This window comes from Arachis hypogaea, chromosome 1 (genome assembly GCF_003086295.3).
Source record: "Arachis hypogaea cultivar Tifrunner chromosome 1, arahy.Tifrunner.gnm2.J5K5, whole genome shotgun sequence".
Lineage (NCBI taxonomy): Eukaryota > Viridiplantae > Streptophyta > Magnoliopsida > Fabales > Fabaceae > Arachis > Arachis hypogaea.
Window position 1 is genome coordinate 106957459 of NC_092036.1, and position 72089 is coordinate 107029547.

At 32.3% G+C, this 72089-nt stretch overlaps 6 protein-coding genes across 7 annotated transcripts; 1 reads left to right on the plus strand and 5 right to left on the minus strand.

The window, feature by feature from the left end:
• Positions 1-3708: 3708 nt before the first annotated feature.
• LOC112707839 (zinc finger CCCH domain-containing protein 32) lies at positions 3709-6719 on the minus strand. Its single transcript, XM_025759837.2, has 3 exons — positions 6460-6719; positions 6010-6120; positions 3709-5395 (listed from the first exon to the last, which is right to left on the minus strand). The coding sequence occupies exons 1-3, from the start codon at positions 6529-6531 to the stop codon at positions 3977-3979; spliced, it is 1602 nt and encodes a 533-aa protein (XP_025615622.1). The 5' UTR covers positions 6532-6719; the 3' UTR covers positions 3709-3976.
• A 2837-nt stretch (positions 6720-9556) lies between these two features.
• Positions 9557-14174, minus strand: LOC112707857 (NADH-cytochrome b5 reductase-like protein). The gene is made up of 13 exons (XM_025759865.3): positions 13783-14174; positions 13510-13552; positions 13218-13293; positions 13056-13115; positions 12906-12956; positions 12196-12250; positions 12029-12099; positions 11892-11943; positions 11558-11635; positions 11207-11296; positions 11001-11114; positions 10146-10214; positions 9557-10055 (listed from the first exon to the last, which is right to left on the minus strand). Exons 1-13 carry the CDS (start codon positions 13972-13974, stop codon positions 9999-10001), a joined length of 1008 nt encoding a protein of 335 aa, XP_025615650.1. The 5' UTR covers positions 13975-14174; the 3' UTR covers positions 9557-9998.
• Positions 14175-22370: 8196 nt separating this feature from the next.
• Positions 22371-24516, plus strand: LOC112707872 (uncharacterized). Its single transcript, XM_025759885.3, has 2 exons — positions 22371-23860; positions 24006-24516. Exons 1-2 carry the CDS (start codon positions 23171-23173, stop codon positions 24294-24296), a joined length of 981 nt encoding a protein of 326 aa, XP_025615670.1. The 5' UTR covers positions 22371-23170; the 3' UTR covers positions 24297-24516.
• A 307-nt stretch (positions 24517-24823) lies between these two features.
• LOC112707866 (nudix hydrolase 19, chloroplastic) lies at positions 24824-28154 on the minus strand. Of its 2 annotated transcripts, XM_025759875.3 has the most exons (6): positions 27320-28154; positions 26909-27049; positions 26714-26818; positions 26192-26291; positions 25544-25636; positions 24824-25296 (listed from the first exon to the last, which is right to left on the minus strand). In XM_025759875.3, the coding sequence occupies exons 1-6, from the start codon at positions 27950-27952 to the stop codon at positions 25013-25015; spliced, it is 1356 nt and encodes a 451-aa protein (XP_025615660.1). In that variant the 5' UTR covers positions 27953-28154; the 3' UTR covers positions 24824-25012. The 2 variants fall into 2 exon arrangements, with proteins under 2 accessions (XP_025615660.1, XP_072058275.1); XM_072202174.1 differs by lacking the exon at positions 25544-25636 and having other exon boundaries at positions 27320-28106.
• Positions 28155-49059: 20905 nt separating this feature from the next.
• Positions 49060-51549, minus strand: LOC112707881 (zinc finger CCCH domain-containing protein 39). Its single transcript, XM_025759895.3, has 2 exons — positions 50225-51549; positions 49060-49698 (listed from the first exon to the last, which is right to left on the minus strand). Exons 1-2 carry the CDS (start codon positions 51042-51044, stop codon positions 49418-49420), a joined length of 1101 nt encoding a protein of 366 aa, XP_025615680.1. The 5' UTR covers positions 51045-51549; the 3' UTR covers positions 49060-49417.
• Positions 51550-69264: 17715 nt separating this feature from the next.
• LOC112707890 (RNA-binding protein involved in heterochromatin assembly dri1-like) lies at positions 69265-71854 on the minus strand. The gene is made up of 4 exons (XM_025759916.3): positions 71536-71854; positions 70690-71049; positions 70223-70293; positions 69265-70120 (listed from the first exon to the last, which is right to left on the minus strand). Exons 2-4 carry the CDS (start codon positions 71025-71027, stop codon positions 70107-70109), a joined length of 423 nt encoding a protein of 140 aa, XP_025615701.1. The 5' UTR covers positions 71028-71049; positions 71536-71854; the 3' UTR covers positions 69265-70106.
• Between the last annotated feature and the right edge of the window lie 235 nt (positions 71855-72089).

Consider the following 72089-nt stretch of genomic DNA (forward strand, 5'->3'; position numbering starts at 1 on the left):
TAAACTAATAGGTCTATCCTGTGACATATTGTTGGTATCTGGGACTTTTGGGATCAAGCAAATATTTGTGTGGTTAAAGCTTTTTAATATCCTCCCTCTTCCAAAGAAACTTTTGACTGCTCTTGTTACATCCTCCCCTACAATGTCCCAATAGAATTGGAAGAATTTCGCTATCATATCGTCATCACCTGGGGCACTTTGGGGGTGAACACTAAATGTAGCTTTTTTAATTTCCTCTCCTGACATTGGTCTTTGTAGTCTACGGTTCATAGAAGCTGTAACCTTAGACTCAAAGTCAGTAAGAAAAGGCTCTGGGTCGGCCTGGTTGGTAAAAGAGAAAATGTATGTAAAGTGTTCCTCAGCCACTCTTGCAGTTTCAGCGTGAGAAGACACCACTTCACCGTTTCTTCCAATTAGACGCCATATTTTATTCTTCATTCTCTGAACTTTGAACCTTCTATGGAAAAAAGCAGTGTTACGATCTCCCTCTCTTAGCCATTTAGTCCGAGATTTCTCCTTCCAGTACAATTATTCATTCAAGTAAGCCTTTTCAAGCTTCCACTCAATCTCATGTACCTCCGTACCCCCACAAATTCCTGCTGCCCTCATTTCCTCCAACCGAGCATTGAGCATCTCTATTTCCTTCTTTGAATTTGATCAACTATTTTGTTGCCATTGCACAAGCTTATGTCAGCAAAATTTTAACTTCTGGGCTAGAATATACATTGGTGAACCTTCAACTGGAGAGGTCCAGCTTCCCTAATAATACTCCTTATTTCCTCTACACTACACCATCTCTCTTGGAACTTGAATTGTCTCTTTGTTTTTTCCACTTGAGGGTTGGTGTTCAACAGCAGAGGGACATGATTTGAACCATTTTCAGAGAGCCTGAGGACAGTTGGGTGGCAAAAGGATTGCAACAGTCCCCCATTCACTAGCACTCTGTCTAAACGTTCTTGAATCAGTTCACTCTCAGCCCTCTTATTGCTCCAAGTGTACTGTCGACCAGTCATACCTATATCCACCAAATCATTGTCACTAATAAATAGGTTGAAGGCTGCCATTGTCGATAAGGGTGCATCTCCACCCCCTATTTTCTCTTCTGTTTTAGTGATTGTATTAAAGTCGCCTAGGATAATAACATTTTCCTGAGCCTGTCCCACTATCCTCAAAATCTCTTGAAATTGGGCTACCCTTGCTTGTTCATTACAGCTAAGGTGGAGTCCAATTATGTGCCTTTTTACATTGTTCACCACATCCCTCGCTACACCTTATATATGAAAACTAGACCTGCTGGTTACTTTAACATCACATTCTTCTTTCCACGCCATGGCTAGTCCTCCTGAAATACCATTTGGATTGATTACATGCCATCTGCTAAATCCACACGACTTTAGCTTCGCTTCCACCAGACGAGTTTGGTTTTTTGTTCGCATATAAAAACCAACTCGGGGGAGTGGGATTGAGTAATCCCTTTGAGGTTATGGATTGTCAGGGGTCTCCCTAAATCCTGATAATTTCATGTAAGGATCCTCATGGTGCTGGGGGTGCCATTGTATGGCTGGCAACCTCCACCTTCTCCTTTTTCGCTCCTCTTTCTTCCATACAGGCTTTTTTCTGAATAGGTTCATTTTCCCTACCTGCTGGTCTCCTTTTCACTCCACACCCTTGCTGGTGGTTTTCATCTCTTTGTCTAGCAATTTGTTTAATCTTCAGCTTTCTTTTCTCTTCTTTAATCACACCGCTCTTTTTCTGCTCTACCTCCATATGTGTCTCCGTTATGTTAACATCATCCAATAGGATCAGGGCTCCATCATTTTCCATAGCCTGCCAGGCCTCTTTTGGAGTCTGATTCAGCAGCCCTTCATACCTTTTTTCCAAGGATTCTGCTGTCTCTTTTACCTGATTTTTGGTTCCACTCATGCTCAATTCAGCGAAGCTTTCTATTAACCATGTAGGGGATGGTTTCTTCCTTGGTTGTGCAATTTTTGGGTTAGACTTTTTATTCCATGTAGTGTCATTGCCGCCCTCTGTGTCTACTCTTTTTTCTACTTGATCAGCTTTAACCTACTCTCCTATGTGGTCTTGTTTGGTTTGATTTGTCGTTGAGTCTATGATCAGCTTGTTACAATGCTTGGCATCATGTTCCAGTTTTGTACAATAGGTGAGAATTTTTCCAGCCGCTCATATCTGACTCCAATCTCTATTATTCTCTGTTTCGGTCCAGCTAGTCTCAGGCTATCTCTAATCCTTTTCCCTGACATTAAAGAACCTCACATCAATAACCTCTCCAATCTTCTCTCCCAATTTTCTCCCTACATCCAGCGTTTTAAATTTCTCCGAAAGACTCCAGAGTTGAGACTATACTGGGAAGAAACGGAGTCCTTCTTCCCATACCTTCTCATCTTCATTCTATCTCTGAAGGTGAAGCACATAATCTTTAAAGAGTCAGGGTCCTCCTATTTTCACTCTTATTGCATCTTGTTCCTCTTCGAAAAAGAATTGGAATATGTTGTTCCCCTTCACAACTGTACGAAGTCCATTTGGTCTCCCCCAAATCACCCTGAGGGCATTGTCCATTGTTCTCTGAGAGAAAGGTTTGTCTGCGAATAGTCTTCCAAAGAGGCTTTTAGAGCATGTCTCAGCCCCTTTTGCAATTTCTTCATCCCCCAATTGTACCAGGTCCTCCTGCTCCTCCCTAATATCTAAGTCATATTATTTTTGTCATTTTTTCGCTGACTCTAGCATGGAGAATTTGTGTTTCAATCCCAGTCAACAATCAGAATTGTGAGGTGTTGGGTATGAGTTGAAAGTAAACAAAAGAAAAATCCTAAAAAAAAAAGAGTACGTGTGGAAGCCCTAGCAAAGCACCTGTCAAAAACCTTAAAGGTTCACTTGCCAAGCAAAAATAATAAAATAAGAAAATCATCTTACTTTTTAAATGTATTATTTGTTGTTGTTGTTATTGTTGAAAGAATAATTTATTCACCAAAAATTAAGCATACACCTTTTCAATTTACATCCGGCAAAAACTAAAACACAAACCCATGCTCGAAAACAACAGTAACCAAAAAAATATAATCCAAATTAATAATTCTTTAATGCTATAATATTATCAAACTTCACACAGTAATTAATTCATAAAAATTTTTGCCATCGCTACTTTGTCTCAAAACTTGTCTCCTCTTATAAAAAACAACCACACATATTCTTCTTTCCTAATGTCAGCTCCTTTCAGCAAATGCTAAAAAACTTTTGTTTCAGCACCATAGTCAAACCCTAAAATATTTTCGCAATATTCTGTGGTCACAACAATTTTAACCTTGATTCGTATAGGATGCAGGATGATGATATGTTCTTTTTCATAAGCCGATTCCCAATGTACTACTATGTTAGTACTTAGGAGTATAATATTTTGTAGCCTTAACTTTTTCTCTGTTCCGCGTACCTCTAATCTCACACACTTATGGTATACAATATAAAAATGAAACATGAAATTACATGATTGCTGTAATTGACCAAAACCGAGGGGTAGAAATTATTCTCTCGATGTTTGCAATTTCTTTGCATCTATATACCAATTCTTAGGCCTATTTTATGATTAGTATAATTGGTTTATATAAATCAGTAGAATTATTATAATTGTATACATTATAGATATCTATCAAAATTTTAAGCGAGTCTAAAAACTACTTAGTACTTGCGGAATAGGTGAATATGCAGCTTTGTACAAGAGAAACAGGTAGGGCAGTCAGAGTCAAAATTCATGAAAAACGGTAATCCACTCGCTAGATATGCCTTTGACAAAAGCAACAAACTCAACCAACAACGTTTATCTTTACTAGTCAAACACTGGTTATCCAAAAGTATCAGCAACTACCAGCGGCAAAAACCCAATTCCTCCACCCCATCTTATCTAGTTTTATCTACGTTGAAAATTATTAGTCTCTCGAAACCATTACTTTGAACTCAAAATTCAGTTGCTGCAGACATTGACATCTCCAACTCCGTCCACACTCCTTTTGCCCTTGAGAATTTCACTAAGAGGTTTGGGGTCCTGAAAATCAGGTGATGTGCTTTTGCAGTGAAAACTTCCTGCAGCCTTTTTCTTCTCTTCTCTAATTTCTGCAAGGCTCTTGGGTCCTGAAAATGTAGAGGACTCGTGAACAAATCTCCTTTGCTTGAAAACTGGTCTCCTGGAGTCATTAGATGAATGAAACTGGCGTTTAGATGGCTTTTCTCTATAATGCTTCCTTGGCCAATGCTGCTGGGAATTCCTAGATAACCTTGGCTTGTTAGCAATTGAAAGAGTTTCAACCTCTCCAATGGGGTCTATAGTGGTAATTCCCACTTGCGATGACAATCTTCCCCTTAGTCTCTGTTCATTGTAATGCCTTTGATGCCTTTCCCGGTTTCGAACCATCAAAGAAGAGGATTCATGTCGTCTGATGAAACTCGCATCAGGTGGACCACTACTTTCCCTTCGTCTTCTCAGATGGTCTCGTAGATCTAACTTCCCGTCACAGCTAGCTATATCACTCATCTGAATCCTTTTCCTAGTCAACATAGAATCTAAGATTATATCACTGGAACAATCACAAACTCTTCTGCCATTAGCACGAGTAAGATCTCTATCTAAACGTCTATAATCATCATACATTTCTTGTTCATACAGGATGTCAGCTTTGCGGCACATATTATCATACTCAACTGGGTTTTCAAATTCATACCCCAAGTATTGTTCATTCAGTTCCTCATGTTCCCCATCAGGAAGATATTCAGGATCCTCCTCATAGCCCAAGTTTGCCGATTCATCATGAACAAGAACATCAAATCCAGGGGATGATGATTCCCAACGTTCATCAGGCTCGATGTGACCATTTACTTGCTCCTCTGAACCCTGCTCACTGCATCGTTGAGAGATGTTATCAACAAATCTTTCTTCTGGATACGGAGACTCCAACCCTGCAACTGTAGCTTCTTCATACTCAACAGCATATGTAGGGGAATCACCTTGCTGTTTAACATATGTAGGGAAATCACCTTGCTGTTTAACATTTTTTGGTAAGGATAGTTGAAGATCTTCCTTAGGTGGAGGCTTGAAAGTGGGCAAAGCCTTTGGGGCAGTTAACGATGGGTTCGAATGAGTTTCAGTTGTTGATGGGGCAGTTCCTGACAACACCTTATTCTCTAGGTTGGGTGGATCAGTGCCTCCCTTGTCATTCTTTACAGGCTTTACAGTGAAATGGCTCTCATCATGCCCATGCAAAAATGAGCATCTGTCGCCTTTATTGCAATATCCATAGAAGAAAAAATAACAGGGAACCATTGTCTTATTTGCAGGCACAGCAGACTGTGTTGGCTCAGATGAAACTCCAGTCTGGCCATCCAATGGCTGGGAAAACAAAAGGAATTAGTTGAAGCAAAACAAACAGTAACAAATGAGCCCTGATCACATTTAAAAAATAAAAAACTCCACTGATTCAAGGAAACCAACAACAGTATCAAAGAAGCGAAAAAGAGACGGATTATGCAAGCTGAGGTTGAATACTCTAATGGAGATAAAAATTACTTCCTTCCTTGCAATTTACATTACACAGTCATTTCAAAGGATTAAAGGATGAACATTTTTTATATTTGCCTATTGAAAATTTTATACATTCCATATAACATCAATACTGAGTCTTTGATCTGCAACCTCACATCACAAACTACTTACAACAATGTTTGAGCTTGCTGTGTTAGTACAAGCTAGCTTCAACCATATTCAACCATGTCTCTGTGTATATACTTTAATGAGATAGGAATAGACCGATTCAATACAAAAACAACTATTACTTCAACAACAGAAGCCAACAAAGGAACAAAACAATTGCAAATCAAATTGGAAAGGATACCAGTTTCAAGCATTTCATACACACGCATTAAGTTTAAGTTTAAGACCAAAGGTAGCTTGCGGGAAACAAGTCGAAATAAAATAACAAAAAGCAACAAATGGTGGAAACATACAGGGTGCCTGAAAGCACATGTTGGATTAAGGCAACTGCCAGATAACCAGTACCAGCAATCCCTAGGGTTAAGCCTCGCAATCTCATTATGCCGATACTCGCATTCAGCTCCCTGCAAAAGCAACACAAACAAAATGAGCACGAATGACACCACAACCATAAACAAACACATACAGCATTGCAAAACGCATCAAATGAGTAGTGCTACAAATCCTTCCTGGCATTTAAACAAATCGACAATTATTACCGAAAAGCAAGTGTTACGTAAAGTGCAGTTTTGTTTTGTTTTTCATATTGTTACGGTAGGGTTAGAGAAAACGCATAATTGGAGAGAGTGAGAGAGGGAGGAGCAGAAATGGAAGGAAATGACGCAATGCAAGAGCAATGGAAGGGAAGCGGAGAAAGGGGAAAATAGGGTTAGGAGGAATGAGAAGAGTGGAATGGAACGGACCTTCTTGCAAGTGAGGGGAGATGCCAAGAAATAAACGCAATCGGTGTTGCGCATCAACGAAGCTTCGTCCATAGTCAAAAGAAAACACGGAGAAGGAAGAAGAAGGAGGAGGAGAATGGGATCAGAGTTTCATCGACATTCCAAGTTTTGGAGGGAGAAGAGATCCATCGCACATAGGAGGATGATGACGATGATGATGTAATGCAATGTAGTAATGTTGTTGATGATAGCGAGTGACGGAGCGAGAAAGACAAACACACCACCATCGACTTCGCTTCTCTGGGCTTATTATTGGGCTCCGTCAAACAAATCTTCGGGCTTATATTGGGCCACATGTGGGCCCATCTTCCGACAGATCCACGACCTAAATACAGAAGAAAGTGTAATAGATGGTTTGATTTGGGTGGGTTCTGCTGATGTCAGATGCAACTTTACATAATTACATGGAAGGTGGTTATGCCAAAGATATATGGACTGATCAAACCAATTTGAATTGGTCCAGTGATTAGCTCATTAGTCCGTTTAAGTAAGTGTTGAGATTCGAATCTCGTCTTGTACATGCAGCAACACATTGGCCAACCACAAACTCTTAAGTAGAGCTTAGTACCTTTTTTTAAATTTTTAAGTAACGGGAAATCAAAGTGGCAGTTTTCTATTATAATGCGAATTTTTCAGATTTTTTTAAAACTTTAGAAAGTGGCAGTTTTCTATTATAATGTGAATTTTTCAGATTTTTTTAAAACTTTAGAAAAATGTTCTCTGTTCATTCTTTAAACAGATAAATTAAAGAAAAGATTTAAGAATTTAATTTTGATGCATTGTCCAGTGTAAAACCGTGCATCCAAATTACATAAAGTGTACATTAACAAAAATAATTATCATTTATATTAACCATAAATGATCATCTAAAAAAATAATTGTAATTGCACAACTGTATAAAATATTTTAATGCATCAAAATTAAACTCAAGGTTTAAATGGCAACAACAAGTACGTGACTGATAACTTCAGTGTCTCCTCCACTTAATCATAATTCTAAAGAATTGATCAGCCTTTTACATTCGAGATTCGATCTTCACATCTTCATTTACAGAAGATTATCTCCATCGAACAAGTTTTTGTTTCTTTTTGTTATTGATAGTCATTTAGTAAAAGGCAATTTATGATCTCCAATTCTTGTAACTGTAAAACGAAGAACGCTACTCAAACAAAATGTTACAGTATTATTATAAGGTAAATTCTTTGGTGTAGAATGGAGAGACAGTTCTACACATGTAGAAATGTGTTGGATTCTGTTTTTGTGTAACAAGTGTCTCAATAAGAGACAATTTCTGACGCTATACAGTACCATTGTTCGGTGTATCACGTGATGAGTTTAGGTAAGAATTTGTTTATTTTGTTTAAATCTGAATAATTAACCTAAGATAATTGTTGGGCTTATTGGTTGGCTGTTTGAGCTATAATGTTAGAAGGATGAAGGCGTTTTTTGGCAGATTGAAATGCCTTTTAAGAATATATTATCTCATGTCCAAAAAAAAAAGGAATATATTGTTTTTTTTTTTTGTTAATTTTGGGTCTTAAGATGTAATAGCCTATGTGAATAATATGTGAATACTGAACACCCAATGGCTGGAGGTAAGTACTTAGTAGTATATATGATTTAGGTGGATCGAAAAAGACCTCTCTCAAGTGATAAGTAAATTTTTCAGTTTAAAAATATATTATGTTTATACTTATCTATACATATTTAATTATTAGTAGTTTAATATTTAAAATGAATTTTGAGTATGTAATCTAAATAAATTATGATTAAGACAAATTTATTGAATAAAAATTGATTAATATTAATAGCTCATCCTTAAAAGCTCGTTATTAAATAAAGAGTGCAGCATATTAATTTTTTATTTATTATATTTTATATTAATAACTTAAATTTAGGATTTAAAATTTAGTACTTATGATTTATGATTTAGATTTTAATATTAAGAATTTATAGTTTAAAATTTAAATTTTAGAATTCAAGAAGCATATTTTCTATTGAACGGATGAACGTATAAGCATTTGTCAATATTAACTAATTAAAAATTAATGAATAAAGTGACAAGTAAATTTCTAAGAATTTATAGTTTCGATAGATTAGTTTTTTTATATTAATAAAATATTTTATAATAGTAAATTTAGAACACTATCTTTAAATTACCACATATGATTGAGATAAAAATTTTAATTTGAACTAACTTATCTATATTTATTACCTTAAAAAATTTTATTAATATTTTTTTAAGATTAATTTATTCAAAATATAAATTTTTAGAAGTTTATTGTCACTCTATTTAATTAATTAAAGTATGATAATATCTATTTGCACTTAGTTTTAGTAGTACTGTATTCAATTTTAATAGTATTTATCTTCAATTAATTTTGAGTATGTAATCTAAATAAATCATGATTAAGACAAATTTATTGATTAAGACAAATTTTGAGTATGTAAATTTATTGAATAATTTTGCAAAAATGCATAAAATAATTAAATGTGGCTAATTGAATGTAAACTAATTATAAGTAATTTAGAAAGTGGTTAAATCATATTATTTTTAACCATTCAGAAATTACTTATAATTTAAAATTCCTCACACTTTAAAATACGTAATTAATTTTATCTTTATTCAATAAATTTGTCTTAATCATGATTTATTTAGATTACATATTCAAAATTCATTTTAAATATTAAACTATTAATAATTAAATATGTATAGACAAGTATAAATATAATATTTTTTAAACTGAAAATTTACTTATAACCTGAGAGAGAAGTCTTTTTCAATTCACCTAAATCATATATAATATACCACTAAGTACTTACCTCCAGCCATTGGGTGTTCGCATATTATTCACAGGCTATTACATCTCAAAACCCAAAATTAACCAAAAAAAACTATATATTCTTAAAAGACATTTTAATCCGCCAAAAACACTCATCCATCTAACATTATAACCCAAACAGCCAACCTATAGCCCAACAATCAGCTTAAGTTAATTATTTAGACGTAAACAAAATTAATAAATTCTTACCTAAAGCCTTTACGTGACACACCGGATAAAGGATAATTTGCAATACCAGAAACGGTCTCTTACTGGGACACTTGTTGCACAAGGACAGGATCCAACACATTTCTACATGTGTAGAACTGTCCCCATTCTACACCAAAGAATTCACCTTATTATAATTGTATACAGAAATGTACTTATTCATTGGTAGTTTTACTCTCATTGAGCTGAAAGAACTGTATTACTGTAGTTCTGTTGAGACCCTTTATTGGCATTCATTCTAAACACCTGCGATTTTAATACTCGCAAAATTGAGAAATACGATGGGGAAAAAAAACAAATCTCTACCCTCTGCTACTCTAGATTTATTGCATGTTCGAACTTTGACCTGTAGCCCTCTTCCAGAAGAAACCATTTTGGCATACAGATTACACAGCAAATTGGGGCTTGCCAAGCATGCTTCAGATGCTAGAAAATAAATCCTACAGTTATTCAGAATTTGTAAACCATTTGTTCAGTGTATCCAGCTTCTTTGAGTAAACCAGAAACCTGCAATAAATCAAGTAATCAACCGTAAGGTATATCAGATGGACTCAGTAAAAAAAGTCAGAAACATGCATCACAAACAGAAATTGATACCTCTCCTTGTGTCCAATCTTTGGCCTTCTCACCAGATACGTGTTTCATCATCCCAGGGGGACCACACACCTAAAATGCAGGAGGCAGAAAAAGGTTGGGTATTAACTTCATATATATTGTAATAATAATGAAACTCCACACCAACTATCGCCACCATAACCAGTGACCTAAACCATATAAACACTAATGAACCAAAAATGTGAACATCAATATGAAAAGCAGAATGTTTTTGCAACGTAAAGACTCCTATTGTCCTAAATGTTCAAAACAACATTGTAATTACACTCATAAATCATGAAGAAGTGTTGTCTAGGAGAAAGTAACTAGTCAAAAGTAATCAGTAATTCTTGAAACAGTTGATAGTATTCAAAACTTAGCAGAGGAAAAATGATGAGTAATGGGCCAAAATTTGTCATGGAATTGAAGGAGCTGTTAATATGTTAAAGAGAAGGGTTAAGAAAGGAAATAAGTCTGACTTCTGCAATTCCAAGAGCCCGGGCTCAAGTGGAACCAAGTTCCTCTGGAGACTGCTTTATTGTAGGTGAAATTCTATCAAGATTCAAGGCTGATTATAGCCTCCATTTTCATTCAAATAATTCTTGCATGGGCGATTCTAAGGATTGTCCAAGGCACACTAACCAAAAATGCATGAGTGGGTATATGTTGAATAAAGGCGGTAATTAGAGAGAGAGAGAGAGAGAGAGAGAGAGAGAGAGAGAGAGAGAGAGAGAGAGAGAGAGAGAGAGAGTTGATTTCCTGGAGGTTCAAACTGTTTCAATGCATCGAGCCATCAATTAAGGTCAAACACAGTTCCTTTAATGCTATGCCGGTTTAAGGTGCAAAAGTGAAACTCACAAGTATTAGAGTATCGTCAGCAGGAGCAGGTAAACCTTTCACAACCATATCCTCTGATATTAAACCTGAACCTCCCCTCCAATTTTTTGTTGGATTATCAACTGTGTAGAATATCTGCAAAATTTGTCAAAAGTTTTAAACTAATTAAATAACAGTCATGGCTGAATGATTACCAATAGTAAATTTGCTAAAAAAGATAATTTTACCTTTAAGTTAGGGTGGGTTGCAGCTAGAACATCAAGCTTCTGTTTAAGCAGTATGTCATCTGGGGACACATTAGCATACAGCAATGATATCTGCAGTGAAAAGCCACTATAATCTGAGATATTCTCATATTTACCATGAATATATTGATAAAAGAAATAAATTAACCATATATCATTCGTATAAGAAAAACGACCTAATGTACATCCACCAATATGAATTGCACTCCCAGAACCATTTCAATAGACCAGAAACAAAAAAATGTGTTCATAATTTATCTATTTATAACATAAATAAAAGAGCAAGGAGAGACTAGGTGTACATCACTGGAAAACACAAGGTTTAACACCTACCTTAGTTTTGTCATCAGGATTCTTCAATATCGCCTCAATTACCTGAAGCATTGGAGTAATTCCTGAGCCCCCAGCAACCTGTGCAGAGCATTAAAAAGTACAGAAGAAAATAAAAAAATCAAACAGGTGTACTGTGGAGAGAAAAATGAGAGATTCTAACAGTTTATGCATTCATGTCATAAAATGTAAATGAAATATATTGAACCAAAAAGTGAGATGCAACAAGGTATGCATTTACTCATGAGCAATGCTGGCTCTTTTTTTCCGCGGAGGGGGGAGGGGGTGCGAATTCAAAATTTCCTTTTTCAAAACTGTGGTTACCGAAGAAGCTTACCATGCCTATATGCTTCTTCATGTTAGGGGTATATCTGAGCTTTTCAATGGGCCTGAAATCAACAATGCCTTCGTTATAGAATGTTCAAGTATGAAAAGTGTTCTGCAAACCTTGAATTGTTGTTGCAAATGACATACCCTTTAACTTCAACAACATCACCCGGTTTCAAGCTTGCAAAATGCTGACTCATTTTTCCTTCAGGATACACCTTCAACATATTGGAAAGTACATACATAAATGATCCTCAGAACTGACCCACTAGATGATCTATGGGATGCTACAAGTAAAGCCCATGCTAACATACCTTGATTAACAAATCAAAATATCCCTTGGCTTCTGGATCTGATATAGGAGTATACCTGAAGATTGCAACACAACCACTTTCTTAAACTGACCTCTATGGAAATATCAATAGCAAGCAAGAAATAATTCTTATCTAAGTTCTACCATATGATCTTGCATTGGGTGGAAAGCTTTAGTATTTCATTCTTTCCTGAACTTTCCAATTTAGGAACCCCACTGTATCCCTTCACCCAATATTTGTAAATAACAGGTATATTTTGATAAATTCTTTAGTTGTACTTGAGAAAATGAGAAGCCTCTTATAAGATAGAAAATAGAATATAGTGCTGTCAAATCTCAATTTATTAATTAATATACTAGGCTGCTAGCTATGCAAAAATTTTAGTTCAAGAACATAAGTGGAAAAGTGCATGCCATCTGAATGATTTTCAAAGGCATTCATCATTAACAATGCTCCAGTTATGTCTTAAGAGAGCCTTTAACAGACATTCTAGAAAACCTTTCCAACTAATCGTACTATTACTAAGGCTACCAGTGGCAGAAAGAAAAATAAGTACGAAAATGAAACACAAAATTCAAGCACTGATATTTAATATAAGAAAAATTGCAAATGTTTTATACTGAACATGTCCGGAATGCTACATCATCAGAAGCCACAATATAGAAAGATCTGTGGATGAAATGCACTTATTGTCTCAGCAGGAAACTTACGGACGTATCACATATTTCGGTTTCCCTTCAGCATCCTGTCCCAATGGAGCTCTGTGGTAATAAATATACATTCAATACACATTATATATGGCCAAAACCTAATTTTATTTATATCAATAGCAATAATAAATTATCAACAATCTATGGAACCTTGTAAGAATGCAGGAAGCAATATCCAAACCCAACTTTTTAGTAGGATCAAACGAAAACCTGGCAAACACGGGAAAGAGACAGAATCATATTAATACAAACATTTTGGTGAGAAGTTATATAGATATATTATCACATCTGTTGAAGTGTTAGCTCATATACCTGAATAGCTGGGTATTGTGACTGACTCTGGCAGTATCTTGCAACTTAAATTCAACCCATTTATCTGGATTAAGTGCTGAAAAGACAAAAAAAAATTAATATATATATAAAACCCCGAATCTTATTTCTCATGCATTGGATGGGAAGCAAAAGTCACAGTACACTCCTAAAACGATAATTCAGATCAAATGGTAAAGAAATAATATCTTCAAAAACAATTGATCTGCACAGTTACAGATTAAAACTTTCTCTGAAGCTGGGAAGTGAAGGAGAGAGGGAAATATAAACTCACCAATATTTTTTATTTCCCCTTCTTCAGCCTGCTCTGAATGAACCTGCAAATATAAACACAACTTTATTACCAACATTTTCATCACTAAGGATGAGCATAAAGCAAACGATCATAACTCATATCAAAGAAGAAACAATAATAATTTTTATTTAAATGACAGTGTAAATCAATAGATCGAATAATCAAATGAACGCGAAGCTGGATTGGATCAGAGAATAGTCAAAGGGAAGATGATAAAAGCAAAATAAGAATTAAGAACGAGAGGCAGCGTACAAGGTTAGGAGAGGAGAGAAAGTAGAAGCAGGAGAGTCCGCCGGAGACGCCGGCGGCGACAGCAGCATATGGTAGGCGGAATTTGGCGGAAGAGTAAGAGGAGGAGGAGGAAGAGGACTTGGATTGGGCGTTGAAAGCATTGGCGAATGCGATAGGCGTGGCCCTGAGAAACCTCTTGAGTAAAACTTCCATTTTCAGAGATTGGAGAATGGAGATCGAAGGAATGAAGGAAGGAACAAGATTCTTGGAGGAGTGAGAAGGGTTTAACACTGTCACTCACTCACTCTAGCTTCTCTTACAGCAACCTGCTGCAGATTCCAGAACGTGGGCTTCGTTCTCTTTTTGTCTTGTGGGCTTCAACGTTACCAAAACAAAAATCAAACACGGGCTTTGATTCCAAATTGTGTTTGTTTTTTAATATAAAAGGTAAAAGATTAACCAACTTGTCTAATGATGAGCTTACTCATCCGATTAAGCAAGTGTCGAGAGTTCGAATCCCGCCTTGTATATGTAACAATTCATTAGTCAACGGCAAACCTTTAAATAGAGCTCTGATTCGCGACGGATTAATCATTAATTTATCAAACTGAAAATGTGTGAATTTTGTTTTTGTATGCAGTAATTTATTAACCAATAATAAAGTAGAATTCAAATTCCTAATCTCTTTGATTAAAATACCAAATAATGAACTACAAAATCACATTCATGTAGTTTCTTAATTATCTTCTATTTATGTAAGAAAAAATATTTTATTTGACTTTTATTAAAAAAAGCAAAAACTATGTGTTGGTTTTTACTTGGTGACAATTATAGTTGAATATTTGACATTTTGCATAATAGACATGACTCTCCCAACACTGATTTTTTCATATTCAATATTTAGATTGAGACTATTACTTAAGAAGGAAGAGAATCTGCAATTATAATCGATTATGTATTTGTTATATTTGACTCGACTATTTTTTTTATTTTTATAGTTGTTAGTATATTATTCGTTAAAATCTAACATACAGTTTAGATGTATTTAGACTTATATTAATATATGAAGTGATTTGTAGGATCATGAGGAGAGTATAATATTTTACATGAAAAAAAGTATGTGTAAATTTGAAAGCGAATTGTTCAACATCTCAACCTGTACTACATTAAAAAATTCGATATTGATATATTGATGATATTTGGTATCTTCCATATGATTCCTAACAACTCCTTGTCAATTCAGGCATGATTTTAACTTATTTTTAAGTTGATTTTTCTGGTAGGTTAATGACCCACTTGGACATCATTCTCATCGGATGAAAAAACTTTTCAAAATGATAATAAATATACAAGCTCATATACATCGCATACTCTCAATTCTTGTTGACAAGTCTTAGGTGAAACCTCTTCTTCAATCTTATAAAATCAAAAAAATAAATGAGAAATGCTCGTTGCACTTAGGATTTTTTTTTAATAAATAAATTAATTATAATAATTACTTAAATAAATAATTTAAAAAATATTATCGAAATTAATGAATTGATTGGTTGAATGATTTTCAATAATAAATAAAAGTCGAGTTATAATTAATTTATTTATTAAAATAAAAAATTTTTGGACTTACGTAGAGTTGTAGATAAGTTTGAAAAACCTAACCTTTTTTGTTGACTTAGAAAGCTAACTATTTAGTTTTCCTTTTTGAAAATTTGAAAGTTTAAAAAAAAAAAGTATTCAATAATTTTTTAAAAAATCGGAAAATAATTTTTAAAATATTTTTTTAAAAGTTAAACTAATACTATCTTAAATGAGCTTAAGAGTCTTTTCTCTTAAATAATTTTATTTGAGATTATATGTTTATTGGACTGCTTGAATCATTTTAATTAATAGACTTAACATAGGCTATTTAAAATACTATTACGTCATGTATATATAAAAAATTAATTCGTAAATCAATTACTCATATATAATACATGATGAGATATAAAATACACTTTAAAAATAACTTAAACAATAAATGTATTATATTCATGGTTCTAAAAATTGAATCAAACTAACCTATTCGGCCGAGTTAATCAAGAATCAGTTCTTCAGTCAATTCAATTAAAAAGAAAAATTATTTGGACTGATGAGAAAATCAGCAATTAAACAATAAATTGCGTAAACTAATCCAATTTTAATAAAAGATTTTTCAATTCAGTGCTAAATCTCTTAAAATGATATTATTTTAACTTTTAAATTAAAAAAAATCAAAACAAAACAATGAAACAGAGCTTCTCCCTCTCTCTCACAGGCCACAACTAACCCTAAACCTATATTCAAATCCATCAGCAATAGCTAGCAGCCTCATCCCCTCACCATCGATGAACTCTTCTCCTCAACTAGAGAATAGCTTCTCGAAGCTCTGCTTATTCCAAATTTCTCTCTTTTTCTCTCCCTCTCTCTCTATATATATACACACGAATGTCTCTCTCTCTGCTCAACAATGTTTTTCTCGCCGTCAATAAGAAGTCTTTCATTGTAAATTCTTCTCTAGGACAATATTAATATGATTTTAAAACGTTAGGAAATTAAATAAGACGATTTAAAATGTTAGAGAGAACTTTAAAATGTTAGGGACAAAAACGATACTTTATTCTATTTATAATAATCCTAACAAAAAATAACATCAAAATAATTCAATTTCTAAATCTTTTTTGAGTATATATATTCTGTCAAACTTTGAATATTTCGGAGACTATTTTATTATTTATTTTTTTAAATTATTTTTATTAGTTATATAAATTTTTGGATATTATTATAGATTTATACTAATTTATTTGATAATTATTTTTCTTTTTTGTAACATCCAACTTTAGTATGATATTTAGAATTTACGAATTTTCAAAATAGTATAACAATAATCCTATCTATTTCTAATCAGTTAATAATAAAGAAGAAATTTATCGAATAGAAGAGGGAAGAAAATTGATCCCATTAGGAATCGATTTTTTTAATTAATAGTTAGTATATAAAATAGTAAATAAGATAAAATTAAGTAATTTGAATTGTTTTTTTTAGAAAGAGAAAGAAAAATTTAAGAGAAAAAAATAACTACTATTAAATTATAGATAATTAGTATATATATTTGTATCTTGTATGGGAGAAGATAAGAAAATATATCAAAAAATTTTGAATATTTTAAAGAAAAATATGCATAATAATTATTACAATAAATATTTTATAAAATTAATTAAATCCCATTATTAATTTGGTTTCAATATATATCGAAAATAATGAGTAATTATTTTATTTGTTTTATCCGAGAACATCTTAAAAATTAGTTGCACAGGAGTTTTAGGAAAATTTTCGACAGTGATCGCAGTCCTCTTCGAATAGGATTATGTGTTAATGTGTTATATGATATGATTTGTTTTTGGTAAGAAATCAACAAACAATTGAGACAGGTTCTAGTAAAGCTTTTTTTTGGGTGAATAATTAAAAATTAAAAATACATAATCTTTTAAAACGGTGTTTGAGCTGAAACGGTAGTAGAATTTGTGTTAGGTTCATTTTGTTTTAAAGATAGGCAAATAAGCCATCAAATTGGCTAACTAAACATGAGAAAATGGATCTTTTCTATTTTTTTTTGTCACGGAAAAAAATAAAATGTAATCTCCCACCTTTAATTATACAAATAAAATTAAAAATAAATAAATAAAAGAATGCAATAAAAGATGAAATTTTTTACTGGATATTATTCAATTTTTTTTCTACTGAAGAAGATTTACTCCCCTAAACATAGAGCCTTGGAAGTTGAAGAGTTAGTCGAATTAATTCTTTTAGCAACATTTTTGGCCTGTTGCATTTGCTGGAGATGGACCTTCTTTAAGTGTTGTTTTTTTTTCTTTTTTTTGTCTTTTAGATTTTATATCACAAAAAAAGAAGAATAGTTACTTATTGATAATAATACATAATTTGTAATTGAATTAAAATATTTATATTAAAATTTTATTGTATCAAAGACTTATTTTTAAACAATATTTATAATTAAATTTGCAAATATTTCATCATGATTTATGAATAAAATTTTTAAATTTTTTTTATTCTTATGTTAAAACTGATTTAAATAACTGCAATCTTACTTAAATCTTTTTTATTATCATGAATAAGGATGACAATGGATATCATAGGACGAGTAGCTCTCTCTTCCATCCCATTCCCATTTATAAAAATGCTTCCTTTCATCCCTCTCCATTATAAATATGTGTTTGATTATTCTTATTTGAATGGTAGATACCAGCTGATATCCAATGGGTATTATTTTTATTTTTTTAATTTAACACAAAATACATAACAGCTAACACAATCTAAAATTTCAAACACAATTTAACATAATCAAATATAAACGTTAAATAGTCAATATGGCAACTTATAACTTTTATATATGAGGCTTTTTAAGTAATTTTTTTTTGAGCGAATTTTACGAGTCTCGTTAGCGAGTATATCCACCCTTATCTCTGTCTCTATTTATTTACGGGAGCGGGTCTTCATCTTTATGAAAATTTTATGGGTTTTCATTTAATTTCCGTCGCGAATAATCTCTACAGGTACCTAACCTACTTGTATGGGTATTTTTGTCATTCCAAATTATGGCAACAAATATTAATATATTATGTATAAAAATGTCATCGCTAAAATTAAATTAGAACGGAATTATTTGTTAGTATCATATTCATTCTTATAAATAAAATAACATGACTAACGTTGTTATTCGTTAAAAATAATAAGAATGCAACATTGAATATATAATATCGTGTCTTAACTCTTGTGGAATAATAGAAAATAATTATCTCCCGTTGCTATTTAATACAACCATTAAAAAATTTCTATCAATGCAATGAATAAAACTCATCACCTTCATGTTTATTATTTTTCTTCATTGATACAAAATATATCTTAGAGCTCATACCAATAACTTTCTTAGATGTATTTTGGAATTGAGATATTGTTAAAAATTAGTAGAATAATAAACAACCTCTTGACATATGATATTGAGGAGTGAGGCTCATGTGCTTACACTTTAATGGCATCTATGAATTTCTTATCATATTGTAATTTAATTTGGTAAAATTTTTACTTTTTAAAAATAACTTATGAAAGCTAACTTTAAGATTTTAAAATTTATCTTTTTAAAAGTTGTAGCATCTGTGTTTGGTAAATTAAATTAAGGGTTAAATACGATTTTGGTATCTAAGGTAGAAGTCGAAAATTTTTTTTCGTCCCTAACTTTTTTTAATATACAAAATCATCCCTAAGATTTAACGTAATTTTAAATCGTCCTTCGGTGCTTTTAATAAACACAAGCAATAATAAATACGTTTAGTAAAATAGCTTTTAAAATTTAAAAATACTATAATAGACATTAAATGTTTTTAAAATAGCTTTTGAATTTAAAATTTAAAAGTATTATAATAGTTTTTAAAATTTAGATATTAATTAATGTATGAGGTTATATTATACTTTTTAATTTTGATAAATACAAGCTAACTTTAAAAAATTTTTCTCTTAAGTTCTTTCAAAAATACTCGCAAACACATAAACTTTTTGATTTACCAAACATAAAATGAGGTGCTTGAACACTTTTTCAAAAAATTTTACCAAAACAAGTATGTAACAATTCAAGAGTAAAATATACTTCCTTATAAATAGCATTGAATATTCGCGTCATCTTTCGGTATTCAAGAGGAACCATGTGTAATAGACTAATAGTTTTTATAGTTTCTTAAAGAAATACTGTTTAAAATAGGGGCGGAGCTATATACTGGGAAAAGGGGGCAACGGCCCCCTCTAATTTTAATTTTTTACATGTAAACTATATGTAAATTTTAGTTTAGTCCCTCTCAAAAATTTATTTTAATATTATTTTATTGTGTAAATAATTTTAGCCCCCTCTAATATTTTTTCTAGCTCCGCCCCTGATTTAAAATTTCACTTTCATACATTTATTAAGGTAACTACATATGCATAATTTTTATTTTTTGGAGAAAGTAGACGATAATAATAAAATTTGTAGTTTATATAATACTAAATTATAATAGCTGAAAGTTATTTAAATATTTTTTTTGTAATATCAACAAACCAAATAAAATAACTATGAAGTACATGTTGTTAGGGCTTTAAATTTAAATTATTATATATGTTTTGGGGTTTACCTGAAATCGGATGATTAGGCTTGAATGGAAGGTCTAAACATTGAAGGATGGTGGTCTCCGACTTGTTCACGCCTGAAAGTCGCCGTCCGAGTTGTACGTATATGTTTGAATAGGTGGAGATACCTGCAAGACACTCCGATATTTAAGTTAGTAAGGGGTTAAGTAGGTTTAGAATATTGGGCTTAAATTTACTTGAGTGTATCAGTGTATTTATAGAAGATGAGCCAATAAGTACCGTTAAAGTAGTTCCACTTCTAATGGTGGATAACCGTCCTTTTATCTTAGGCCCTATAGGGTTGTTTAGATCTTCCTTCTAGAAGTGGGTGAGAGATTCAAAAAGACAGTTACTCACTTAGTTAAGTGGGAGCCGTCTGTATCGAGTTGTTCCGACTTCTTAGAAGAGGTCGGATACGTGGATGAAGCCATTCTTCTTGATCGGACCTCTTATGTTTATTGGGTCTGACTTATATATTGAGTTACGATTTGAACAATACATATATAGAAACCAAATTGAATATAAAATTATTATTACTTGCAAGCACATAAGTCAACTTTTCAATCATAAAATATATTTTTTTTAAATAGAATTTGTTGAAAATAACATAAATCAAATTTCAAATATGAAAATACAACTTCTTAGTTGCCATTTAACCTAAAAATATAGACTTGTGATATTTTGTCTTTTTAATAATATTATGCATATAAGAAGATTTTCTATAACGTAAATCATCGAATGAAAGTATACTTACAAATAATTCTTTTTTTGGATATTACAGTCAAATAATCATCATGTTACATTACATGTCAAAATATATCTACAATTATCGAACTAATTCCTAATTTTATCAGCAACTTATGTTTTTTCTAATGAATTACTAATATTGTATATAGTAATTGTTACACAACATTGTTCATGTATACTGTTTAATGATTTAGTTTTAAGCAATTCATTTGAGTTTAAAGTTGTGTATTCAATTTTTATAATCCTTACTTTCTTCATTTTAATAAAAAAAATTTAAAACTATTTTTTAATTTTTGTTTTATAAATTTCATACCATTATATTAATGGTAATCTTCTTTTTTTGAATACTCAAAAAATATTTAATATAAATTTATCTCATTGATTATTCTTAATTTGTCATCTTATTAGAAATAAAATAATTATTAAAATTAATAAATTAATATTCAAAATGTTCCACAAAGTTACACTCACACTTTAAACTAGTCTCCAAAATTTTAATTTACTCAATTTAATATCTAAATTTGACATTCGTAATTCCGATTAGTTTTTCAAATATTTTTCTTACGACATGTTAACGTGACATATTGACATGGCATACTGAAATAGATTATTAATACCACATCTTAAAATATGGTTAGACCATGTGTAATTAGATGATGACATATCTGTTAATGACACGTGACATATTGATATATTGACGTGGATAGTGGTGTTACGTGACAAAAACGGTTGTTCATATGTTACTTTATGATTTGTGTACATGTTACTGACATGCCATCATTGTAAGCGACTCAATTTATTCTTTGAATTTTGCTAAGATACTCAATTTAGTCTTTAAATTTTGAAAATTAAAAATCATGAACTAAAGTAATTTCTACACAAATATGTGAAGAATAGAAAAAAAAAATATTTAAAAATATTAAGAATTTTGATTCGTTTAACAAAATTCAAAGATTAAATTAAGCCACTTGTAATGATGCTATTGACTGACACATGAACAAATGATAAAGTGTCATGTGGACAAATTGTGTTCTAGAAAAAATAAAAAAAAAAAGAAAGAGAAAGAAGAACTGAAATAATAAGAGCAATAAAAATGATGATTCTTATAATTTTATTTGACCATTTATATATAGAAGACAAAATCCCATGATTATTTAGCCAAATCAATTTGTATTTATTATATTCAATTTGAACAAGTAAGAAATCATCTTATTTTAATTCAATTTTAAATTTATATTATTTGAATTTGGCTCAATACATATGATTTGATTTAATTATTAATTGTCTATTTTGTTCATAAATTTATTATTTTAATGTTTAATGAATTAACCAAATCAATCAATTAATATACATAATTAATTTAATTGATTTGATTTGATAAATTAAAAATTACTACTAAAATAAATTATAATAAATTATAATAAATTATATAATATTTAGATATTTATTTAAATTAATTAATTGATATTATTAATTTGATTTAATGAATTAGAAGAATAAATTGAAAAATATTTTCAAGAAGATGCCACGTTGCCACATTATTTTTATCATTAAACGTAGAAATTCAATTTTAATATAATGTAATAATTAATAGATTATTAGCAAACATTGCAAAATGTCAAGCTAAGAATGGAGAGTGGGGACAAGGATTAAGCACCAGACAAATAATTCTTCCATTCTTTAACTTGAGCACAAGACAAAAAAGCCAAGTGGACATGAAGCATACAAAAACACACACACACACACACAAATGACACGTGTCTGACGTTCATTGCTTTATGTGTCGTTGCAAGAGCAATAATTCAGTACGACAAACAGCTACAGTAGTGTAACTGTAAGACATGTCACATGAACCCCCTTTTAAGTTTTAACAGCATCCATTTTCATGGATCAACTTGTATGTGTATCTTGTTCATTCACTAGGAGTGCAATCTAGGCATATAGACACAAATTATTAACTCATATGATTGAAGTGCAACACTGAAACCTTAATCATGGTAATAATTTCAAAACACCATCACTATGCTAATGTCCAATTTGTCATTTTCCTACCACTTTGCTCTCTACATGGCCTAATTATATAGGCATGCTATTTGCTAACTAAAATCTACTGGGGTTATTTAATTTGAATAATTCGGTAATTCCTAAGTTGCCTTTAGTAGGAGATTCTGCATTGTGGATGTTGGATTTGTACTATTGCACAATCTTGGGCTTTAAAAGCTGTTCAGAGTTAGGTGGAATGCATAAAAGGCTCAGCAATAGAGTTCTGGAGTTTAGTGCTGTGACTGTGACAAAACTTTGATTGAATCATTGTCAATTGGAAACTCTTCACAGGTAGAGAACTACTACTGGAGATGATAAGATTGGTTGACAACATAAAAAACTAAAAGGCACATACTTCATAGATGTATGTAAATTATTTGATGATGCTTAAAATTACATAGGTAAGCATCATAGGGAGGATTAGTTGATAGAGATGCTGGAAGGTGGTATATTGATGTCTTTTCAGACACTGAATCCCCTTCCACTTCTGATAGGCACTGCTTTTAGGAAGAGGAATCATCAGTGCAAAGCAAGGACAAATTCTTCAAGCACATCTTTGCAGCTATCATCTAAAGTTCCACTCACTGATAGAAGTGGAAACAGTTGGGAGCAAGGCTCAAACACTAGCGTGATAACACGGCCAAACACTGTTGGAGTCATAGGAGGTGTATCAGTTCTTTCAACTCTCATTTTCTTGGAGAAGCTTGCTTGTTGGAGCTCAAGGAATGGCAAAGAGTGCCCTCCTTTTGTTGTCTGCAGTGATCCTGTATTGGGCAAAGTGCTTCCGATTCGCCATCCTTATCGTTCTTCACACAGGAGCAGAATTGATCAAGTCAAGATGAATCAGGAATTGGTGATTGAGAATTTGCGGCGCAAGAGGAACATTCTTCAGCTGTCTGGAGCTGGCTGTTTTGTCATGCCATGCCATCTATCACATGCTTGGCACAGTGAGATATCTGAGGATTCTTCATTGCCTTTCCTTCATGTTGGTGAGTGCATGGCCATGGAGCTCAAGAACTCCAATTTGAAGCCAATTCACGCTTCGAGCAGCGTTCGTATCGGACTGCTGACCACAGATTCAGTTTTGGTAGCTAGTTATTATCAGCATAAGCTTCAAAATCAGGTATCCTAAATCCTACTGTTTTTCCTCCCTTTCTGATGTTAATCAAAGCATTAGTACTATTTAGTAGCTTTGAGCTCTTATGCATTTTTAGATTAGTAGCATTTTCTTTAGACCTCTAAGCACATTAGTGTTAATTCATGTGCAGGGATTTGAAGTGGTGTTGCTAGACAAAGCAACTGAGGAACACATGATGGTTCCGGCAGTGGAGGCATTGAACAGAAAGGACATTGAAGGGGCAAGGAATTTACTTAGAATCGCCATTCATGTGCTTTTGATGAGGGCAGTGAATGTGGTGATTCTGGCATCTGATGATTTGGTTGGGATTCTCCCTCACAATGATCCTCTCCTCAGAAAATGTATAGACCCCATGGATGCTTTGGCCAGGTCAACTATACAATGGGCAGAAACAACACAAGAGGTACAAGAGAAATTTTAGCATTCATTTCTTGTAAAAATCTAGCATAATGATCGGAGAATTTCATGTAAGAAAGCAAGCCCCATATGGAAAGAATTTGTTGTGTTGTGTGAAAATTTGTTGTTATATCAATTGCAAGAATAACTGGGTTAAATCATAGTACTAGAGCCATGTACATGTGTTGCAGAATGCAGATTTTGATGAGCATTAGTATCAATGCACTAGAACTCTCTTATTAGTAGCTCCTTTTCAATTATTTCATAAAAATCACAACCCTATGTGATGGAAAGATATGATTCCCATGTTACTGTGTCAGGATAAGACTCGTTCTTGTAATGATTGATAAAATGACACTTTATTGTCAACATTTTTCCACAAAAACAAAAAGGGAAAATATCAGAATCCCCAAATTGTCCATTCATAAATATCTTTCTGCTAAGCAATCACATGGGAACCTTCAACTATAGAAGTAGAATAAGAGTGAAGTGAATCACAAAAGGTTTCTGACTACCGGAGAATGAAATCAGTTGTAATATATTGAAAACAAATAAGCAAAACAAAATAGGGAATTCATTTTTAATATAGATTGTGTGTTGTACATGAAAAAAATAATAAGATACAATGACAAAATGATGATCTTTACCAAATCCACCTATTATACTGAGATAAAATGATACATGACACTAATAAGATAGTTCCCAAAAATAATTTCAGCCAGTCCGACAAGCTTGTCATTATCAAATACTACTAACAGGTTGTTTTGAATTGCTTCCCACACCATTTACTACATTTTGGTCTGCAAAGGCCCAAGAAGAGATAAGGTGATGAGCTATGGCAAAAGGTCCAGGAACAAACATTGGATTAAGTTGAGTTCCAACATTGAAATCTGCAGCCAAACTTTGATTCTTTCCTACTCCCTTACACATTTGTTCTACTTTTGCAGCTGCACTTCTTTGTGCTTGCTTGTATTCATCAAACGTCAATGCTTTTCTTACTTCTTCTTTACTGTACCATTGAGCATCTACACAAGCAAGTTTCAGCATCAGTTGTCACAATATCCAATAAGCAAAAGAAAATGGGAGAATATGGTGTGGGAAGGAAGCTAATGCGGTATGATGCTATACCATTGCATGATCTTATTTTACATACAAATGTGCCGTAAAATGGACTTTATTTTCTTGAGGATACATCCTCTAATCCTACCATAAGGAAACATTATTCATAGAGCAAATAGCTAAAACTCAATTAAATACTGCAGCTCAATGTACCTTCTAACTCTTCCCTGTCAACCTTTATTTCGAAGGATTTTGCATATGCAAAGAACCCAACCATCAGCTGGCATGGCATGCTATTGGGTCCAACTAAAATATATATATAAAAAAAGATAACCAACATGGTTAGTGTGTATTTAACAATTTGGCAAAGAAATTGTATAACGCATATAATCATTATTTAGTTCATCATTACATAAGCATATGTTAACCTGTACTTAACTGCTTCTGAAGGTTGCCAACATATGATAAAATTAGAAGTCTCAAATAGAGCAAACATATTCAGAAGTCAAAGCATTAAGTCACTTCAAACATGACTAAACCACCACAGAACTACTAGTAACTAGTTTGCGGAAAAGAACTTATTGACATACTCGGTTACCCTCATGCTATTATGCAAAATAAAGCAAGGGAAACAAAGATTGATTGAATCGAGTTCTGCTGTTAATACTCTACCAAGTATAAGTGTATAACCATCGTCATCAGTAGTGACATGAACTCCTAAACCGTATTCAGATTGAACAAACTGCTTTTATATAAGGTAGTAATAAATTAAGAACCCCACATGTTTGTCATGTGGCAAATACAGAGAAATACTAAAATGAGAACATAAAGTTAAACTAAGGTATGTGGAATATATTTTACCAGGCCATGGCTGAGAGCTGTGATATACAACTTCTCCCACTTCAATACCAGTCTCCTCCCATGTTTCTCTTCTCACAGCTTCCTCCAAGCTTTCTCCTGCCTAAATGCAACAAGTGGATACATGCAAATTAAACTTCTACATGTGTGCACAACTGATTAAAACTATAAAAACTAGGAAACGATCCATGCAAAGCTAGGCCAATGAAACCTGGTTCCATTTATGCCTGTTTTCCTTTCCTCTTCCTTCTGAGGAAAGAATGCAGCCAATCCAATATGCTTACCACTTAATAGCATCAAAGGAAGTCCAAATATTAAAACCACATAAATTTTATGGACATTAAGTTGTACATACCCTATTGCTGAACTTGAAAATATATTTAGATGAGAACCCAACCCCCCCCCCCCCCCCTCTTTCTCTCTTCTCCCCCTTTTTTAGTCACTTCATGGATAGCTAGGGAAAAAGCTGTCTAATAATTAAGTCCGTACAAACTGAAAAGTCTTAAATTCGGTCAAGAGATGCACCTCTGTGAAACCTGATAAGCAGGTCCATAATCGAGGTACAAACTTTGATCGTTTAGCCAAAAGGGCACGGTCATTCTCTCGATCAATGACTAGCATAATGGCCACCTGCATAAGATCAAGTGAACAAAAAACACTTTAGCAGAATACTTGACCATCTATTTATCAAATCAACAGTTAGAGCTTAAAATAGCAAACCGGATCAACGCGTGGATATATCCTTTTCTTGCACGAATCATTTGAACATTGCTTCCGTCTCCCAGCTTCCATTGGGACTGCTTTCGCCCCACAATGCCCACAAAATCGTGAAGTATTATGCCATTCTAGCAGTGCCTTGGCCTGGCCAAACCCAGTAATTAGGAAATTTGAATTCCCTATCAGTATCATGGACAGAAGTATGATAAATAAAAGACCATCAAACAAAATTACATAATCATCCCAACAGCTGCTATAAAACTAAGCAGTTAACACCAAATAATCTGACAGATTCAAAAACTGTAAAGATCTAACTGAACTATTCAGATCCATGAATTAAAATTTGAATGATCATAGTCAAAGCTATCAAATTTTGAATAATCATAAGTCAAATACTGTTCTCCCTGAACTTACATGGCCAGCAACAGCCAAGTTTCCCATTGCTTGTGAATCGCGCCAATCAGAAGCCACCATTAGCGTTCGTACCTCCACAAAGCTCAACTCCCTTGCACCAAACTCAACAGCCTCAGAAGAAGAAACATCAATTGCCCAATAAACGACGTCGTCCTCTGATCCCAAATACACCAATGACTCAGCGCTCAGCTGCGCACCGGAACTTCCCAATATACCCCTCAGATCATCCAAACCGATCCAACCCAGATTCCAAATCGGCGGGGAGTCGCCGGAGCCAGCGGCGGAAGAGGCCAAGGCCTTCCCATTTCTGAAAGGCAGAACCTTGAAATTCAGGGGAGTGGGAGAAGGTTGAGAATTGCCCAGAATTCGAGCAGTGAGGGCTTCGAAAGCCGAAGAGGGAGATAAGGAGTCAATGTTTTTGTGTGATTTGAAGTGTAAGGGGTTTCCGGCGAAGACATGGGTGCGCAGGTTTATGGACATAGTGGTGGTGGAAGAGTTTCGGGGTGAGAAATCCGTTGTTAGAGAGAGGATCCGAAGTGGGGTTTTGTTAAAGGTAGCAACTTTGGAGAAGAGAGGAAAGGGAGAAGGAAGGAGGATGAGTTTGAGTTTGAGTTTGAGGTTGAGGTTGAGCATGTTGCTGTTTCCATTGGAGTTTTGAAGAAGCTGCTGAAACAGATACTCCAAAATGGTGGGTAGGTGGTGATTGGCCGTTGAATGAAGAGTGCCTCTTGTAATGACACGTGTCACTTCTCAAGTTTTCGTCCCACTGATGACACAACCGATTCTTAACCATGGATTGCAAATTGTGAAAAATTAAATAGAATAAAAGTTGGGCAAGTTAAGAATATAAATTTGGTTAATTTATCATATTACAATTTTTTTAATATTGCAGATATTTTTGAATTTTTTTTATATCTATAGAGATAACTATAGAGTGTAGTTTTAAAATTAAATGTAAACAATTATAGAATGTAGCAGTTTAAGTAAGACAGCAAGTTTTGAAAAACAAGAAAGAAATTGCCATTGGCTATAGTGGTTTCTGAAGACTTGTGGCGTTGTACTTTTGTAGCATGACGGTGAATTTCATTTGAGGTTTTAGTTAAATGAAATTTTTTTTTTCTGCACAAAAATTTGAGAATTACTTCAACTCAATTAAAATGGTTATGGTTTTTGAAGAAATTTTCACTCAGAAACTCTTTTATGAGATTTTTTCTTTTATGAAGATAGCATTTATTTTAACAAATCAAGCTATCATTGAAGTAATGGAAGACAAAAAAAATATTTATATAATTGATTTTAATACTGCTGAACTTGGATTGCACTTCTCCAAGCTCTAAGTGCACGTCTTAAAAGTTCATCTCATTTGAGAATTGCTAGTGTTCACCAGAAAAAAAGATATTTTAGATCAAATAGTTCATAGATTGATCAAAAAAATAGAAAAGTTGAATATTCCATTCTAGTTTAACCCTGTATTCAACAAATTAGAGAGCCTTAGATTTTGAAAAATTTAGTGTGAAAATCGGGAAGGCACTAGCTATAACTTCCATGCTCCAATTACATTTGCTTTTAGTACAGGATGGAGAAGCTGCTCAGAAGAAATCTTAGTTTAGCGAGAATCTCAAATATAATTCACCATCAGGCTTCAAGATCTTTAGTCAATCGCGGTTAGCAATTTTTACTCAGTACGCAAATTTACGTAAACTGTTACATTTAATTTTAAAATCACTACAGCTTGTACCGATTTTCTATAAATATGAAAAAGTTACAAAAACGTATGTAATATTAAAAAGTTGTAATATAATAAATTTAATTTTCATATATTTTATATACGTAACTTGTCCTAAAAAAATTTATTATCCTCGAATAATATAAATTAATTAAATGAATTATTTGAATTTTTATAAAAAACTTTTAAAAAATAAAAATAATTTTATATTTAAATATTTCATATAAAAATAATCTTTTATTTAATAATTATATTTGAATAGAACAAGATAAAAAATTTATTTATTTATAAATTTTTAAAATAAAAACTATTTTAAAAAATATAAATAATAACTTTAATTTTTTATTTTTTTTAATATTTTTATTATTATTATTATTTTGTCAAATATATTAAAAAATAAAATAATACAAAATATTATCTTTTTCTAATAATTAAAAAGAACAATTTTAATACTGCATTGTGGTTTTTATGAAATTTTCTTATGTTGTTGAACGGAAAAATGAGTCGAAAACCATTATGTAAAAAGGAAGTTTTTTGGTACTGATAATAAAAGTAAACATGTAATATTTATGCTATGTGTTTAGGTGTTAGTATGATGCATGTAGGGAGATTAGTAGTTTCCAACTGTTTTTAAGTTGGTTGTGGAGCTATGTTAATATTTATGTTTTTGTTTGAGAGAAATACGATTAATTAGTATTAAACACATTGTTAAGAATTGAAATAGTTTAAACTGGTGAGTGAGATAAAATAATGGAGTTTAATATGAGTTTTTTTTTGTTAGTTTATCATTAATTAATATTAAACACATTGATTTTTTTTATTGCTGGTATAATATGAATTTTTATATTAAATCCAAAAAAAAGGTAAGAGAACTTTAAAAAATAAAAAACAGAAAAGTAGTATAGTTCAAATTAGGAGAACAAAAAAAACACCATTTATATTTGTTTGTGCAAACTAAGGTGTACAGAAATAGAAAAATCAAATCACAATAATAAATTAATAGTAATAGAAAAAATTTAAAGCCAACGTAAAACATTATTACTGTCATAGAATAAATTTATTAATGGCATACAAATAAACATTAAGTCATTAAGATAATTATGTTCAATGAGTTAGGCTAAAAAAATTGAAAATACTCCAAAATATGTCAGGTAAAATATCATTAATTAAGAAACTAAATTTTTAAATTTTTGAATTTAAATTTATCTATTTAGTATAAATATAAAATCAAATTATATCACCATAGAAATTATTTATATCATAAATCTATGTACAAAATATATAAATATTATTTATTGACTGTAAGATGTGAATAATATTCACCACAACCGTTGTATATATAGACAATATAAATATTATAACATGTTATATATGATAAATTAAATACAAATTTTACACATTTTTTTAAAAAACTCACTCTTTCTGTTTTAAATTGTCACAAATTAAAATTATTTTTACTATTTATCATACTTAATCATAATTATGTTAAAATTACTGTTGTACAATATAAATTAATTAATACATGCTAGAAAAAGAAAAAAAATAAAAGAATTATTAGTAATAATTTCAAAAATAAAAAAAATATTATTATTTAAGTTGTTGACCTGATTTAAGTTAACTATATGAAACTAGTGGTAAAATATCAAAAAACTAGAGTAACAAATAAATAAACATGGGCATAAGTCAGATGTGAGTAAAATAAGAATAAAGAATTGATTATAAGAAAAAACAAATATATATTAATGACATAAAAAAATGACAAATATCAATTTATAGAATTAAAAAGATAAAATTTATTATTTATTCTTTCCAATTATTTTTCAAACTTAAAATTCTGATATTCATTTTTTTCTTCTTTTGTTCATTCTTTCTATATTTTTGTTCCTAACATAACTTATACAATAGAAAATGTTGTCCAACTAAAATAAATTTTATTTTTCGACTATCTTTTCTCTTTTTTATTCCAAATAATAACTACTATTGAAGTTCATATATTTGCAAAAAAAATACAATCTAAAAAATATCCCTCTCACTTTAACCCACCTGGTAGGCCCACTATGTAGGTCTCTTTAATTGGCCAAATATGCCCTATACATCAACACCTAATTATGAATTAATATCATTAATTAGAAACGAAAACTGGAATTCATAACTACCCCACAATCAATGCATCTTACACGTGTTACAATTCAAACTTGACACGTAATATTAGTATCACATGCTTATTTTTTATGTCCTCACGAAATAATTTTTCTTTGTGGAAACCAATTCTTTATTAAATTTCGGGTAAGATACTGAACACTCAAGTTAATTAACTTGAATAAAAAAAAGTTTTAAATTAATTGATTATTTATAAATTAGGTTGGATTAAAGTTTAATTTGGGTAAACAGTTTAATTAATTTTTTTTAAAAAATAGTTTAAACAATAAATGTTTATATAAAAAGTAATTTATACATAAGTTATTTTATTTTTGATTTTTTTAGTTCTAAAAGTGCTTATTTAAAAAAATGTGGTAAAAAAATTTATTATGAGAAAAGTCATTTTTTTAACTTCTCTATAAGCACTTAAATAATTTCTTAAAAAGCTACAATTTGATTTTAAAAATTGCATTAGACATTAATACTACTACTTTTTATAAGTCAAAAACTCAAAAAAATAATTTTTAAAACTTCCCAAATGAACCCTAAGTACATCTTTTTTACGTTTACATAACTATTACACTCTCTTTCTTTATTTCGTGAGAGAACATGAATAATATTGCCATGGAATGAAAAGGTTATCTCTTGAAAAAAGAAGTAGAGAAAGGTAAAAGTGTTCTAACGAAAACAAAATTATTTTTGTATCGATAAAAGGGATTTTTATTAACAAAATTATTCAAATCTTAAAAAATTATTTAAAAATTTTAAATTATTTTTTAATTTAACCTAATCTCAAATTCAAATTTTAATCCACAGTGTCACCATCTCAATTTCAAATTTCACTGCCACTTAAATCCATTTTTATTACCACTTGTCCTCAACTACCACTATTACCACCACCATTATTATCACCATGCTACTGCCATCGCCACCTCATTCTCTTTACCACTACTATCAAACTATTTTATCTCCCTCCGATCACTGCCAACAAATCTAATCTCTTTCTCGTCTGGGAATAAATAACAAATCTCCTTTGCCTCATTCGGGAGCAAATTACAAACTTCCTCTCTAATATTTTTGCAAACACTTTGATACTATATCCTACCTAGTTTTCTTTACTCATGACAACAACTGTTACCAAAAACTCATCGTGGAAGAAGATGACAAAATAGAAATAGTGAGAGAGAGAAATAATTTGAGATAGAGAAAAGAGAGGAGGACAACGACCGAAGGAAACCACAGTCGCCGCTGTCATTGTTGAAAGATCTGAAAAAGAGAAGACACGATAGTGAGGAGTAAAAATGGAGATGATGGAAGGAGCTACTATTACCGCAGCTGAGACACAGAGAGAGGACACTATGCAGTGAAAAGGAGGAAACACATAGAGGAGGAGCTACTGCTAGGAGTGAGAAGAGCCACTACTATGTCTACCATTTGAATGTTACTGCTTTTATTTTTTTTTCCTTCTATCTCTGCTTTGATTTTTCAAGTGGAGTTTTAGAAAATTTTTTAGTTTTGAAATCTGGAGATAATACCCATGGAGGATCTTGAGGAGCTAAATTTCTGGTAATGCTGATGATAGATTTAGAGAGAGAAAGAGAAATGTTGGTTCTAGAAATTTTGGAACTATGAGTTATTGGTGGTGGCGGAGGTGTACTGATGGCGGCGATAGTGGTGATGGCCGATGGCAGCTATAACAGTGGTGGTAGTTGTTACATACCCAGTAGAGGGAGAGAATGCCGAGTCAGCAGCAAAGGCAGCCAAAAAAGGGAAGAAAACAATCCATTTACTTTATCATTATTCTAGAAGAAGTAATAAAGAAAAGGGAGGAATAATAGGACAGAAAAAATGTGTAATCATAAGTGACAATAATTGATGATTGGATTAGTCAGATGAGAGAATCAGGGAGCCGTAATCGTAGGAGTTGAATGCTTGATTTTAGGAGATAATTATGATAATTAATTTGGTTACAGATAATGAAGGCAATAAAAGAAGGAGCTGATTAGGTGAGAGATAGGAAAAGATTCGAAAAGACTTAGGCCAGGAGAGAAGATGACTCTCAAAGTTTCTCTGTTATCCTTTACTATTCTATTGTATTTCTGCATTTCTCTTAAAATAAATACCAGCGTAACAACTGGTATCAGAGCACCGATCTTAGGTGTTTTGTGCATGGTTTCCACACGAGCTACCATGGAGTCAAAGTAGGAAGTCTTGGAGAAGCAAATGGAGGAGATGACGGAATCCTAGAATCATTCGCTAGAAGCTCAAAATTGATCGTTTGAACTCTCATCCACCAACCTGCTGAGACAGGTGAGGGAAATGCTTTCGCAACCACGCCATGACCAGAGAGGAAATGGGACTGGAGGGAGAAACGGGGGAGATGGAGGAGGTTCATAAGGCAGAGGCGGCGGTGATAATGAAGGTGAAACAGAATAGAGGAGATTTGAGCCTACCAGGAAGCTTGACATTTCCATCTTCTCGGGAGATGATGCAAATGATTGGATGATGAAGATGGAAAGATATTTTCGTGTCACCCAAGTGGCTCCGGCAGAAAGGATGAACTTTGTCACTCTTGCTTTGGAGGGAAAGGCTCTCGCATGGATGGAGTGGTGGAAAAAATACACACCATTTCAGACATGGAAACGATTCAAAGAGGACTTATTGAAACGTTTTCAACCTGAAGCTGCTCTCAATCCCATGGCTCCGTTACTAGAGGTGAAGCAGGTGGAGGACGTCGCTCAATATAGGCATGAGATTGAGGCTGCAGCACAAACACAGAGAAACCTAGGAATGAGGCTCTCATGTGCATTTTTGCAAATAGACTCAAAAAGAAAATTCAGGCCAAGTTGGAGGTGGCTCGGTTCGATAATTTACCAGCTCTAATGGATAGAGCCATGGCTATTGAATGGAGAAATTAAGTATGGAATGAGACCGGGGTTGACCTTAATGGCAGAAGGGTGGAGGGGTTGCCGAAAGGAAGCAGGTCAGGGAGATCTGATTCAGTGGGAGCTAGATTTGGATTTTTTAAAAATCCTAGTTTGCTGAAGTACAACACCCACGACAGCAGAGGCGAATCAAGGGGCGAGATTGGGTTCAACACAAACAGAAGCACCTTTATTCCTCGTATAGGCCTTAACACTAGTTCGAACGGAGGCAGCAACGCTTCTCATTCACATACGACTCGTAACAGCGCACACGACAGCTATCGAACAAAGAGTGGGTAGAGAGACAAAAGAAAGGGTTGTGCTTTAGATGTGGAGAGAAGTGGGGACCTAATCATATGTGCTCTATGAAGCACTATCAAATCATCCTAGGAAAAGATGCAGAAGAGGAGGCAGAAAGAGACGTAGGGATGAACCAAGAGGCACATGAAGGAAAACCTGAACGAGAAGAGCTGCAACTGTCATCATACAGCTATTGGGAACTTACTACTCACAAGACCTTTAAGGTCTAAAGGGAGATTCAGGGCAGAACAGTGGTGGTGCTCATCAACCCTGGGGCTTCGGCAAATTTCATTGCCACCAAGGTGGTTAAGCGGCTGGCGTTACCGGTGAGAAAGATAAGGGAGTTTCAAGTAAAGGTGGGGAACGATGCTCTAGAAAAGGGGCATGAAGGCTATGAAGGAGTTTGCTTGAATATTCAAGGGGTCCAAATAGTCAAAAACTTCTTTGTAATGAAGTTGGGCTATTCGGAGGTGGTATTAGGAGCAGGATGGCTGGCGAGTCTAAGGAAGTTTGTGGGAGATTATGGAGAATTAACATTGAACTGGAAGCAAGATGGCAGGAAGATGCAACTAAAAAGTGATCCTTCCTTGAGCAGAAGTAAGGCTTCATGGAAGAAGACTTTGCACGCTCTGAAAGGTGATGGGGAGGGTTATGTTATCACCATTAGGGTTGCTGTCACTGAGGAGCAAGAACAAGAGATGATTTCTGCAGAAGCTAAACAATTTTTTCAATAATATAGGGACTTGTTTCAGACCCCTGTAGGCCTCCCACCCAAACGCGAGAAGGACCATGAAATCATCTTAAAGGAAGGGTTAGAGATTTTTTGCATTAGACCCTATAGATACCCACAATATCAGAAAATCGAGATTGAGAAAATTGTAGCAGAGATGTTGAATTCTGGCATCATACGTCCGAGCACTAGCCCATTCTCAAGTCCGGTGGTCCTAGTTAAAAAGAAAGATGGAGGCTGGCGATTTTGTGTAGATTACTGAGAATTGAATCGAGAGAACATAGCTGATAAATTCCCAGTTCTAGTGATTGATGAGCTGCTGGACGAATTAGGAGATGCAAGAGTATTCTCTAAGCTAGACCTCAAGTCTGGCTATCACCAAATAAGGATGAGAGAAGATGACATCCACAAAATCGCTTTTCGAACTCATGAAGGACACTATGAGTTTCTCGTGATGCCCTTCGGGCTCACAAACACTCCTTCCACTTTTCAAGCACTCATAAATCAGGTGTTGCGACCATTTTTGAGGAAGTTTGTTTTGGTTTTCTTCGATGATATACTCATCTATAGCTTGAGTTAGACAAAACATTGGGGTCATTTGCAACAGCTTTTTGAAGTCTTTCGGTGCAACCAGCTCTACCTCAATAAGAAAAAATGCAGATTCTCCCAAGAACGCATTGAATACCTGAGTCACATTATATCTAAAGAATGAGTCGCAGCAGACCCCAAAAAGGTTCAAGACATGGTGGATTGGCCAGTTCCGAAGGACCTCAAAGGGTTGAGGGGATTCCTTGGGTTAACCGGTTACTTTCACTGTTTTGTTAAGAATTATAAAGGCATAGCTTGGCCCCTTACATAATTACTGAAGGAGGATCAATTCAAGTGGGGTAATGAGGCACAAACAGCTTTCGAAGCACTCAAGACTGCCATGGTGACAGTCCCAGTGCTACCTGTCCCTTTATTTTTAAAGCCCTTCGCAGTGAAAACTGCTTCTGGGAAGGAAATTGGGGCAATACTGCTGCAAGAAGGCAAGCCGGTAGCTTACATGAGCCAGAAACTTTCTGAACAGGCTCAAGCTAAATTTGTTTATGAGAGGGAGTTGATGGCTATGGTCTTGGCAATTCAAAAATGGAGGCATTATCTCTTGGGTCAACAGTTCACTGTTTATATAGACCAGAAGAGTCTTAAATTCTTTTTTGATTAGAGAATTGGAGGCGAGGAACAACAGAAATGGATGACCAAGTTGCCCAGGTTTAATTTCAAAATAAAATACAAGGTAGGAAAAGACAACCAAGTAGCTGATGCCCTCTCCAGAAAATTCCAATTTGCTGCTGTTTCCATGGTTTTAGTTGCTGAATGGACAAACTTAGAAGAAGAGGTGCAACATGACCTAAAACTCAAGAGTATCATGCAGGATCTTATTTTCAGAAAGGAGGTTACTGCTGAATATGCATTGAAAAATGGGAGGTTACTGCACCAAGGGCGTTTGATTATTCCAAGGCATTCGAAGTTGATTTCCAAGATATTGGAGAAATTCCATGACACAAAATTGGGAGGACATTCTGATTTTTTTTGAACTGATAAGAGGATCGCTGGAGTACTGTATTGGGAGGGAATGAAGAAGGCCATAATGGATTACGTGAGACAATGTGAAGTATGCCAAAGGAACAAACATTCCACCTTGACTCCAGTTGGGCTGCTATAGCCACTCCCTATTCCGACAAATATTTGGTCGGATATAGCTATGAACTTCATTGGAGGACTACCAAAGGCACAAGGGAATGACACCATCTTTGTTGTGGTTGATAGGATGACGAAATACACTCATTTCTTTCCCTTATCTCACCTTTATTCAGCAAAGGAAGTTGCAGACCTGTTTGTGAAAGAAGTGGTGAGACTTCATGGGTTCCCACATCGATTGTTTCCGATCGTGACCGGCTGTTCATGAGTGGTTTCTGGTCCGAAATCTTCAAAGCAGCAGGCACATCATTAAAGATTAGCTCAACCTATCATCTCCAAACGGATGGGCAAAGCGAGGCGGTCAACAAGTGTGTGAAAACTTACCTCAGGTGCTTCGCGGGGTCTACACCAAAGCAATGGCCCCAATGGTTGAATTGGGTAGAATATTGGTATAACACCAATTATCATGGGTCGATTAAAATGACCCCCTTCAAGACCCTTTATGGAAGGGAACCCCCGATTCTATTGCGGGGTAAGGGAGAAGCTGCAGTTGAAGAAGTAAGAAATCTTATGGAAGAAATGAATCACATGTTGGATAAATTGAGGTTTCAACTAGAAAGGGCCTAAAATCGAATGAGGACATATGCTGATAGGAAGAGGAGGGACGTAACTTTTGAGCCAGGAGAGTTTGTGCACCTCAAACTGCAGCCTTATCGAATGAAGACCTTGACAAAAAGGGTCAACCAAAAGCTGAGTGCAAGATTCTATGGCCCTTATGAGATTCTGGAGAAGATTGGACAGAATGCCTACAAGCTTAAATTACCAGAAGGAGCTCAGGTACATCCGGTCTTTTATGTTTTTTTATTGAAGAAGTGTGTCAAGCCCACTGCTCAGATTCAGCCACTTCCTACGACTCTAACAGAAGAATATGAACTACAAGGTGAACCCCAAGAAATCCTAGCTGTTAGAAAAAATGCGGCTGGTAAATTGGAGGTGTTGATCAAGTGGAGGGACCTTCTAGCATTCGAGAATTCGTGGGAAGCAGCAGCTGCAATTCAAGAAGCCTTTCTTTTCTTTCACCTTGAGAACAAGGTGATGCTTCAAGGAGAAGGTATTGTTACATACCCGGGAGAGGGAGAGAATGCTGAGTCATCAGCAAAAGCAGCCAAAAATAGGAAAAAAATAATCCCTTTACCTTGTCATTATTCTAGAAGAAGCAACAAAGAAAAGGGAGGAATAATAGGGCAGAAAAATGTGTAATCATCTATTCTTAATATATAAAAGTAGTTACATAGGTTTACCCACATTACTTCTAAGTTATTTCTCTTCTTCTACTTACGCCATGTCAGCACTATCGCTTACTTGGCAAAATTTTATAATCCACCACTCAAATCTTGCCAAATCAACTTTTATTTTCAAATAAAAAAAAACACAAAAAATAAAACCAACAACTTAACTTTTTCCAAAAAGCTCACACAATGTCCATTCCTCCTGGTTGAGGTTTCCTGCCGGAGCTCGATTCTGGGTCTCAGACCAACGTCACCATTCGACGCCGCCAACGTAGGAAATTCGTCCCAGGTATCTTCCTAAAGATTTTTAACTTTGCCGTTTACTCTTCTCATTCTGTTGTTCAATATTATTTTCAATAGCCCTATTTATTTGTTATAAATAATATGCAAGTAGCACAGGTTTATGTATTTCTCTTTTTTAAACAGTTCTGTCTAACAGTCACAACCAAAATTAATGTGCTTCCACAATTTACATTTATTTGTTTCTCTTTTTTTTTTATCATTCTTTGACCATGTCTTATTCTCTTTGTTGTAGAAGGATTTGCAGTGGTAATGACAGATGGGAAGAGTTAATATCCAAAATTGCTAGATTAAAGAGGCCGACAGCAATCCTTTCAAAGAAAGGAAGAGTCTTATTCTCTTTGTTGTAGAAGGATTTGCAGTGGTAATGACAAATGGGAAGAGTTAATACCCAAAATTGCTAGATTAAAGAGGCGGAGAGCAACTTGGTTTGTTTAACATATTTTTTATTGCACCTTTCTTATTTTATTGTAAATTGATTCATAAGGTGATTTTGATGTCTATTTTGAAAATATAGAAACACAATTATTTAAAACACTTAGATCTATCTAATTTAGACAAGTAAGAATGAGGAGAAAGCAATATCTTCGATCAAAGAGGAGTGCCAATTTAGCTTCCACTTCAGGTTAATACAAAAAGAGTCTTATAACATATTTTGTTCTGTTGAGCAATCCTGTAAAAAAAAGGTAGACAAGACGATATGTGCCTCCAGCATATGATGATGCAGCTTGGTTTATTTAACATAACTTTTATTGCACCTTCCTTATTTTATTGTAAATTGATTCATAAGGTGATTTTGATGCCTATTTTAAAAATGTAGAAACACAAGATCTATCCAATTTAGACAAGCAAGGATGAGGAGAAAGTAATATCTTCGGTCAAAGAGGAGTGCCAATTTACCTTCCACTTCAAGTTAGTACAAAAGATAAAAATCAACCAATCACTATTTAATAAAATATTTTAAAAAAATTAAAACAAAAAACTCTTATTTATTATTATTCAATTGAAACATCAAGTACTAATTAAATGCAATAAACATATATTAAAAGTGTTATAATAATAATAATTATAAAAAATTTCAGTTACAAATATTCAAATTCTACAACTTATACATATTAAGATTCTTACTACTCTTCATTTCTTAATCTCTCATACTAATTGTCAAAAATTTCTTAAATTTAATGTAATATTTTTATATGTTTTTCATTCTCATTCATTTATTCTTTTAATTATTTACAAACAAAAAAACCGCAGAAAAGACAAAGAATATCCATTAATGCAAATAAAAAAATAAAAAAAGAAAAATACAGTTTTGTATAATTCTAATATAAATAACTTATGTCTTTTTTTAAAATAAATAAATTCAAAAACTATTTATAATATTTTCTCTAAAATATTTTTAATATAGCATTTATTAAAATATACTATATAGTATAAATAATCTACTTCTCCGCGCATTGCGCGGGTCTCACTCTAGTAAGTGACAATAATTGATGATTGGATTAGTTAGATACGAGAATCAGGGAGACATAATCGTAGGAATTGAATGCTTGATTTTAGGAGATAATGATAATTAATTTGATTACAAAGAGGGAAGGCAATAAAAAGAGGAGCTGATTAGGTGAGAGGTAGGAAAAGATTCGGAAAGGCCTAAGTTAGGAGAGTAGAGGACTCTCAAAATTTCTCTGTTATTTTTTATTGTTATAGTATATTTCTGTATTTTCCTTAAAATAAATACCAGCAGCGTAACATTAGTTAAGGATGAGATTTGGATGATGATGAATTTGGGTGATGGTGGTAAAGAGTTGGAAATTTGGAGGTGGTGGTAAGGGTTAGAGATGAGTTAAGATAAGTAAGGAAGACAGTTTTAAAATTTTAAATAATTTTTTAGAGTTTGAATAATCTACTTAATATACTAAAACTGGGTTTTCCCTCGGCTACTAAAGGTGACGTGTCGATCTCTCATGCATCCGTTTTCCCTCCAAAACGAATAAAAAATTTTTCTATTCTAAATTATTTTATTGTAATTATATTATAATTAATACTAAATGAATAATATATAATTATACTAATTTAACAACATATCTTCATTATAATTATATCAAATCAATATTTAATGCACTATTAGACTATTTATCAATTATCAATTAAAATACTTTTAATAATTTTAATGATAATAATAATATCAATAATAGTAATAATAATAATAATAATAAATCTTTGTTACCCGATTCACGTATATCAAATAATTTTTTTAAATTATTTTATAAAAAATATCTTTAATATAATTATATTGTAATTAATATTTAATGAATAATATATAATTATACTAATTTAGAAACATATCTTCATTATAATTGTATCAAATCAAAAATTTAATGCACTATTAAACTACTTATCAATTATCAATTAAAAATATTTTTATTCATTTTAATGATAATAATAATATCAGTAATAGTAATACTAATAATAAAAAATCTTTGTTACCCGTGATATGATGAAATTAATATATAATTATACTAATTTAGGAACATATATTCATTATAATTGTATCAAATCAATATTTAATGGATTATTAAAAAATTACCTTAATAATAGGTAATTTACATATTTATTTTTGTTTTACTAATGTCTATATATAGTGTTTTCCTGTGGTACATGAATCTAAATTTGAGAGTCAATTCATAATTTTATATTTAGTGTTTTTTCTTTTTTACTACTTCATAGAATAAGAATGTATTCTTCGTTTTTTATTGAAGTTGATCCTTTTAAGGTACAATTTATAATTTTTTATAATATTTTTCATATACTCATTCTATTATATTATTCTTTTAATAATTTTTTATTTGTTGTTACTCTAAGTTATTCTTATCGTCTATTGTTCCAGTTCGATTGTCTTTTGCCACAATCATTTACAATGCATCACATCCATGAAATACCTCATCGAGTTGTCTTCACTGAAACTGGATTTTTTCCCGACTAATGAAAGTGAGGTGTCACTTTCTCGTGAACCCATTTTTCCTCCAAAATGAATGCATTTAATGAATAATGCATAATTATACTAATTTAGGAAAATATCTTTATTTTAATTATATAAAATCAATATTTAATTTATTATTAAACTACTTATCAATTATTAATTAGAAATATTTTTTATTATTTTAATGAATAATACATAATTATACTAATTTAAGAAAATATTTTTATTATAATTATATAAAATCAATATTTAATGCATCATTAAACTAATTATCAATCAAAAATATTTTTAAATATTTTAATTATATTCATATCCTTCTAATTCTTATTCATTATCCAATGATTTTATTAGTGGCAAGTTGTTAATCTATTTATATTGATAATAATAATAATTTTATTAGAATAAATATCAAATTCTATTCCTAATATAAAAATATAAAATTTGATTCCTTCCATTTTTATTTTACCACTATAAAAGACCATGTATGCTAGAAGAAAATATCATTTGTTTACCAATTACTCTTTCATTTGATAGCTTTTACAACAATTCTTTTTCTTCCTATGAGGCATCGTTGCAAGAAGACAACTATCGTGGATACAAACTACACACTATCCAACTTTCGTGCTTATCATTCGGAGCTCTATAAGATATGTTATCTATAAAGTATTTATAGACCATGATGTTATCATGTATGTATAAATAAAAACTGTTTTGTATTTAAATTTAAGTCATTTACCTGTTTGTGATATATTATAGTGTGAAATTACTTTCAATATGTGTTATGTAATGATATTATGTTCTAATTTAAACTTTTACTTTAGAACTGTATTATGATTTTATCTCATCATTTTTTCTTAGATATCAAGTTGACGTATTTTTATTTATTATTATTATTATTGAAACGAATGTGATATGAAATGTACCAAAAAAAACTCTCACATTTAATTTATTTTATTGTAGTCTTCTATCTATTCTATTTATTTTTATTTTCTTCTTATTCATTTTATTTTCTTTTCAAATGTTATGTAATCTATCATAATTTATACCAATCTACTTCTATTTAATATACTAAAATTGTGTTTTTCTTCCAAAATGATTGCATTATTTCTCTCTTTTAAATTTATTTTAAAAAATTATCTTTAATTGATATAATTATATTATAATTAGTATATAATGAATGATACATAATTATACTAATTTAAGATAATCTCTTTATTATAATTATATTAATCTCTTTTAAATTTATTTCAGAAAATTATCTTAATTATAATTATATAATAATATTATACTTAGCATTTAATGAATAATTCATAATTATATTAATTTAAAAAATATCTCTATTATAATTATATAAAATCAATAATTAATACATTATTAACCTAATTATCAATCAAAAATATTTTTAACTATTTTAATTATATTGATTTTAATTATATTAATATAATTCTATTTTTTATTCATTATCCTAAAATTTTATTAGTGACAAGTTATTATTTTAATGGTGACCTATATAATAATAATAATAATAATAATATAGAAAATTATATTTTAGAGAAATATAAATTGATTATTAATAATTAGTTATTAATAATAATGATAATTATATGATTAATTTTTAGTAATCATTAAATATATTTAATATAAATAACCAAGTTTAATTAATTAACAAATAAAAGAAAATATTATTGGACGATTGTAGAAGCAACAATATATGTATATATATTAATAACCAATTTAATATTAATAACGATAATTATCGTTATTATTCAATAATAATAATAATAATAATAATAATAATAATAATAATAATAATAATAATTTTTCCTTTTATTAAAATACTCATCTAATTGAATTAATATAAATATTTAATGAAAATAAAGAATGGATTTTTTGGTAAATTTGTTAGTTGCTCAATCGATTCATCTTATTTATTGTGATTGAGATTGATATATAATCATAAAGATTTTTTTTCCTCCATTAATTTTAGTAAAAAAATCCATGACGTAAAATAAAATAAAATAAAGTCAGTATCTACTTTTTTTCTCAATATTTTTTATATTTACGATAAATATTAAATGTAAAAAAGAAAAAAATAATATTAATTATTATCACTTTTATTTATTTACATTCATAATTAAATTTAATATAATTATAATAAGTCTCTATAATTATAACAATTTTATCTGTTACATATATAGCAATTATATTATATATAATTATATATCTCCTCTTTTATATATACTTATTAGCAAGTATTTCTATTTATATAATCTACTTAATATATTAAAATTGGATTTTTTTCAACTAATGAGTGAGGTGTGAATTTCTCATGAATTCATTTTTCTTCCAAAATGAATGCATTTAATGAATAATGCATAATTATATAAAATTCACATTTAATACATTATTAAACTACTTATCAATTATCAATCAAAAATATTTTTAATGATAATAATAATAATAACAACAACAACAACAACAACAACAACAACAACAACAACAACAACAACAACAACAACAACAATAATAATAATAATAATAATAATAATAATAATAATAATAATAATAATAATAATATACTTCTATTTAATATACTAAAATTGTATTTTTCTCTAACTAATTGAAGTGATGTGTCAATTTTTCATAAATTCATTTTTCTTCTAAAATGAAAGCACTATTCTCTCTTCTAAATTTATTTTACAAAAATATCTTTATTATATTTATATTACAATTAACATTTAATGAATAATGTATGATTATACTAATTTAGGAAAATATATTTATTATAATTATATAAAATTAATATTTAATGCATTATCAACTAATGAAAGTGAGGTGTCAATTCTTTATGAATTTATTTTTTCTCCAAAATGAAAGTACTATTCTCTCTTCTAAATTTATTTTAGAAAAATTAAAATTCCATGCTGAATATAGGTGGCAAGTAAAAAAAAAATAAGCAAGTTCATAGAATCAAATCATATTTCTATAACATATATAAGAATGTATATTTTTATTATATAAAAATTGAATTTCTGCACTTCATGATGGGCGTGACATACTTCTTAGCGTGTTTCTTAATTTATTTTTTATAACTCATTGAATACAATTTATTATAGCAAATTAATTATATCAACTAATTGATTTGATTATGTATTTAAATATCACACTATTTATTATAATTTATATCAATTAAATAATTATAATTTATTATATCAATTATTTTAATTCATTAATTTATAAGGTACATAATAACATAGATGATTTATTACTTATAATCATTAAATACAATAAATACATATTAATTTAGTTAAAAAAATCATTGTATCCTATGTTTTCCTATTTATTTTTTCTAATTCATTAAATCCAATCAATTATAATAAATTAATTATATCAACTAATTAATTCAATCAATTATTTTTTAATTTATTTTTTGAATTCAATAAATCAAATAAAATTAATTATACTAATTATTTGTATTGACTAATTGATTTGATTAATTCTTACAAATATTTTTGTTTAACTTATTTTATTTATTTAAATATAACTAATTAGTTATTTAATTTTATTATGATAAATATCAAATTCTATTTCTAATATAAAAATATAAAATTTCATTCATTTCATTTTTATTTTACCACTATAAAAAATCATATATATTAGAAGAAAACATCATTCATTTACCAATTACTCTTTCATTGGGTAGCTTTTACAATAATTCTTTTTCTTCCTATGAGGCGTCGTCACAAGAAGGTAACTATCATGGATACAAATCAGCACACACTCTTCAACTCCCGTGCTCATCATTCAGAGCAATATATGATATGTTCATTTATAGACCATGGTATTATCATGTTTGCATAAATAAATAAATAAATCGTAATTAAGTTTAAGTCATTTACCTATTTGTGTGGTATATATTGTAGTGTGAAATTACTTTTAATTTGTGTTGTACAATGATATTATGGTTTAATTTAAGCTTTTATTTTAGAATTGTGTTATGATTTTATCTCATCATTTTTCTTAGATATTAAGTTAATGTATTTTTATTTATTATTATTGAAGCAGATGTAATATAAAATTTGTAAAAAGAAAAAAAAATTCATTCAATTTATTTTATTATAGTCTTCTATTCTTCTATTTCTTTTTATTTTTTTATTCATTTTATTTTCTTTTTAAATATCATATAATTTATTATAATTTATACCAATTAATTAATTATAATTCATTATATCAGTTAGTTTAATTCATTAATTTATAATATACATGATAAAATAGATCATTTGTTACTTATACGTTTATTTTTTTAAAATCTAAATCTGTATAATTATATTTTCATTTTTTGTTATGAACAAAATATTATTAATAATGAATAATAATTAACCACTCATACTTTTAATCAAAGTGTTTGGATGATTTTTATATTTATTAATATTAATTATTGATTATTTTATCATAAATAAATTATATTATAATTTGATGTTATTTCATAATTGATTAATGTTCATGAAACTATGTTACTCTAAATTTTATATTTTATAAATATTTTATTTAAATATAATTTTTTACCATAAAAATGTATTATTTTTAATAATATCATAATTTTATTTTTTAATTATTCTAATTGAATATTTTATCAAATACTAATTAAAGTCATTCTTCCATTAATACTGAAATAAAATTACAAAAGGGTCCATAGGGTAGAATAAGTAAAATAATGTGATACCCACATTGCAATATCCAAATGAAACAACTTAGGATTTAAAATTTTTATTTTTCTCTTTCTCGCCGTTTATTATATTATCTATTCTATTATATTATATAAAAATCGAATTTTTACCTTTAATGATAGAATCAACGTAGCATGATTCTGCTTTATTTTGTTTAACTCATTAAAGTCAATTCATTATGATGAATTAATTATATCAACTAATTGATTTGAATAGATATTTAAGTATCATACAATTTAAAATTATGTATATTAATTATTTGATTTAATTTTTATTATATATAAATTTAAGAAATAAATTAAAATAAGATAATTTATTACTTATTTAAATTGAATACAACAAATAAAAATTAATTTAGTTCAAAATTTAATATTTTCTAATCTTCTATACATAAAAATGACAAAACAAAATTATAAAAATAATCTTTTTATCACTTTTGCTATTTTAATTTTATTTTCTTTACTTTTTTTTATGTATGATTTTATTTTATATTAACTTTGTTTATTTAATAATAAAATATATTCATATTAATTCTATCATATAATAGAAGTTTTAACCAAGTTCAAAATGCTAAAACAAAAAAAGAAAACAGTGGACATATGATTAGAGAAAAATGTATAATAATGATAAAATATACTAAAACTTGGATTTTTTCTCCAACTAATAAAAGTGAGGTGTTAATTCCTCGTGAATTCATTTTTTCTCTAAAATAAAATCATTATTTTCTTTTCTAAATTTATTTTAGAAAAATATATTTATTATAATTATATTACAATTAACATTTAACGAATAATGCATGATTATACTAATTTAGAGAAATATTTTTATTATAATTATATAAAATCAATATTTGATACATTATCAACTAATAAAAGTGAAGTGTCAATTTCTCATGAATTCATTTTTCCTCCAAAATGAAAGTACTATTCTCTCTTCTAAATTTATTTTAGAAAAATATATTTATTATAATTATATTACAATATTACAATTAGCATTTAATGAATAATGCATAATTATAATAATTTAGAAAAGTAAAATAAAGTCCAGTAATTTATCTTCCGATTGCACACGTGTATAGAATAACTTTTAAGAATGAGTCATGTATAGTAAATACGGTCGATAATTGTAAAATTGTATACTAACATTGATATAATATTATTTCACGTATATGTTTTGCAGGTATCAAAGAAAAGTGTTGAGTTGTTTTTTTTGTAGATTTAGATTATTTATTGTTTATTAGAGAATTTTATGCATTGAAATTCTCTAATAATTTCTTATTTATTTTGAGATAATTTTGATATGTTCTTACTTGACAGTAAAACAACATATAAAATATTTGTTGGTGGGTCTAAATATTATTAAGTTATTTATGGTCACATTGAATATATATGTTTGATTTATTGAAGAAAGTAGATTACTAAAACCAATTAATAACTATTTTAGAGTTAATATATTTAACACTAACTTAAGAAAAAACAAACAATACATAACATATTATATTTTTATTAATCAAATTATTATAATTTAAATTAATTTTAATAAAATAATTTAAAATTATAATTTCAATCTTATCACATGCATGGCACGGGTGATTAAACTTGTTTTGTCAGTAAAAATCAATCTTTCATGGATATAAAATTAATTCTATTTTTTTTGGATAGATTTATCATTTATCAATGTTCTGAACATTTATGTATAAAAATGGTAGTAAAAAATCCAAATCAATTATGATAAGATCAATAGTTACTGGTGAATAGTGATCATCTTCATCTCTACCTATAATGCCTTTGGTTTTTTGAACTGTGGAAAGTGGAAACTCAAGTGCAGCTAACTTTATGTGAAGTTGGAGTAAATCTCCATAATAATCCCTGAGATTCACATAATTACCCAATGTGGTCTTCAAGATTCCAATTTCACTATCGTAGTCCTTCAAATAGAGCCCTGGACACCATAGTGGTCCCTGAGCATCTTTCCGACGATGAGTTAGCTATCGTAGCGCTGACATGGCATCACTTTGCCATGCTGAACCCAATTTGGTCTTTCCTTCTTCGGGCACTTAGTTCTGGCGATGTCACCACTGCCGGAGTTCCATTCTTGGTGCCACTAGGAAGGGTGTAGGTGAGGAAGAAGAAGAGAAGGCGTTTCAGAGGAGTGTGCCGGAGAAAAAGCGATCGTGGATGGTGCCAGTAGAGGCGGTTGACGTGGCGAGAGGAGAGCAATGTGCATGGGCGATGGGGACAATGAGGAGCAGGGTTTGTATATGCAGAAGGGAAGGATGAAAAGAAGAAAGCATAAGTTGTGGAGGCTGCTGCCGCGGAGTTTTGGTGCGGAAGGGAAGGAAGAGCAGAAAGGAAGAAGTTGTGGAGGCTACTATCGTGGGGCTTTGGTGCTGGAAGGAGGAAGAAGAAGAAGCTTTGGTACGAAAGGAAAGGAAGAGATGCTCCTGTGGGGCTTTGGTGTGGAAGGGAAGGAAGAGCGGAAGGGAAGAAAAAGATGCGGAAGGGAAGAAAAAGATCCAACGTGACAAAGTGATGCCATGTAATGCCATGTAAACGCTGTGATAGCTTATTCATTGCCGGAAAGATACTTATAGGGACCATTATAGTGCTCGAAACTGTATTTGGGAGACTTCAATAGTGAAATTGGAATCTCAAATATCACATTAGGTAATCGCGTGAATCTCGGCCTATAGAGATTTACTCTGTAAAATTAATAACTGAGAGTCGTTAAATAATTTGACAGGTTTGACTAAATTGTTATCTAACCACTCTCAACTTCATATGAAACCAACTTCACATAAACCATCCAGAAGGTAAAATCCATTTTTTAGATTAAAAATTTTTTTTTTTAAAAATCTCTTCAAGTCTCTATGCATTCTATGAAGGGAATTTGTGATTTCATTGCTTGGAATTTCAGGGTGGAAGAACTAGCAAAAACAATCAAAATAACAGATAATCACATTTAATATAAGAATAGAAACAAACTACAGTATATAGTTTTAACACTTGAATCAAAATTTATGGCCTGGATGTGGGTTCAGAATTTGACAATTGCTCAATACCTAAACCTCAAACCCACAAAAAGGTCCTAAAAGATTTGTTTCCATCAAGATCCCTGAGATGTACTTACAATTGGACATCTCTAACAAGAAAACTGCAAACTGTAACAATTTTACCAGACACAGAGAAATATTAAGAATAATTAAAAAAAAAAAACTATGAATTGATCACCAACAATCAGTGACCATGGTTTCCAGTATCCTAGTCCAACAATTGGCTATATTCAAACAGCACATAGTCAAACTCAGGTCTCCACTCTACTTGGCAAGTTGTGCACAAGTGGGAAATCATCGAGCCAATCACCGTAAATCCGATTGATCTTCTTAAATCCTTTCCACTTGAGCAGAGATTTGTTACCCTGCCCGTCTTCATTCGCCGGAGGTACACTTGCCGTGTTGCTCGGGTGCACTTCATTGGCATGAACTGATGATATAACATTTGGTAAATTTGGAACGGCAGACTTTGTCGAAGCTGAAATAGCTCCAACAACTTCTGCTTCAGCGCGTCCACCAGGAGCTTGCAACTCTGGTTTTCAAGACAAACAATACATTGTAGCCAGATGAGAAATTGCAACACTAATAATGTATAAGTTTTCATATGCTAAGGAAAGTACATCCGTTGATCTCAGCCAGGCATCAAACTTCTTAGTCAGAATCATGAACAAAAAGTAAGGGTTCAACTACATGACATAGTTAAAAACTTAAAATACAGAGGCTCTCAATTAGGCAAGGATCCAATCTCCAATTACGCTTGCTTTAGTTTGATCATGACAGTGAGGGAGATGATAGTGGCTTCTACGCCATATTTAAGTCATCCATTCATTGCTGACAACATCTTAATAACCAAACTGACACATTCAAAACATAGAATTCAGCATCACTATGCAATGTGAATAAGCATCTACCTTTGACACAGCATCCACATAAACCAGAATCCATATAATCAAACACAACAAAATCATAACAGCACCAACTCTAGCATACATAACCAAATCCAACAATAACAAAATATATTTTTTAAAGGAATATGCATAAGTATAATAAGCATGTACCTGCTTGTCCATGGGCAAAGTGACAGTCCCCACCAAAAGGACAGTGCCCTGTAGTCTCCCACTTGATACAAAGCTTAGTCTTCCAATAAGTACCCTTGGAAGAACCCCTTGAAACATTCAACCCAGCCGCACCACCATTACCATTGTTCACAGCCCTATTATTACCACAACCTTCTGAACTATTACACCTAGAGCCACCACCATCACCACCACCATATCCCTTTGGTGGTGAACCATTAGTAGTCCCTATGCTTATTACTGAGCTCTCCCTATCTCTATATCTCGCAGAATTCGAATCCTCCCGGAACTTCCCAGGATCCTCATGAAGGAAACTGCACCTCTCACCATAAGGACACTCCTCACCATTGTAAAACTTCTTGCATAGCTTCATCTTATGGATGATCTTGTGATCATCATCCCAATTCCCTGAAGACCTTTCGTCATTGCCTCTCAATCCAACAATTTCTTGCCAGTTAGGTGGTGGCTGCCTCACATCGTCGGCGCCGTGCGCAAAGTTGCAGTTCTCGCCGTTCCTACAGGTTCCGAGCCGGAACTTTGCGCAGATTCTGGTCTTGTAGAAAATGTGGCTTGTTCCTTTGTTCCCTGCAGGGTTTGCCGTGTTCATCGTCCTTGGCGAATCATTGAGGTTCTCCATTGAAGTTCTTGGCCTCTTGGCCAAAGGAGTTTGGTCCAAATGCGAATGCAGGTCCAATGATTCATTGTTCATTGGAACTTGACGAAGCCTCACATCAATGGCATCCGTTGATGCGAATCTCGTCGGCGACATCGTGAATGTTTGTATATTATCAGGGAAATTCATAATTTCAATTATCACGGAACAGATTTTGATACTGTTCTATCAAATTTCGATTTTTCTTTTCTTCTTTGAAGAAGACAAAAAAAAAAAGCGTTCTTGCTGAACAAGTCAGATCAAGAATTTAAAACATGCAATCAGAGTGATATCAACCGATTCAACGGCTTTGCCGAATTCCAGAGAATGATGCTGATTCTGAATTTCTGATACAATATATATAATCAAATCAAATCAAATAATTAAGTACCACTAAAAAGGAAAGGAAATTCAGGGTTTAAGGCTAAATACTGAGAGGGAGAAAAAGATTGAAGGATCAAAACGAAGGAATTGGGAAGACCGAGATTGAAACGATAATAGAGAAAGGAGAAGGGTGATCGAAGTTTGAATCTTTTGAGGGATTGATCACGAATTATAGAATGAAGGAGGAGGAGAAGGAGGCAAGTGCAAGGTTTAAGCCTTTTTGTTGGCATAAGAAAGTCAAAAACTCCAAAACCCTAGCCGCCTAACACACACAACCAACATTGACTATAGTAACACTTAACATAGGACACTGGAATCGAAAAACCCTTCCCATGAATTCACCGGTAACTACCGCTGAAGAAGCGGATCAACTGCAACGAAGCAAAAAGAAACTCCGTAATGACAGAGGAGAATTTAAAGGGGAGACATCAAGGATAGCTAGAGAAGAGGAGTGGATGTGCGAGAAAACGTCTTTTGTGGGAACTAATGGCAAAAGAAGAACGTATGCCGATCTTGTTATGAATGGAAGTGCAGAACCAAGATCGGATGACGAAGAGTCTGACTCTGATAGGAGTTCATCAGATGATTCTGAAGAGGAAACGGAAGAGCAAATACCGATGGAAGAGCTTTTCAATATGAGCCAGATGCAAAGAGACGCTCTAAAGAAGGAGAGAAAGGAGGCCAACCGTCAACCATCAATTTCTGTTGAAAGACTCCCTAACGGCACCATCAGTATTACAGTTAATAAAACAGAGAAGAAAAGGTTAGAGAAGCCTTGGAAACACACGTTGATAGTGAAACTCCTGGGGAGGCAGATTACGTATGGAGTGCTGAAAAGAAGGTTAGACACCATGTGGGCCAAGTCAGGAGGCATGGACCTCATCGATGTTGGTAATGACTTCTATGTGGTGAGATTGTTTAATGAAGAAGATTACTGGCATGTGATGGAAGGAGGTCCCTGGCTACTTTTCGATCATTATCTAACGATAAGAAGTTGGACCCCAGACTTCAACCCCTTCGGAACTACCATCAATAAGGTGGCAGCTTGGATTAGGCTCCCAGACCTTCCCATTGAATACTACGACAAGCGTTTCCTGGGGACAGTAGGTGATCAGATTGGTAAGACGCTTAAAGTCGACATGAACACAGCGAATCAATCCCGGGGTAAGTTCGCGAGACTCTGTGTTGAACTAGACTTGAGCAAGCCCTTGGAAGCCTCCTACTTGGTGAATGGAAAAAGATTCTACATAGAATATGAGGGCCTGCATATGGTATGCTTCAGTTGTGGAAGGTTTGGCCATGTGAGTGATAGTTGCATGGCTAATACCAATCAAGAAGGTAAGGGAGGAAAGGCTAAAGAAGTGCAGCATCAAGAAGCAGAAAAGAATACTCCGACGGAAGAGATGCAGGCTGATCCTATGAACAAAGAAGGAGGGAAATGTAACGACAAGGGTAAAGAAGTCATTGTAACAAGCCAAAATTTTGGTGTATGGATGATAGTACAAAAGCAGAAAAGGACAAGAAGAACACCCACTAATAAGGACACCTCCAACATAAGTAGTGGGTCGAAGCATAAAAGCGAAAGAGACAAAATAGAGGCAGTGGAGGAAAAAGGAAGGTACGAGATTCTGGCAGAAAAGGACAAAGGGGACCAACCAATGCATGATCAAGGCAGTCTTCAGAAAAACAATGTGTCCCCTGTTAGGAAGCAGGCTGAGATTGTTTCGAAGGAATTTCTAACAGGTTCCCAAATGAGAAAGGCCAAGGCTACCACTTCAGTGCAGATCAATGATGAATATCCTTCTGACCATCCAAACCTAGCCCAATCATCCAAACGCAAACCCCAAAGCCCAACTTATTCACAACAACACCACCAAGCTACTCCAGCCTCATCACAGCCAACCCCTCAACTGTCCCTAAGACAGCCCATGACCCATCAAGCCCATATTATAGCCCCCATTTCTGACCCTACCCCCAGCCCAATCTTATCGCATGTGTCTCAATCTTTAGAGACATCTGACACTCATATGGTGTTGGAGACCCAAGTGGACCTTTGTATGGATCCAAAACCCCCAGACCCAAGGCAACCTTTCCTTTCGGGCTCGGATCTGGACGAAGTCATGGCCGAAGGGACTACGACAATAGTGGAATGGGGAAAAAGAGAAGCCCCGAAGGGGAACGATGTGCACATGGCCTAGTTGGGCCAATCATGGTTTAACTTGTCTCTGAATTTTGGATCCTTGAAGCTTTGGGCTTCTTTAAAAATAAGTCTTAATGATCATTTTTTCTTGGAATGCTAGAGGGGCTGCTGGCCCAAGCTTTGCAAAAACATTAAAGGAATATACTCAGCAATTTAAACCTGACTTGGTTGCGATTCAGGAGACCAAGTGTGGCGGAGAAGTAGCAAAGAGATCTATTCAGAATTGTGGCTTCAATTTTCATCTGACGGTGGATGCCCAAGGCTTCTCTGGAGGGATCTGGCTTTTGTGGAATAACCCAAATTTTCACATTCAAGAAATTAGCAGGCATAACCAAGCCTTGCACGTTCAGATTGAGAATGGTATGGAGCATTGGAATCTAACCGTGGTATACGCTAGTCCTCAGGAGACCAAGAGAAGAGAAATTAGGAGCTTCATTAGCGACATTGCAGACACAGTCCAAGGCCCCTGGTTACTTTGTGGAGACTTCAATGATATTGGAAGAATAGATGAGAAAAAGGGTGGGGCTCCTCCAGATAAAGCTCAAATTAGGAGGTTTACAGAGTGGATTGACCGTTGCAGTCTTATTGATTTGGGTTTTAATGGCACAAAATTTACTTGGAGAGGACCAGTTTGGCAAAATGGGGAGCGTATTTTCAAACGTCTGGACAGAGCTTTGTGCAATGTGGATTGGAGACTCAGATTCCAGGAAGCGGTGGTAGATACTTTGCCAAGGGTTAGGTCGGATCATCACCCTATCCTCATTAAATGCAAAGGTACGCACAATCACCCTAGGGAAAAACCATTCAGATTTGAGTTTATGTGGATGCAACACCATGACTTCCAACCCTTTATTAGACAAGCCTGGCTCGGCAACCACCATTTGACTAGTGCCATCAGCTCTTTTGTGGAAAAAATTAAATTGTGGAATCGGGATAATTTTGGGCATCTGTTTAAGCAAAAAAGAACCATCTTGAACAGGCTTCGAGGCATCCAAAACTCACCCAGATATGGGAAGAGTGAATTTTTGGATAGTTTGGAGGAAAGGCTCAATGGCGAGCTAGAAGCTATTCTTGATAGGGAGCAAACGTTTTGGCTCCAAAAATCGAGGGAGAACTGGATTGTGGAAGGGGACCGCAACACGCGATATTACCACACCAAAACCATCATTAGGAGGAGGAGGAACAAGATTTTAAAGCTGAGGGATGATAGTGGGGTCTGGATGGAAGACCACGAAGCTCTAAAAAGTCATGTTTGTCAGTATTTCCAAAACCTTTTCCAGGACAAATACCCTAGAAGAAATAGTGTGATCAACACCACAACCTTCTACCCCCCGATGGAAGATGGGGAGATACACAACCTGAGTCAATTCGTCAACAAAAAGGAAATTGAGGATGCAATTTTTGCTATGGGATCCCTCAAAGCTCCCGGAGATGATGGACTCCCGGCAGGATTCTTTAAAGAAAATTGGCAGGTAGTTGGAAGCAGTGTCATTAATTTTGTATTGGACTCATGGAGGAACCCAAGCGGCATCAAGGATGTGAATAACACTCTCCTGACTCTCATTCCTAAAGTGGACCACCCTGAGTTTGTGAATCAATTTCGCCCAATCTCTCTTTGTAATGTATCTTACAAGACCATAACAAAGATTTTGGCTAATAGGATCAAAACCACCTTGAATAACCGTATATCTCCTGCTCAGTCTAGCTTTATCCCGGGTAGAAAAATTCAAGATAACATTATTATCGCACATGAGATCATCCATTCGATGAGGAAGTCAGCAGCTAAGCATGGGCACATGGCGATCAAAATTGACCTAGAAAAGGCCTATGATAGACTTAGTTGGAACTTCATTGAGAGATGTCTTCAAGATTACTCAATACCTCCAGAGCTTATCAGTGTCATTATGAATTGCATTAGGTCGACCAGCTTTCAAGTTTTGTGGAATGGGGAAAAAACTAATGTCTTCTCTCCAACTTGCGGCATCCGCCAAGGTGACCCTCTTTCACCATATATCTTTGTCATATGTATCGATAGGCTGTCTCATCTGATTGAGGACATGGTAAATGAGGGGCAGTGGATTCCTTTCCGTGTTGGGAGAAACGGACCTCTTATATCCCACTTGATGTTTGCCGATGACATCATGTTGTTTGCTGAAGCTTCTCAGGGACAAATTCGTAACATCAAGAAATGTCTTGAAATTTTTTGTGAGGCCTCGGGTCAAGTGATCAATGCCCAGAAAACACAAATCTTCTTCTCAAAAAAGGTGAATAATGAGTGTAGAGAAATGATTGTTAAAGAGGCAGGCTATAAAGAAACAAAAGAGATTGGAAGGTATTTGGGATCTTATATTGTGGAGGGACGGGATAGCAAGAGAAATTATGGGCACATTCTAGACAAGGTGAAGAATAAACTCAAGGGATGGAAGCAGAAAAGCTTGTCCATAGCGGGAAGGGTAGTGCTAGCTCAATCTTCTATTGGCCCGATTGCCAATTTTGCGATGCAACACAGCAAATTGCCAAAAGGCATTTGCAGCAAAGTGGAGAAAGCTCAACGTAATTTTGTTTGGGGTTCGGACGAAAATCACCGCAGGGTGCATCTCATTAGTTGGGAAACCCTCTGTCTCCCGAAGGATGCTGGAGGCTTGGGGTTCAAAAGGCTGGAAGTGATGAATCAAGCCTTCTTGTTTAAAATTTGTTGGAATTTGAACGAAGATCCTGACACTTTGTGGGCGAGGGTGTTATGGTATAAGTATTGTAATGGGGACACTAATAGACCTCATAACCCTACAGTGGGATGCTCCAACCTTTGGAGAGCTTTGCAGCAAGTATGGCCAACCTTTGAGGAGAATATTGTTCACAGAATTGGCAACGGGGAAAATACCAAATTTTGGAAGGATAAATGGCTTAACATGGATGGGTGCCTTGCGGACCATATTAGGCCTAACGTGCAAATTGAAGATATGGATGCAAGTGCCCAGAATTATGTGAACTCAGAGGGAGAATGGAACTTGGAGGTGCTCAACTCTGTAATTGAGACAGAGTGCATTCCCTTAATTAAAGCCATCCCTGCCCCTAGACCCTCAGATCCTCCTGATAGCAGAGCATGGAAGAATTCCTCAGATGGAAGATTCTCAGTTAGAGAAGCTTATAAAGCTATTATCCAACCTCCTATTGGTACCAGCAATGTGTGGAAGAAGATTTGGAAATGGCACGGCCCTCAAAGAATAAAAATATTCATGTGGCAAGCCATACATGGTAGATTGATCACTAACTACAGAAGGAGTAAATGGTATGGGACTTCCCCCCTCTGCCATTATTGCACAAATCAAGTTGAAGACACTATGCATGTTTTGAGAGATTGCGAGGGGGCAAAGGTTATCTGGAAAAAGCTGGTTAGAAGCGAGTTAGCGTTGGAGTTCTTTTCCATTCCAACGTCTGATTGGTTCCATGAGTGTTTGAACAAGGATTGGGGTTGCTCGATTCAAGCGGAATGGATTAGTATCTATATGGTTGCTTGTTGGAGGATTTGGAATTGGAGAAATATGGAAATATTCCAAAGATCCTTCAAGAGACCAGTGGTAGCGTACAATCTTATTCAGGATTATGTTAACACCATTCAAAAAGCCTTTGAGAAGTATCTCGTTGGGACCAATACTCACAGGAGAATGACTATCAGTATCAAGTGGCAACCCCCACAAAGTAATTGGATTAAAATTAACACAGATGGGGCAGTAAAAGATAATCCAAGGAGGGCGGGATGCGGTGGTATTCTAAGAAATAGTGAAGGAAGATGGATCATGGGTTTTTCCAGAAATCTGGGTGTCTGTTCCGCACACCTTGCTGAGCTTTGGGGGGTATACACCGGCCTGGAAATAGCCTGGACGATGGGGTTCAGAAGAATTTGGCTTGATTGTGACTCAAGTGCAGTAGTAAACAGTGTCAAAAACCCTTCCTTGAAGAGGAATTCTGGGTCGGTCCTCTACTACAGGATCAGCGAGCTCCTTGACAGGGGTTGGCAAGTTAGGATTGAGCACGTTTATCGCGAAGCAAACGGTTGTGCAGATTTTCTCGCCAATCTTGGAGCGGCACAAGAACAAAGCCTCATGGTATGGAATTCCCCTCCTCCAGGGAGCGATCTTTGGGTACTTAGTGATATTACTGGCACCTCTTGGCCCAGAATGATTAATTTAGTGTAGTTCCTTTTGTTGTTTGGGCTTCTGGCCCCTTACCTTAACCAAAAAAAAAAAATAGTAACACTTAACACTAAAAAGATATTGAAATTTTAAAATTTTTTTATAAACATAAAAAAGATGAATATTCCATGATTAAAAAAAAAGAAAATAGAAAATATTTGAGATAAGAAGGATCGAGAATATTATACCAATTGAAATTAACTAATTTTTTAAAATTTTATTTATAAACATCTAGAATCGCATAAAAAATCTAAAAATAGAACTAAAAACTTATCAAATTTATTTGTTATATATTTAAAAAAATAGTATTACATTATCAATAAATATTATTATTTTTATTAATATTTAATTAATAATAATTTATATTTATATTTATAAATATTTCATACATTAAAAATATATAATGTGTATTTATATTTACTAAAATTTTATTATATATGAACTAATATAAATTGTACTCAGATTTTTTTAAAATTTAAATATATAAATTAATAAAATTTATTTATTAAAAATAACTTAATATTTATAGTGATTAAATGACAATAAGATATATTAAAAATTATTAATTTTCAAAAAAAAATTATTTGTTCAAAAATTATTAAAACATTCAAATAAACCTCCAAAATTTAAATAGTGTTACAATATGGTCCATATCCATTCTATGTCTACTCAGCAAGCACTCTTGGAAAGTACATGCATTTAAAAATGTACGGTGCATGCTTTCCAACCTTTGAAAATGTGAACCTTGAATTTGTATAAATAGAGGAATGATCTTAGGCTTTAGACAGCAGCATAAGCAAGTAATAAAAAAAACATATTCCCTCTTTATGTTACAATTAAATACTCTTCTCCTTATATTTCTACTACAATTCTTTCTCTTCTTTTATTTTATAAGTATTTTAAATTTTATTTTCTATTACTCTTTACATATAATATTAATAGCAATATTAATCATCTTTATTATATTGAGATAGTAACAATAAACAAATGCAATTCTCTCTCTTTTTGTTTTTAATACTTCTTTCTATCTTTGTATATATATACACAATACAATATATAATATTATTATATATATATATAAATATTATTGAGCTAATTATATTAATAATAGAGTCTTCTATTTATACATCTTTATTTTATATTTTATATATTTTATTTTACAACACGTTATCAGCACGAGACTCTGATCAAATCTTTAGGAAGACTCAGTTAATATTTTCATTATGTCGAAGCTCTCTCATCTTGAATTCAATGCTCTTGATATATTTGGAAACAATTATTTATCATGGATATTAGATGCTGAAATCCATCTTGATTCAATGGATCTTGGAGATACCATTAAGGCTGAAAATAATGCATCCCAGAAGGATAAAGCCAAAGTCATGATTTTTCTTCGTCGTCATCTTGACGAGGGATTGAAAAATGAATATCTCACATTAAAAGATCCTGCAGATCTTTGGAAAGACCTTGAAGAAAGGTATAATCATCAAAAAACGGTGATACTTCCTCAAGCCCGATATGAATGGACGCATTTGCGTTTACAAGATTTTAAATCTATAAATGAATACAATTCTGCAATGTTTCGAATCACCTCCCGAATGAAATTGTGTGGGGAAAAAATAACTGATCGTGATATGTTGGAGAAAACTTTCTCAACCTTCCATGCCTCGAATTTGCTCCTGCAGCAGCAGTATCGAGAAAAATGGTTTAAAAAATATTCTGAGTTAATTTCTTGCCTTTTTGTTGCTGAACGCAATAATGAGTTACTCTTGAAAAATCATGAAGTACGCCCAGCTGGCGCCGCCCCATTTCCTGAAGTAAATGCGGCAAATCATTACTCCAGAAGAGGTAAATGGCAAGTTTTTAATAACAAGAAAAATTATGGAAGGAAAAAGAATTATGTTCAAAAGAGAGGATCTCACCAGAAGTGGGATAAAGAAAGGAATATCGGGCAGAATAAATCAACAGAGGATAAGTGTTTCCGTTGTGGTGGAAAGGGCCATTGGTCACGTACCTGTCGTACCCCAAGGCACCTAGTCGATCTTTACCAGGCATCTTTGAAAAAGGACGACAAAGGAAAGGAAACAAATTTTGTTTCAAATGATGTTGAGAACTCCACCACTCATTATGATGTATCTGATTTCTTTGAGGATCCTGAAGGAAATATTGATCATTTGATCAATGATGGAATAGTTTAATACGTGGGATTGTGAAGTATCTATGTAAATAAATAATGTAAAGAACTTATAGTTAAGTTTTATTTTCTATGTATTTAAGTTTCAAATGTGATGTACATAAATAATGAAATATTAATGTTTATGAATTTTGAAATCATTAAATGTGTTATGTTTTAAAATAAAATTTTAGTATATGACATTATTTTATGTACAATGTTTCTTAGAAAAATAATTCTGATCAAGTATTCAATTTAACTGTGCATACTACTCATTTTATTATTAATTATTTTTTTTGAAGAGAATGGCAAGGATATGTAATGAAGACGTATACCTTGCGGATAGTGCAAGTTCGCACACTATTCTCAAAAGTAATATATATTTTACCCATCTTGTGCCAAAAGAGGAATATGTTAATACTATTATTGGCTCAGGCAATGTGATAGAAGGCTCCGGAAGAGCTATAATTTTGTTTCCTGGAGGAACAAAATTTATAATAAATAATGCACTATTATCTACCAAGTCTCTGAGGAACTTGTTGAGTTTCAAAGATATTCGCCGAAATGGATATCATGTTGAGACAATGAAAGAGGGAAATCATGAGTATTTATGTATCACAACTCATGATTCAAATAAGAAAATTATATTAGAAAAATTACCCTCACTTTCATCTGAGCTGTATTATACCAAGATTAGTGCAATCGAATCACATGCCATTGTAAACCAGAAGTTTACTAGCTCAAATGAGTTCATAACTTGGCACGACCGATTGGGTCATCCGGGAACAACCATGATGAGGAGAATTATTGAAAACTCTCATGGACATTCACTAAAGAACCAGAAGATTTTTAAAACTAGTGAATTTTGTTGTGCTGCATGTTCTCAGGGAAAGTTAATTTTAAAGCCATCACCAGTAAAGATTGGATTTGAGTCCCCTGAATTCCTAGAAAGGATTCAAGGTGATATATGTGGTCCTATTCATCCACCATGTGGATCTTTTAGATATTTTATGGTCCTGATAGACGCATTTTTGAGATGGTCACATGTGTGCTTATTATCTTCTCGCAACCTGACGTTTGCGAGATTACTGGCTCAAATTATTCGATTAAGAGCACAATTTCCAGAAAATCCAATCAAAGCAATTCGTCTTGATAATGCTGGTGAATTTACTTCCCAAGCTTTTGATGCTTATTGTATGGCTAATGGAATAAGTGTTGAACATCCAGTAGCTTATATTCACACACAAAATGGGTTAGCAGAATCACTTATTAAACGCCTCCAATTAATTGCTAGACCCTTACTTATGAGAACAAATCTCCCAACCTCGGTTTGGGGGCATGCTGTTTTACATGCCGCAGCACTTATTCGTTTGAGGCCAACGAGTTATCATCAGTTCTCTCCTATGCAATTAGCTTTTGGCCAGCAGCCAAATGTTTCCCATTTAAGAATATTTGGGTGTGCGATATATGTTCCTATTGCACCACCTAATCGCACCAAAATGGGACCCCAAAGAAAATTGGGAATATATGTTGGATATGATTCTCCCTCTATAGTGAGGTATCTTGAGATACAAACTGGAGATGTATTTAAAGCCCGGTTTGCGGATTGTCATTTTGATGAATCAAAATTTCCAACATTAGGGGGAGAGAAGAAGCTTCCTGAAAAGGAACTTAATTGGAATGTGTCATCGTTGATGCATTTAGATCTTCGATCAGGGCAATGTGAACTAGAAGTTCAAAAGATTATACATTTGCAAAGAATAGCAAATGACTTGCCTGATGCATTTTCCGACACAGAGAATAACCAAATCTTATATACCAGCAGAAAATGCTCCAATTCGAATTGATGTCCCAGTAGGACAAGTAGCCACTGAAGCAAATTCACGCCAGAAGCGTGGCAGGCCTGTCGGTTCCAAAGACAAAAATCCTCGAAAGAGAAAAGAGGTAAATACTATTCATGTTGAAAAAGACATAGTAGAGACACCTGCAGTTGTCCAAAATCATGATATAATGCCAGAAGACGTTCAGGTACCTGAAAATAGTGAAAATGACGAGATCTCGATAAATTATGTCTTTACAAGAGAGAAATGGGATCGAAATAAGACAATTGTCAATGAAATATTTGCATATAATGTGGCATTGAATATCATGCATGAAAATAAGAATCTTGAGCCAAGATCAGTTGAAGAATGTCGACAAAGAAATGATTGGCCAAAATGGGAAGCAGCCATGAAGGCTGAATTAGACTCACTTGCAAAACGTGAAGTCTTTGGACCTGTAGTCCGTACACCTGCAGATGTAAAACCTGTTGGATACAAATGGGTATTTGTGAGAAAACGAAATGAGAAAAATGAAGTTGTGCGCTATAAAGCCCGACTTGTGGCACAAGGTTTTTCACAAAGGCCCGGTATAGATTATGAAGAAACGTATTCCCCTGTAGTGGATGTGATAACATTGCGTTATTTGGTTAGTTTATCTGCATATCATAAACTGCATATGCATTTAATGGATGTGGCAATACGGCTCATTAGATCGGGATATCTATATGAAAGTCCCTGAAGGACTAAAGATATCTAAACCATCCAAGGAATATTCGCAAGGGTTATACTCAGTCAAATTGCAAAGATCTTTATATGGTCTAAAGCAATCTGGACGAATGTGGTATAATCGTCTTACTGAGTATCTGGCAAAAAACGGTTTCAAGAATGATGACATCTGCCCATGTGTTTTCATAAAGAAAACTACATCTGGGTTCATTATAATTGCTGTGTACGTTGATGATTTAAATATCATTGGGACTCCTGAAGAGATTCCAACAATTATAAAAACTGTAAAAGAAGAGTTTGAGATGAAAGATCTTGGAAAGACTAAGTTTTGTCTCGACCTGCAGATCGAGCATGTAAAAGGTGGGATCTTTATTCATCAAACAACATACACAGAAAAGATCTTGAAAAGATTTTATATGAATAAGTCACATCCATTAAGTACCCCAATGATCGTAAGATCTTTGGATGTGAAAAAGGATCAATTCCATCCTAAAGAAGAAAATGAAGATATCCTTGGTCCTGAAGTACCATATCTTAGTGCCATTGGAGCACTAATGTATCTTGCTAATAATACGCGACCCGATATATCATTTGCTGTGAATTTACTAGCAAGATATAGTTCCTCTCCAACCAGAAGACATTAGAGTGGAATCAAACAAATCTTTCGATATCTTCATGGGACGGTTGATATGGGATTGTTTTATCCCTATGGATCCAAGTCACAATTAGTTGGCTATGCAGATGCTGGATACTTATCTGATCCACATAAAGGGAGATCTCAAACAGGATATCTATTTACATATGGTGGAACAGCTATATCATGGAGATCCACGAAACAGACGATAGCAGCAACCTCCTCTAATCATGCTGAAATACTGGCGATTCATGAAGCTAGTCGCGAGTGTTTTTGGCTGAGGAGTCTGATTCAATATATTATCATGTGGACTGATTGATCATAAGATAGCTCCAACTGTCCTGTTTGAAGATAATACAGCATGCATTGCTCAACTTAAAGGCGGATACATTAAAGGCGATAGAACAAAGCACATTTCTCCCAAATTCTTCTTCACTCATGATCTTCAAAATCAAGGGACAATTGATGTCCAACAGATCTGCTCAAGTGACAATCTGGCAGATTTATTTACAAAGTCACTCCCAAAATCCTCCTTTGAAAGATTGGTACATGAGATTGGGATGCGCCGATTTCGAGACATTAAATGATGTCGACAAGAGGGGGAGACTATACTCTTTTTTCTTTGGTCAGGTTTTTTCCCATTGGGTTTTTCTTGACAAGGTTTTTAATGAGGCAGTCACCATTACAAAGGATATTGTACTCTTTTCCTTCACTAAGGTTTTTCCCACAGGGTTTTCCTTTAGTAAGGTTTTAACGAGGCAATAATCCTAAATGGACATCCAAGGAGGAGTGTTACGATATGGATGTCCATATCCATTCTATGTCTACTCAGCAAGCACTCTTGAAAAGTACATGCATTTAAGAATGTGCGGTGCATGCTTTCCAACCTTTGAAAATGTGAACCTTGAATTTGTATAAATAGAGGAATGATCTTAGGCTTTAGACAGCAACATAAGCAAGTAATAAAAAAAAACCTATTCCCTCTTTATGTTACAATCAAATACTCTTCTCCTTATATTTCTACTACAATTCTTTCTCTTCTTTTATTTTATAAGTATTTTAAATTCTATTTTCTATTACTCTTTACATATAATATTAATAGCAATATTAATCATCTTTATTATATTGAGATAGTAACAATAAACAAATGCAATTCTCTCTCTTTTTGTTTTTAATACTTCTTTCTATCTTTGTATATATATACACAATACAACATATAATATTATTATATATATATAAATATTATTGAGCTAATTATATTAAAATAGAGTCTTTTATTTATACATCTTTATTTTATATTTTATATATCTTTTATTTTACAACAAATAGAAATAGTCAAAATCCTAATAAAAAGACAAAAATAAAGTAGTATGATGGAGCATGATGATAGCAACTCCAAACGACATAGAAGAAGAAGAGAGGAAATCTATGGGAGATAGAAGAGACAGAGGAAGAAAGAAACGAAAAAGGAGTGTTTAGACTTAAGAAAAAAAAAAGAAATGGGAATAAATCTTTCATTTAACATTAATAGCTATTTGTTTTCTTTCAAATTTCTATCCAAATAAATTGAAAAAAAAAAAGGTAACTTATTTCTCAATTTTTTTTGGTTATTCGTCGTTTAAAGAATTTTCGGCAAACATATATAGTTGAATGGTTAAAAATTAAAATGTCTATAACTCATAATTAATGTATGAGAAGTGAAGGTTACAAGTCTACAATTAAGAGTGTGTTTGGTTTAATGTTTGAAGTATTAAAACTTCGTTTAATTTTTTTTAAAAGCTTAATTTTTTTATTTAGTTATTTTTTTAAATATAAATTTAATTCTACCCTTTAACCCACGTTTATTAAAAGTTACAATTTTACTGTTTGTATTTAACTTTTTATGTTCCACTGAAATTGATTTTAATGTATCAATTGTATTCTTAATTATTTATATGATGAATTTTTTTATAATATTTGTTTTCTAATATTTTTTTATGTATATTATTATTTTTTATAAAATTTTTATTATTTTTTATTTATATAAATTTATTATTATTTTTTTTATTTTTTTTTGAATAAAATATTTTTTTGTTTTGAATTATGATTTTATTAAACTTATTAGAATACTAAAGAATCTGAGAATATTAAAAAAAATAAAATGTATTTAAACATATAAATAAAATTATAAGATAATACAAATATATACCCACATGATTAAGGAATGTCGTATGAGTCCGTTCGGGGCAGGGCGGATTTTTTAGCCTGACGAGGTGATGGATGGAGGGGAGTTGAATTTAGATGATATTTGTCTTATTTATTTTGATATATATAATGTGTGTAAAATAATTAATAATATTATATTATATTTAAATTTTTATTTTAATTTATGTTATGTATGTAATGATAATTATATAAATTTTAATTTTTAATTTTTTATTAAATTTAAATTGAATAAAAAAATATAAAAATAAGTAGAAGTGAGATGAATATCTATAAAGATAGATTAAGATTCAATTTTTTATTATTTAAGAATAGGAATGGATAAGTTTTATGTGGTTTTTTATAGGGTGGAACGGAATCAGATATGACAAAAATTCATCTCTATCTATTCTATTACCACTTTTAATAAGTTAATTTGGTAAGTATCAAGTGACTTCTAAGAATTACCTAAATTAGTCTTTAAATATTTTAAAAATATATATTTTAGTCTTTAAAAAAAATTAATAGACAAAAATATCTCTAAAATTTTATTCCGACAGACAAATTAATTTTTAGTTCATTTTCTGGCAAATTAATTATCCACGTTAGTCCTCAAGAATTTTAAAAGCAAATATTTTAGTCCTAAAAAAATTAATATGCAGATTAATTCCTAACTTTTTTTCCGCCATACATAATAATTTTCTGTCTATTTTTTGGCATGACTCACTAAATTTTTTAAGTATTTATTAGAAAAAAATATTAGTAGATATTATAATCAAATTAACTTTTAAGGTTAAGTTAAACCTATTTGATTTTTAATATGGTATTTTTTTTAAAAAAATATTATAAACTATCCTCACTATATACACAATTTTAAATTCAACAAAAAACCATGTACTAAGTCTCACATTCTCTTAAATTAAAAGTATATTATTGTGACTTATTTAGTTTTATGTCTTATTATTTGTACGTTTCATTTCATTAAATTATTATGTATGCATTTATAATATAAAAAAAGTTTTCGTATAAAAAATATAAAAAAGTATATATATTGTCACTCAATAATAATAATAATAATAATAATAATAATAATAATAATAATAATAATAATAATAATAATAATAGTAGTGTTGTTCAATAAAATTATTGAGATTATTTTACAAAAAAATTTAAAGTTGAAACTATTTAATATTTTTTGTATTTAATATAACTTAGTTTAGTATGATAGTTAAGAATTAAATATAATCAAAGTTATTTTTTTATTTTCATTTAAATTTTAAATTGATCATTAAATTATTAATTAATTCAAAAAATTAATTGAATTTTTACATCATAATAAATACCATATTAGAAATCAAATATGTTTAACTTAATCTTAAAAATTAATTTGATTATAATATTTACTAATATTTTTTTTCTAATAAATATTTAAAAAATTTAATGAGTCATATCGAAAAATAGATAATAAAAAAATATAAAAAAATAATGACTATTAACTTCTTTTAAAAACTAAAATATTTGTTTTTAAAATTTTTGGAAACTATTTAAAAAATTATTTTATCAGAAAATAAATCGAAAATTGATTTATCTATCAAAATAACACTTTAAGAATATTTTTGTGTATTATTTTAAAAAAAAAAAACTAAAATACGTATTTTAAAATTTTTGAGGCATTTGAATAATTACTCGAAAATTTTCTCTGCATTCAACTGGCTTAAAAGAAATAAGAAGAAAAATAAATTGTAGAAGAGCTGCTGTGGAAACAACAAGAAGGTGAAAGAGAAGAAGAAACATAAAAAAAATTTGCAAAATAAAAAAACAACAAAGGAAAAAGATATGCAATAGGATTTAATTGAAAACTCAGTTAAAAAAAATTGTTTATCTTATTTAATTCTTATATTTGTTTTCCTAATATATATAAAATAATACAAATTTACTATAAAAAATAATTAAAAAATTGTGCCAAAAAAATAAAAAAATTTAAATTGTTAATGTTTATTAATAGTAATTTTGTTATACGTTCTAAAATTCTGTATTAGTTAAATGAAAAAAGCGTTATAGCTTGAATATAAATATAGATTTAAAAAACACGTGTCTGCTGCTAAGGCCCACAGGGTATAGCAAGATGATATTAAAGATCGCTATCCAATAACTTCAATTTTCATTTCATGGGAAAGTCACTTGTTGAGTGTTGAACCAACCAAGGTAAGTAACATCTCTTTCTATGCCTTTCTTGTTTCTTCCTCTTTCCAATTTCCATGTGAAAAATATCTCTTCTCTCTGCAATCTTTCTCGGCTACAACTCATGTTTATGTTATGTGCTAAAATTTCAGTTGCTACTTATTACAACTAATGATCCTGGCCTGTTATTGATTATCATGTGCTGAGCCTTGCTTCCACATTAACAATGTTTTTAAAGCAGTTGTTATGTTTGCTAAAATGTTGAGTAATGGTATATGCCCCACTTTATATGTACACCTTATGTGCACCACTTCTCCATTAATATTAAAGTGATCGACAAAAAATTATATTAGAGATATAATTATTCATGTTGTATTTTTCTAAGGATAAGCTTTTGAGAGAGTGGTTTTATGATATGGTATTATAGGTCTAGGTCCAAAAGGATTAGAGTTTAATTCTTAGTAAACTCTAAAAGTAAAAAAAATAGCATAAGAAAAAGAAATCCTATAAAAAAATTAAGCAAACCCAAAAGAGGTTCTTGTTTGAGGGGAGTGTTAGAGATATAATTATTTATGTTGTTCTTTTCTGTCACCTTAAACTTTTGGGATGAGTGGTTTCATGATAAATTAAAAAAGATTTAGATGAAAAGTTTGTATTTATAACTTACGAAAAAAAAGTGTAATTTAGTGGTGTACTAAAACTGGGGAAAATATAATTTCTCTTTTATTTGTAATGAAATTAGTATATTGCATTGCCTATGTTCAAACTTGGGGGGATCATAGCCTTAAACCCTGGTTAATTAGGTTGCTGGGAGAATCATTCTTGCATTTGCATTTGCATAAGCCATTCTCACTCTTTCCAAGATTACTCAGCCTGTTGTTTGGATGTTAATGAAGGGAAGTTTTTAAGATCATGCTTCTGGGGAAGTCTAGAATGAATTCCTGTTAGAAAAGCCAGACAAATGATTTGTTGCACATGTCTGCATAATCTATCATTTACTGTACTTGTCTATTTTAATATCAATAATAAATTGAATATGTGCTTGGAGACAATAGCTACTCCTATTTTCTCACTTAAATTGTTCATTCCTTTTTACCTTTGCGTAATTAACTAATGATCATCGAGGTTGATCATTTGATGCACATTATCATGGGGTGAAAGTCAGTAGTAGTGACAATTTTGAACCGTAGTTACAAGTTCATTTCACTATGGAACAATGAGAGAAAATGAGTGCATAGTTAAAGTGCAGCTACTTGAACACAAGGTTTGGGTGCATGATTACTCCTAAGTCCTATCTTAGTTATCTTTTGTTATATTCTTGTCCCATTGTTCCTTCTCTCTCCCCCCCCCCCCCCTCCTCCTCCTCCTCTTTTTCCTCCTTCTCTTTTCTCTTTCTTTGCATTCTTATTATAGTCTTGCAATGGATAAAAACATAGCCGCTATCTCTAAAATAATAATAGAGTGTTGGACACTAGCCATCGAATGTAGATTTGCAGATTATAGATGCCTCTTCAAAAGTATTATTTTCTTCCTAAAGTTTAATATAATTCTTTTCTTTCCCTTCATCATGTTGCATCTTCTAATATTTATATAAGGTTAAACATTACATTTTTTTTTTCTTAATCCGGTTATTTTCCATGTATGAAGATACCAATAATAGATAAACTATATAATGAGAGGAAACAAAGGCATCCAACATATGCAGATTACTGGTCCAGCACTTTGGATCCCCTGCATTATGCTGGGGGAACTAGTTCACCAGAAGTGGGGTCCTTTCTTAACATCTTCAAAGCATATAAACAGAAAGCTAGCTTAAAGAAAGCCAAGAATATTTTGAAAACTAAGTGATAGGGCACACCGAGAAAGAGAGAACATATATATTCTTTTTGACTCAACTTCCACATTCCAAAGTTGCTATTAAGTCAATGAAGGAAGATCACAAAATGATAATGAAGCTCAATGCTTGATTTGAAATTTCGAATTCCTTCCCAATTTTGGGGCATAACAAGGAATCAGGACAGTATTCATGGCCCAGAAACAGATTAATTAGCAACAAAAATATATGTGACAAGTCTGGAATTTGTTTGAAGCATCTCTACTTTTACATAGTGCATCAAGTTCATGTTTTCTCATTTTCTTGCTCAGATTATATATGCTTAATAGTGGTAAGAGATTAAGCTGGATTTCGTAGTAAATAGTGTGCATATTTCCCTTGACTGTGAACTCATTTTAGCATACCTTCTAATTTGGAGAGTGTTGCTGAATCTATTTCTCTGCATAACTAGTGTTTAAATTATCGGCCTGCTCTATAGCCATGCAAAACCTTCTTTGGACCATCCCATTAGAGGCAACTCATGACTAGTGGTTAAATGATCTCTCTATCTCTTTCTCTCTCTCATGGTTCTTCTGTCTTGCATTTAAAATAATGAAGCTAAATAGAAGTGTTTTTTAGGAAATGGGTTGTAGACCGTAAATCTTAATTACCTCAGTAAGGAAAAGTGAAAATACAAGGATTTCATAACCTTCTTGTCAGTACATGTAGCAAGAAACAATTACATCTAGAAATTCTTCTAAATGAAAGGACATTGCTTTGATTATAACAGAGGGCCTTCATCCATGACTAGTCTAGAGCTCAACATAGGGAAAGGAAGATGGAATGTTGTTTGGAGAAGGAAGATGTTAAGGGAAATCAATGATATCACAGATGTACCGAAATTCCTTTAGTCTGCACCACCTGTAATAGAAGTAATATATGTATCATGGAACTGAGAGTGAGAGTTTATCTTAAGATACATTTGGATAATGCTTTTTGTCTAGAACACTAAACTCTTCTCACCAAAATTCCTTGGCATTTTGCACTTAAAGCATTCTGTCCTGCTAGCATAATTATGCACTCCACAGCCAATTCTGTTGCAATAGGATAAAGAAAACAAAGATGAGATACTGTACCTTAGTAAAAAGAAAAAATCATCTAAGAATTTCCAATTCTTGTTAGCATGGTCTCTGTTAACTATCTCAGCGATTTATATATCAATGTGCAAGTGCTGTGTAAAGAAAATAGATTCTGCTTAAGTACAAGACAATGCTGCATTGTAGCTGTTTTGTGTATATCAGTTTACTTCTTATTCAATCACATTGTTCAGCTTTTATGATAGTAGGACATTTATGTGTTATATAGTAGCTCATTTAAGTTGAAAGTTGCAACTGAATGCAGCTTCTTTATGAAATTATTTCACATTAACACCAACAGAAGAGATACTATTTTCAATACTCCAAATATATATAAAGATAATGTGAACTGACCTAGGACAAAGCCAGTCACCGCTCTTCCATCCCGGTGGGAAACTGCAGTCAGATCCATAGCCTACAGAGCCTGCCATGTTCCCTCCATATCCAGAAGAATAATCATCTTTGAATGCACCACATCTATAGCAGTTTGATCGGCTGGCGTAGTTGTGAGCTCCACAGTTCATACCGGTGCAAAACCAGTCTCCGGCCAATGCTTCCGTCCTGTGATATCTATAAGTTGAAGGGTCAGGGCCTCCAAACTTGGGATATCCACAATTTTGGCATGCCTCCCTCTTCTTGAAATTTATGTGCTGGCAAGCACCACACATCCAATCTCCTCCTGACCAGCTCATTTTCCCTGTTTGATATGTACCTCTGTAGTGGGAAATGACAAGAAATTTAGGGTTCATAAAATCTCAGAGCAGCAAGCTAAGAGTTATATTACTTGACTCCTTGTGCATGTTGCCTAGAGTTATGTTACATGCCACTAGGAAATAATAATAATAATAATAATAATAATAATAATAATAATAATAATAATAATCCTTCACTTTTTGCTCCTAACCTCTATTAAAATTCAAAAGGCATGCAAAGTGCAAAGTTAGTTGTATAAAAAGCCAACTAATTTTTATAAAAAAGGGCATGCAAAGCGCATAGAAGTTAGTTGCATAATTAAGTAGCTACAGTGTTGAGTGATAGCATACTCTTTCAACATAGCATAGAAGTTGTATCATTATAGTAGTTTCAATAAGTTCCCTAATTTTAAGATGAATGATCAATGAAGTTCCACTGACTCTGCATTTACAAGGAAAGACTGATTATCAAAGTTATGATTGACAAACATAGAAACAAGAAATATACCTTATATGAGGAGTTATGAACAAAATTTGTTGCTGCTAGATTACTAGTTTTAAAACAGCTTGCTGGTGAAGATGGTGAGTTTGGTTGCTTGTGTTGTGAGCCTTTATATACTGGTTGTAAGACCTATTGTGGGGAACATGAATGTCCCTTTTAGTTCCCTGGTAATCCATAAGTGGTTTTCTTCATATGAGATTCCAAAAGTAGAAATTACTGCAAGATTAAGAGACAACTTATGCAATCTTTTACTACTAATTCTGTGGTTAATCTAAGAGAGAGTAGGTGAGGCTTGTAAAGTTGGTAAACAATAGTGCATGTATGCACACGTTTTTTTCCATATAGTCTTTTGGCCAATATCTTTACGTGATTCCTATGCATTATTGAGAGGAACATATCCAAGGGAAGCAAGGCTTATGAGGGGTAGCTGCTATGTGGTCTAGAATCCAAACATCCCTTAAACCAACCCCACATAAGGCTCAACACAACATGAGCTCATCCCAACTATCCGACCCGCCATTTTATCGGATCCATGCATAACTGTTTCAAAACACAAAATA

Bases quoted from the DNA above. Each gene is read 5' to 3' on its own strand.
- LOC112707839 (XM_025759837.2), bottom strand. From the start codon at position 6,531: ATGGACGAAGCTTCGTTGATGCGCAACACCGATTGCGTTTATTTCTTG. The intron at 6,121-6,459 runs GTCCGTTCCATT...TTGCTTTTGCAG, and splicing joins CTCCCCTCACTTGCAAGAAG to GGAGCTGAATGCGAGTATCG. The intron at 5,396-6,009 runs GTATGTTTCCAC...TTGTTTTCCCAG, and splicing joins CATGTGCTTTCAGGCACCCT to CCATTGGATGGCCAGACTGG.
- LOC112707857 (XM_025759865.3), bottom strand. From the start codon at position 13,974: ATGGAAGTTTTACTCAAGAGGTTTCTCAGGGCCACGCCTATCGCATTC. The intron at 13,553-13,782 runs GTACGCTGCCTC...TTATATTTGCAG, and splicing joins TTCTCTCCTCTCCTAACCTT to GTTCATTCAGAGCAGGCTGA. The intron at 12,100-12,195 runs GTATGTTAGCAT...AATATGTTGAAG, and splicing joins ATTTTGATTTGTTAATCAAG to GTGTATCCTGAAGGAAAAAT.
- LOC112707872 (XM_025759885.3), top strand. From the start codon at position 23,171: ATGCTGGAAGGTGGTATATTGATGTCTTTTCAGACACTGAATCCCCTT. The intron at 23,861-24,005 runs GTATCCTAAATC...ATTCATGTGCAG, and splicing joins AGCATAAGCTTCAAAATCAG to GGATTTGAAGTGGTGTTGCT.
- LOC112707866 (XM_025759875.3), bottom strand. From the start codon at position 27,952: ATGCTCAACCTCAACCTCAAACTCAAACTCAAACTCATCCTCCTTCCT. The intron at 26,819-26,908 runs GTTTGCTATTTT...GATCTTATGCAG, and splicing joins TATATCCACGCGTTGATCCG to GTGGCCATTATGCTAGTCAT. The intron at 25,297-25,543 runs GTACATTGAGCT...TTGCTTGTGTAG, and splicing joins TGACAGGGAAGAGTTAGAAG to ATGCTCAATGGTACAGTAAA.
- LOC112707881 (XM_025759895.3), bottom strand. From the start codon at position 51,044: ATGAATTTCCCTGATAATATACAAACATTCACGATGTCGCCGACGAGA. The intron at 49,699-50,224 runs GTACATGCTTAT...CTTGAAAACCAG, and splicing joins CTTTGCCCATGGACAAGCAG to AGTTGCAAGCTCCTGGTGGA.
- LOC112707890 (XM_025759916.3), bottom strand. From the start codon at position 71,027: ATGAGCTGGTCAGGAGGAGATTGGATGTGTGGTGCTTGCCAGCACATA. The intron at 70,294-70,689 runs GTCAGTTCACAT...CTATTGCAACAG, and splicing joins GGTGACTGGCTTTGTCCTAG to AATTGGCTGTGGAGTGCATA.